Genomic DNA, 72089 nt, shown 5'->3' on the forward strand with positions numbered 1-72089 from the left:
TTTCATTTTAAACATGTAAAATTAATATAATAATTTGAATTAGAATTATCCAAATCAAAATTTGATAAAAAAATTATATGTATTACTTTACTATTACTACTATATAGAAGAGCTGGTTTAGGCAAGATCTTCGTCCGTGTTCGGTCCTACTTTTTTATTTAAGGGTAAAAAAATCTTTTGTGGTCCCACCCACTTTTTTATTTAAGGGCAACGTCCACCTCATATATTAAAAAATCAAACAATATTCATGTAATTCCCAAAGTATCCCCGTCAAGTCAATAATAGTGAATTCATTGCCACATGCATATTAACCCATTAGTGAGAGCAAATGAAATTATTGCACAGCAAAAAACGTGGACCCCATATTATTACTTTTCTTCAAAATATTTAATTGTTGTATTTGCTATTCCGCCATGTCATTTATTTGTTATGTTTACTAAAATAAATATACTTAAAATATATATATTTAAAAAATAAGATACAATTTAATATCAAATGAAGATCAAATAATGAATAAGGTAAATTAGTCAAATTATAATTCTAATTCACGTTTCCTTAAAAAACCATGCAAAAGACAACATGACAAGTAAAATGAGTTAAACCGAGAATATTTACCAAAAATTAAAACATAGCATTTCTTCGTTTAAATAGAAAATTAATTTCTACTTTGTTTCGTTTTAAACATGTAAAATTAATTTAATAATTTGAATTAGAATTATCAATGGATATTTGATAAAAAATAATAAGTATTTTACACTTTTAAATTAATTAAATTAAAATTGAAAGATCAACTGATGCTTAAATATTGCTATTATTTTATCTCAAAGTGAGGAAAATAGTTTTCTTTTAAATAAGTCTTCTCTTTTAAAAAGTATTAATAAATGTTCGTAGCAAACACGAATAAAATAAAGTTTTAGATACGGAGCACAGACTACAATGTTATATTAATCGTATTTTGAACATAGTATATATATATATATATATATATATATATATATATATATATATATATATTATAATTTGAAGTGTTGGGCCCGTGCGCAGCATGGGCATAGCCCGTCTAGTATATTTATAAGTTGTTACTTGGGTTAAAATAATAGCATGCGCCGACGAATCAAAAAGACGGTTTTGAGTATCATTGTGCATTAATAAACTGACTTTTTCAGTGAGTAACCTCTAAAAGAAGCTAAGGTCAATGATTAAAAAAATAATAATACCTTTTTATATTTAAATAATTAAAACTAATAGGAGTATTTTTTATTTCATTTTTGATGACATGACTTTTTAGGCATACAAATATATTGAAGATCGTAAATTCCAAAAGTCTTTATTTTTTAAATTTCATATCTAGACAAATAAGTTTAAGTAAAATAAAATGGAGGGATATCGTATACCTCTTCCATTCTATTATGTGATCTAGTTTGATTTTTGAGGTCTAAGTTGCCAAATTTAGAATGTCAACTGATTAATTTTTGTTTTAATTAAGTTCGCTTTTTCGAGTACAAGATCTAGCACGACTTTAGCTAGGGGTGTACTGTTAAAACTCACCATTTCAGTGAGAAATACTAGATCTATGAAGATATTGAAGCCAATATGAACAGTTGACTGCTAGTTTATAGAGAAAGAATTTTATTCATTTTGTTTACAATGTAATGAGTACAGAATATCCTAACTAACCGTGTATACATAAAGTTACAACTAACTCCACTAACTAACTCATTAATTGCAACTAAGTCCCTACACTAACTGCCACTAACTCCTTGTACTTCTCTGTATTTACAAAACTACCATCAACTACATTATCATTTCAACACCCCCCTTCAAGCTAGGTGGTGAGAAAATATTCAAAACTCCTAGCTTGGACAGTAGATGATAATGTTGAACTCCACCGAGTCCCTTTGTTAATAAATCTGCCTCTTGTTCTCCAGTTGGAACATACTCAAGATGAATCAAGCCTTGCTGCACCTTTTCCCTTATGAAATGGCAATCAATCTCTATGTGTTTCGTCCTTTCATGAAACACAGGATTGTTTGCTATTTGCATAGCTGCTTTACTATCAGTGAGCAACCGAATTGGGGTTGGAATATTGACTTCCAGAAATTTGAATAATCCTAGTAACCATATTATTTCTGATACTGTCAAAGCCATGCTCCTATATTCTGACTCTGCTGAGCTCCTTGCCACTGTATTTTGTTTCTTAGACTTCCATGAAATCAATGAGCCTCCAAACTTGACAAGATATCCTGTAACTGACTTCCTTGAATTTGGACAACTTGCCCAGTCAGCATCACAATATGCTACTAGAGATGCATCACCTCCAGTTTTCAGCAAAATTCCCAATCCAGGTTCATTTTTGACATACTTCACAACCCTGGAGGCAGCTTCCAGATGAGACTTTTTTGGGGTCTGCATGAATTGACTAAGAGTTTGAACACTGTAGGCTATATCAGGTCTGGTCAATGTCAAATACAACAATTTCCCAACCAATCTTTGATACTCTTTCACATTATCCAACAATGGATCTTCATGTTCCTGAGCTTCACAATGCTGATCATATTCAAAACTTGTGAGCTTATGATTCTGCTCTAGTGGTGTTAATACAAGCTTGGAACCTGCCAGTCCAAGCTCAAAGATAAGCTCCAACACATACTTTCTTTGACACAATAGGATTCCCTTTTGGGATCTGCAAACTTCAATCCCTAAGAAATACTTCAAGGTGCCAAGACCCTTGATTTTGAAGGCTTTGTGTAATATGTCTTTGTCCTTCTGAATCAGTTGCTCATCATCACCTGTGATTAAAAGGTCATCCACATAGACAAGAATAATCACCTGCTTGCCAGACTGTGTTAGTGTGAACAAAGAATGGTCCTGTTGACTCTGAATGAAACCAGAAGTTCTAAGAGCATTAGTAAGCTTCAAGTTCCATTGTCTTGAAGCTTGTTTAAGACCATAGAGGGATTTGAGGAGCCTGCAACCTTTATTCCCCCCTTGGCTACCAAATCCAGGTGGCAGTTGCATGTAAACCTCTTCTTCAAGGTTCCCTTGCAGAAATGCATTGTAGACATCCATTTGATAAAGACTCCAATTGTTTATGGCAGCTAAAGCAATAACAGCTCGAACAGTAACCATTTTAACAACAGGGGAAAAGGTCTCATGATAGTCTCGGCCCTCTTGTTGACTATACCCTTTGGCCACTAGCCTAGCTTTAAACCTCTCCACATCCCCATTGGACTTGTATTTGATTTTATAGACCCACCTACAACCAATAGGCACTTTGCCTTTAGGTATATCAACTACAACCCAAGTATTGTTCCGAACTAGAGCATTAATCTCATACTGCATAGCTGCAACCCATCTTGGGTCCTTTAAAGCAACTTCATAGGACTGAGGCTCAGCATCAAGAGAAACTGCAGTAACAAAGGCTTTATGTTGGTTGGATAGTGAACTGTAGCTCAAGTAATTAGACATAGGATAAGAGAGATTCGACTTGGATTTTCCTGAGCTTGGACACACATAATCACTCATCCAGATGGGAGGTTTAATACCTCTACTAGACTTCCTCAAATGGGAAGCAGGCTCAGCTGGTACAGTAGCAGCAATGCCATGATCAACATTGGCAACCAGTTCTACTTCCTCTACTGGAAACTCAGCACTTGGTAAGGGATTAGCCAGATGGTCAGTTAGCAAGTGATGTGGGGCAATATCTGGAAGTGGTGATAATGGGTCATGATCAGTATCTATATCTGGATCTGCAGGAAGATGTGTGGGGATATGTGTATGAGAATCAATAGAATGTGTATCAACTTCTAAGAACAATGGAGTTGTGTCTGCCTGTTGCATCAGCTTGAAAGGGAATACATGCTCTCTAAAGGTAACATCCCTACTAGCAAAAAACTTCTTGTTCCTGAGATCATACAATCTATATGCCTTTTGAGTCGTGCAATATCCCATATGTACAGCTGCAACTGCCCTTGGTGAGAATTTATCCACCCTCTCAGTCACAGTAGCAAAACATAAACACCCAATCACCCTTAAGTGAGTCATGCTAGGATTGCATTTATGGAAGACTGCATAGGGAGATTTGCCACCTAAAACTATAGAGGGTAGTCTATTGATTAGGTAAACTGCAGAGAGGACACAATCTCCCCAAAATTGTAGTGGTATGCTCCCTTGGAATCTTAAGGCTCTTGCAACCTCCAAGAGGGGCATCTGTTGACACCCAATTTTGTCCCTCCTTTATTTAATTTTATTCATTCAGGCTTCTAAATTTATTGACGAGATAAATACTTTATTTTCATTATTTTATTTCTTATTGCAACTATTATTAATATCGCTACTTTTATTTTCAACATTACGAGTATTACTTTATCACAAATTTTAAATGGTTCGTAATCGTTTCATTTTCGGGTTTGGAATCGTTAAATTAATTACAAGACAACACTTTGTAAAATCTTTATTGTCTTTACATAGTATATATTGTACTAGTTATTAAATTAGAAGCCCAACAATAATTAAATAAAGGAGGAAAGATCAACAATTTTCAGCCAAATTAATGACCCGAAATACAAATACAATATTATTTCCCTACCCAACTAAACAACCCACATTTTCAGCCCAAATTATAGCCCACAACGTCTAGCCCAATTCCATTTTTTTTACCCGGCCCGACCCGGTCCGGCCCAACCCCTTTCCCCTTCTCTCTAAAACCTAATCTCTACCCCTCCCTTTCATTTTTTCTTTCCTTTCCCTTCAACCAGCCGCAACTCACCCCTTTCCCCGCTCCCCTCCACTCACCGACGACCCCACCTCTCCACTCACCGCCGTCACCCCTCTACTCACCGCCGCTACCCCACTCCACGCTCCTCACCCGCTCCTCTCTCTCCTCAAATTTCCCCATAAAAGGGGACGTTTCTACCTTCTTGAAGGGGGGGGGGGATTTTTAGCAAAAAACCTAATCAACTTTAGACAAAAACAAGATCTGGGATCTATAAATTCCCTTACAAGACACTTTTTTTCAGTCGCATCAACTCCTCTTGAAATAGATACATTTTTTATCACTATATCTCAGAATATTTTGAAAATATTGAGTGGTTTCTCTTTCGATCCGGCTGGTTACTTTGCGATTGAGGGTAGATCCGAGACCCCGACGCTCAGTTCATTGCACCAACAAGAGGTAAAATTTAACCCTATTCTTATTTTTCTTTAGTTTAAAATTCTGCACCCATTTTGAGAAAAACCATCTCTTGAGGTCCTGTTATGTTCGTTTCTATTTTTTTGTGACCAAATCAGATGATTGGATATTGTTTTGAGTTCCTGTTTTGACAGTGTTTTTGAATGGAATAGTATATGTATTCCTACGAAATTTAAATATCAATGCCGTACTAGAAGTCATGTCTTAATGTAACCGAAAATCAGTCTCTAGATCTATTCGAAAGATTAGAATCTCCGTTAACTGAAACAGAATATTTATGTTAATGACTCTTTGTAGGTTGAATTGATATATGCCATAATGTGATTTCCTCTCAATCATGGTAGTTGTTTATTTCTTAAACTAGTAGGCATCAGTTGAGTTCTGAAGTTGCATCATATAATTGAAAGTTTAATTCAGTCCTGTCTGTTTGTATTTAAGTGCCCATTGAACTATTAGTTTGACATCGTGACTTGAGCATGAGGTTAAGATATCAATTTGTAGCTTGATTTGGCCTGCCAAGTAACACATTGGATCTGTGTTAGTATGCATTGTTAGCTTCCTATTCTTCATGGCATAGCACTCTTTAAAATTTGATTATGATAGTCCTCTTCTGTGTCAAATAAGTTTATCGAAGAAATCTTACACATATAACTGCTTTTTACGGTTTTTTTAGGTTCTGAATATCATGTATAGCATTCGTGTTCTGTCTCTTAAATTGCCTCTACGAACTCCCTAAATGTGTTACGACATGGTAGAACTTCCTTGTTTCGTGAAACATCAGCTTTGTGGATGATCCATTCCTCCAAATTCTGCCCGTGACCAAACTGAAAGTATGAGACTTGAGTACTATCATAAGTTGAATATATAAAGCATGTCCTGGCCAAAATCTGTTAGACAGTAATATATCTTATCTCAATTCTGTCCATGCCAAAGGGCCACGAGTGTTGCATTTTTGATTCTGTCTAGTTCTGAGGCTGCTTTGTTTATATGCCATAAATGTGCCTGTATCGGTTATATGTTGAACATGAATCCAGTAGGCATATTTGATTAATTGCTCGCTGAATGCTGTGTCCCTTTTGTGGAGTGCCTTTGTATATTCCAGAATAATCTCCCTAAGTATGTTGAACAAATTGAAATCAGCGTGTCTGGTAGGAATGTTTGGTGTCACTATTTTCCAGTTAAATTTTCGCATAATTAGGTAGTATTTGATCTTTTTCATGCCATCAGAGGAATAGCCATTAGTTGCTTGCTTAATTTGAGTTAATTGATTAAAACAGCACACCAAAGAAAATTTGCCTCTGCCTTTGTCCCTTAAATATCCGAGCATGCGTTTTGTTTTAGTTTATGCTGGGTTGACAGTTTAGTTTAAGATTTACAGTCTCAATCAACTTGTGCCTATATGAGTGATAATCTTTTTTTCCTTCGTTTACATGTACACTTCGGAGCGAAATGGAGTCTTCATAAAGACTCATTATCCGAACAGTCTCATTTTGAGACTATGCGGCATTCGGACTTTGCATGCATCTTCCTATTCAGCTTTCGTTCTCTCGACCTTCATCCGAACAAAGAGGGTGGTTAGCCAAACGGCGGACCACTGAAAGCGTTACTCTTCTATGGGAGCTAAATGTGGCTTTAGTCATCTTACTTTCATTCCCTAATGCTTGTTTATGTGTGACTAACATTTTATCTAGCTGTGTGATTGTGATAAATACTTAATTGCTTATTTTTAACCGAGCCTATTTTATATTAGGATGTCTTAATTAGCAAATGTAGGTCTTAAATTAAATGAAGTTTAATTGTTCTCGTAAGTTTGGCATTTTTAGTTAGAAGGAAAGATATGCTTCCAAAGCATCATAAATTTTACACACTAGCGTTAGCCTGTTTTGAGAAATAAGAAAACGAACTAGTTTTCATAGATAACTGCTCCGCTTTGACTCCTTTCTAACACTTGAAACATGTATTTGTTAAAACAACCCTTACATTGAACTAATAGTCTTTCTATAAAAACTTTAAACTTAATCGATATTAATCTTACAATAACGCTTTTAAATTTGTTAGTCGGCATAACCTACTTTCTCCAAATACACGTAAACGTTACACATCCCGCTTCTTTAGGTTTATTTATAACTAAGCTTTTTTTATGCACATCATTATTCTCTACAAATTTTATTTAAAATAACATGTTTATATTTCTATTATAACCTTAGCAATACTTATAAAAATATCTTCTTAAATATTATAAAATATTACATCTACATTCTTAGCCTAATTAAATTTGAGTCCGGTCGGTTAACCATTATTAATGGAATTTAGAGGATGACTAATACCTTCCCTCTAGGTTAGTTGAACCCATACCTAGAATCGTTTGGTTTCGTAGACTTTAAAATAGAGCTGACTTTAGATAAATAACTTTAATAAACTTTAGATGCCCTAATTCACCGTAAATAATTAGGTGGCGACTCCTCAACTTTAATGAACTCCTTAAAATAAACAAAAAATAGGAATCACCAATATGTCGTACTTCTAATTTAACCCGGTTAAAAAAGGGTATGACATGCCTATGTCTCCTCTCCACCACTCCATTCTGTTGGGGAGTGTGTGGACAACTACTTTGGTGCCCAATCCCATTACTAGCAAGAAATCAGTGCATTCTTTGCTGAAGAATTCAACACCATTATCTGATCTAAGCATTTGGACATACATACCAAACTTCACATTGACCATCTTAACAAAAATTTTAAGCAAAACAATAGAATCACTTTTCAATTTCATCAAGTAAATCCATATCATCCTTGAGTGATCATCTACAATTTTCAGAAAGTACCTATAGCCATTATAAGTGGGAACCTTGAATAGGCCCCAGATATCTATGTGTAACAATTGAAAAGGCTTAGATGATCTAGTAATGCTCATAGGAAATGGTTTCCTTACTTGTCTAGCCATGGGGCACACAGTGCAGTTATTGAAATTACAAACAGAAACTTTATTCTTCAAAAAATCTAGTTTCTTCATGACACTTGCTGGAATATGTCCAAGTCTCCTGTGCCAAACTTGAGCATCTGTTGTGCCACTATCTACAAAACAACTTGTTTGTCTTATGTTGTCACCATCTCCTCCTTTAGAGTTCTGTGAAAGCAAGAGATACAGACCACCTTCTTCTCTACCAATCCCCCTCACTTTCCCAGTGCTTAGGTCCAGGAATATACAGAAATGTGGAAAGAAAAGCACTGAGCAATGTAGCTCTTTAGTCAACTTTGACACAGATAAAAGATTGTACTGGAAGTCAGGCATATATAAGACATTCCCTATAGTATATCCACCTGTAATACTGCAATTCCCTTGATAAGCGATTGGAACAGTTTTACCATCTGGGATATGTACATTACCTTTCTTTGAGTTAGGCAAATTAGTTATGTTTGTCATCAATTTGGGATTATTAGTCATATGATCAGTTGCACCATTATCTACTATCCAGGACTCATCATTTGACTGTGAATTAACATTAGTTGCTATAGAAGCATTACCTGCCATGTTGGCTGAAGTTTCCACCTTTTTTTCCTTACCTTTAAGTAGCAACCTCATGATTTGATTATACTAATCATTAGTGAAGTAATTCTGAGTGCTTCCACTGTTGCTAGAGGCATGAATCACCCTGTGAGATTGTTCATTATGAGCAGCAACTGAATTTCCTCTAATTTCTGCACCTTCCTTGACTGACATATCATCATTTATCACCATATTTGCTTGTCTATATACTTGTTTCTTCTTTCCCTTAAAACCTGATGGATATCCTACTAATTTATAGCAAGTTTCCTTTGTGTGACCTTTAGCTCTACAAAACTCACAAACCAGATGACTAAAGCTATTAAACCTCTTACTAGTACTGGCTGTGTTGTCATATGAAGAGTTACTGGAGGAACTACCAAAGTTATTGAAACTGTTGGAGGAACCACCAAGGTTATTGAACTTCCTATATCTCTGCTGATTGTCACCAACACTCATCAACACTATGTTCTCATGTATCTCATTGACAACATTTCCTTGTGAACTAGAGCCACAAATCTTCCTTTGACTCTCCTCATGAGCAAGCATAGCATGAGCTTGGCTAACAGATGGTGATGGTGACATGAGCAAAATTTGACTTCTAACAGCACTATATGTTTCATTCAGTCCCATCATAAACTGAAAAAGCTTTTGTTGCTCAAGGTGCACCATAAAATCCTTCGACTTATCGCATCCACAAATTGCAGGGATTAAGGAATAATATTCATCCCAAAGTGAACGCAGTCGAGTATGATAAGCAGAAATGTCAGAAGTACCTTGAGAAATTGTGGCTATTTCTCTATGAATATTGTAAATCCTCGATCCATTGACCTTGTCAAAACGCTCCTTAAGGTCCTTCCATACCGTATGGACATCGTCTGCATACACAAGCCCACTCACCAATTCCTTTGAGACTGTGTTCATAATCCAGGTAAGAATTGTAGCATTCACACGCTCCCATTCTTCCTCCAGATCGTCTTTGAATTGGTCCTTGGTGCAGGTGCCATCGATGAACCCTAATTTGCGTTTAGCTCGCAATGCTAACCTCATTGCTCTGCTCCAGGTAGAATAATTCTCAGATCCTTTCAGCTGAATCGAGATTATCACATTTCCAGAATTATCCGACGGCTGTAGGTAAAGAGGATGACGATGATCATCAATGTCTATCTCCGCCATTGTTAATTCTCAAGAATGAAGGTTTTCGACCAAAGTTGAAACAGATTTTCACAAAAAAAATAAAAAAAAAAAGTTGAAGTTTTCGATCAAAATTTTGAAACAGATCTTCAAATTTGAACACAATTCTAGCAATAACTAGTTTCGATTTTCCTAATCCAGCTCTGATACCATGTTAAAACTTTCCATTTCAGTGAGAAATACTAGATCTATGAAGATATTGAAGCCAATATGAACAGTTGACTGCTAGTTTATAGAGAGAGAATTTTATTCATTTTATTTACAATGTAATGAGTACAGAATATCCTAACTAACCGTGTATACATAAAGTTACAACTAACTCCACTAACTAACTCATTAATTGCAACTAAGTCCCTACACTAACTGTCACTAACTCCTTGTACTTCTCTGTATTTACAAAACTACCATCAACTACACTATCATTTCAACATGAACAAAGTAAACCGATAAACCGCACCAAATCGATAAACTGAGTCAAACCGAAAAAAAAACCCGACTAGTGGTTTGGTTTGACTTGGTTTGGTGTTGGAAAAAAAAAACCCGATCATAATTGGTTTGGTTTGGTTTTAGCTAAAAAAAAGTCAAATCGAACCAAACCAACCCGACATTACATGTATTCAATTTTTAAAATATTTTATACATAAAAAAATTTATTTGTAATTTAATTTATAAATATTTCTTAATTTTTTTCATAGTTTTTCATCTATTATCATATTATTCAAGCTTGAACTTAGGATTTTGAATGTGAATAAGTTTTATATCCTATGGATGTTAGTAACTCATATAAAGTCCAAACCAAAACCAACTCAACACTAATACTAACAAAAGAATTTCAATTTACCCATAGAAATGACAATAATGTTGGATATCTATTCTTTAGTTTTGCATAATTGGTTTAGAGAGTGAAAATACAGAACTTAAGTTTTTTTTTCTTGTCATGTAATTAATACTTATTAGCCGTACTTATTTTAGCATGACTTAATATTTTTAGATTATGGTCATTTTCTTTATGGCTTATTAATTAGCAATATTTATTTTAACCGATTTTATTATCTTTTGTTGAATATTTTAATACAATGTCATTACTCTTCTCACATTTTGTTTATATTTTCTTATGAAACACCTTAATTACATAGTTGTATCTTACTAGGACTAAAGAAATATTTGACGTAAAAGTTATATGTTTTGTATCAAGATTATTCCGAAAAAAAAAACTCGAATAACCCGAGAAAACCCGAAGTTGAAAAACTCGAATTTTATTGGTGTACACCCCTAACTTTAGCCATAAGTTTCGTGTTCCAGTTTTGGAATAAAATTTCCTTTAGAAGGGAATACTTTACACTCAAAATGAAACTTTCCAATGCAAATTTGAATTGATAGGGTTCAAAACCAATATCACACACCGGCTGGGATAACGTTAAAATTAATTATTTATAGTTGGAAACGTGCCAGCAAGGCAGTCATATCTCTGAAGTGCAGTCCCCCATATACATCAAAATAAAAACAAAAATGAATGCCGGGTCAACTTCTCCCATATTTCAAACTTGACAACAAACACAAAAACAGCAAGTGCCACCTCATCAAATGCATGAATCAAGTTCCTTAAATCTCCTATAAATAGCCCCTCTTCTTACTCTCACTTCATCCTCAGCAGCTTTCATTCCTCATAATAAGCACTAAATTCCAAGTACAAAGCTGCCACAGCACATTCACTACAATGCCTTCTGCAGCTACAACTTCGGTCTCCAAATGCACTATTTTCCCCTCACAAAAATCATCTCTTCCTGATCTTAAACTCTCTGTTTCCGATCTACCAATGCTGTCTGTTCACTACATTCAGAAAGGTGCTCTCTTTACTGGTCCCCCTTTTCCTATCACCCAACTCATTTCCCTTCTCAAACTCAGTCTTTCTCAAACACTCACTCACTTCCCTCCCTTAGCCGGTCGATTCGTAACCGACCCAAATGGCTACGTCTACATTTCTTGCAATGATGCTGGCGTTGATTTTGTACATGGTACTGCCACTCACATTTACATTCGCGACGTCATAGGCTCCATTGACGTTCCTCATCTTGTCAAGGAGTTCTTCCCTTTTGACCGCACTGTTAGCTATCGAGGGCATTTTATCCCTCTTCTCGCAGTCCAAGTAACGGAATTAGCTGATGGCGTCTTTATTGGCTGCACCGTCAACCATTCGGTCACTGATGGGACATCTTTTTGGAACTTTTTCAATACATTCGCTGAGGTGAGTAGAGGTGTGAAGAGGATTATAAGGCGGCCGGATTTTACCCGTAATTCAATTTTGATTTCAAATGCTGTGCTAAAACTCCCAGCTGATGGTCCTAAAGTTACTTTCGCCGGTGACGCCCCCTTGAGGGAGAGGATATTTAGTTTCAAAAGGGAATCACTTCTAAGACTCAAAGCGAAGACCAACAATCAGATATTGAATTTCAACGGAGAAATTAATGTTATTGAATTGATGGCTAAACAGAGGAACGATCCCTTGAAATTCGATATGACAGCAGAAACGGAGACGATAAATCCAATGGCTGAGATTTCATCATTTCAATCGCTTTGCGCATTGGTGTGGCGTGCAGTGACACGTGCAAGGAAATTCCCATCTTCGAAAATGACGACATTCAGAATGGCTGTAAATTGCCGTCACCGTCTCCAACCGAAGCTAAATCCCTTATATTTCGGTAACGCAATTCAGAGCATTCCAATTTACGCATCAGCAGGGGACGTTTTATCTAACGATCTGCATTGGTGTGCGGAGCAATTGAACGAGAATGTGAAGGCGCACGATGATGTTATGGTGAGGAAGTTTGTAGAGGATTGGGAGAAGGACCCACGGTGTTTTCCGTTGGGGAATTTTGACGGAGCGATGCTAACAATGGGGAGCTCGCCGAGGTTTCCAATGTACGATAATGATTTTGGGTGGGGCAGACCAGTTGCAGTAAGGAGTGGGAGGGCGAATAAGTTTGATGGGAAGATATCAGCGTTTCCAGGGAGAGAAGGAGGAGGAAGCGTAGATTTGGAGGTGGTTTTGTCACCTGAAACAATGGAAGGTTTAGAGTCTGATCAGGAATTCATGCAGTATGTTACTGGGTATTAAATGTGGGGTGAAAAAACTCAAAAAGGATGAGTATGTACGCCTGTATTAGCTGTTGTGGTTCGTGTTTTTCTTCTCAGCTTGGACTGTTCTGATTCATTTTATTTCATGTAGTATGTTCCATAGAAGTATGAAATTGTCAAATTCTCTAGCTGATTGTACGAATTGAATTACAAATTATGTGCTTGTAAAAATAATTCAAATGGACAAAACAAGAACTGGAACGTTAAAACCTGTCATACGAGTAATATTCTTCAGTCTTCAGCTGGAAAAACATTAGTGTCCAAGTTCTTAATTAGTCTCATTAATTGATAAAAAAACTGAGAAATCACATGACCTGCAGAGTCAAACCATAAATAAATATTACTAATGACTTGGCTACAATAGCACTTAACAATATAGCAGAGTAGATATTTCAATGAATGTGTGCTGTATATCTTGAGTGTTTGGTTTATATCCAAATGTTTGCTTGGATTAAAATAATAGCATACGCCGGCAAATCGAAAAAGGCGGCTTAGAATCACCATATGGATTAATAAACCAGGCCATTTTAATTAGTGGATAATCTAGAGCACAAGCTACAAAGTCTTTTTAAAATAATTTATTTAATAGTGGTATTAATTAAAGTAGTCCTGCGACAGTTTGAATATGCTGGCATTAAGTATATATTTCGTTTAATGTTTATTTTATTGTAAGAAGGATAGATTCCAACCCAACTTTTTGTAGAATAACAGCCACCACACAGATTCTGTGGGATCAGGTATTTGTCTCATTTGTCTTCTACTATATATAGTCTCACATGCATTCACAGTTTAAGCTGTTAAGACGGTTTATTCCATGCAAATGCAGTGTTTTTATACCCCCAAGTATTTTCAGTAAGAAAAATGTTCAATTTATTCCTAATATACACTCCTTTCATTTCAATTTATATGAACTCATTTGACTGGGCACGACATTTAAGAAAAAGGGAATACTTTTGAAACTTGTGGTTCAAAATAAGCCTTGAAAATTTGTGTGGCTGTAAATCATTCATAAAGTGAATTTATTTCCAAATTAGAAAAGATGTCATTCATTTTGGCACAGACTAAAAAGGAAATAAGTTTAAATAAATTGAAACTGAGGGAATATTAATTAACTATGTCATCATCCGGTAGAAATTGTCAACAAAAGAACTCTTAGTCTTTTACCATTACTCAAACTTTTCATATTTGCCCTTATTTTCCAAAGCAGCTCAACTGACTTATTTTATCCTTATTGCTCAAGCTCATTAATCCGTTTATTATTGAAGAGGATTTTTTCATATTGATTGCAGTGGCTACCTCAAGTTAGTGGCGAAATCAGGATTTTGTTACAAAAATTTAAAGTTTAATGTCCATATGTATAAAAAGTGATTTTTTCATATACATTGCAATAGCTACATGACTGAAAAGGTTTAGATCGCGGTCATCAATGGCTATGAGTTGAAATTCGGATCCCAAAAAATGAAAGAATAGAATAATGCCTATTTGCCTAGGATCATTATTTACCATAACATATATAACTTCGATATATCGAAACCTAAATAATTTGTTTCTACCGAAATTCTTTTTATTTTTCGAGATGGATCAAAAGCTGCCTCATACATGATCAAGGAAATTCACAAAGACGAATTGCACAGTTCAGCTGATTCAGCGTACATAAAAGAGTATACATTTTTCACATCCTAATCCGTAATATGTATTTGGCTCCACATTAGCATTATAGTTCGATTAATTGAATAGTCCCAACGAAAGTGTGACTACTATATTAAAAAATTTCTTCCCAATTGCTCGTAAACTGTCGTTCACGTGGAAGCTGGAACTTTGCTACCTTAGTTTTTTTACTACTATTAATTATGAAATGACAGCATATATCAAGTGGAACTACGTGCAGAGTCAAACCATTAAATAATACGTAATTAGTATACTCTTTTTGGTTTATATCCAAATGTTCCTAGTTGGATTAAAGTAAAGCTTACACCGACCAATCGAAAAAGACGGTTTTGAGGATCATCCAGTGCATTAAAAATTAAAAAAAAACAATCTCTTAACTGGAATCATCTAGAACACAAGCTAAGGTCTATTATTAGAAGTATTTTAAATTAGTAGTGGAATTAATTAATTAGCAGAAGTATTTTGATTAATAGTGAGGAGAATGACAGGTCAGATACAGAGCGTTAAAAGACAGCACTCATGGATTATTATTCTTTATTAGGATCAAGATTTGTCTCCTTCTATATATCTCACAAGAATGCAGATAATTAAATATCTACTAAATAATCTTGATATTATGTAATTACGGTATTTTAATCCTCACACAATGAATTCATTATAACTTGTTCATAAACCAAATGGCCCCTGAGGGTTTACTCAATGTAAATCCAGGGTTGTTTTTATTTAGAGTTGACGTTCAATCTACGAACATGAAAAAATATTTTCATAATCAAGTCATATATAAAGTTATGACATATGAATATATACGATAACATTAATTATTAACTTGGTAAAACTGATAACTAACTTGTTATCTGGGGTTAAAATTAATCAGTACTCTCAAGAAAATCTTTACACTATCATTATAACTTAAATTCTTTTATTTATGTATATAATACGGACTCCTTTCCGTTTTTGTATTATATATAGTTTGACTTTTGAATTCCATGTTGCCAATTTTTGAACTCAAATTGATGTCAATTGATTCAACTCATTAAACTTTTATCGCACGAGTAAATCGTGGATTTCTTTTCTATTTTAATTGAGTCCACCTAGCGCGAATGAATTTTTGTACCAAAAAAAAAAAAAAAAAAAGACGTAGCGCCACTTTTCTTTATGTGAAATTTGTCCCTTGCTGATCAACAGCTACATTTTTCCCATGTGGAATAACTTCTCTTTGTATGAATTTTTTTTCTCAAGCAAATATTTCATCTGCCCATATATATAATTCAGACACTAATATCAACAATTAACAGTGGGACGATAAGTACCATTACATTCTTAACTAAAATTTCGGATGAAACTATCAAGAATAAAAGTCTGATTAAATAGAAAATGCTTTAATTCAAGTGCAAAGGTGCAAATATACACATCAACTTTGTGATTTAGAGCAGATATATCGTCGTTAAAAAGTGGTGCACATGTACCTCTGCCGTTACACAAATAATGCAAATATATGTTTGCCGTTACACAAATGGTGCAAATATACTCCTTTTGTTACACAAAATGGAGCAAATATACCCCTGTTGTTACACAAATGGTGCAAATATACCCTTGCTGTTACGCAAATGGTGCAAATATACCCTTTTCGCTGATGATTTTTTTTTTTTTTTAAATTAACTTATTTTTTAAATAAAAAATGTCACGTGGCTTTAAGAAAATAAGTCCACACTTTTTTTAGTGGACTTATTTATTTTTAAAAAACATAATAATTTTCTTTTTCTAGTGGGTCGGGTCTTGTTCATTTTAAAAAATAAGTCTACCTATTTTTTTAAATGAATCAGACCCAACCCACCAAGAAAAAAAAATTATTGTGTGGCTTTAAAAAAATAAGTTTACGAAAAAAATGGATAGACTTTTTTTTTCTTAAAGAATGTGATATTTTCTTAATCTATATCTATCTATCTATCTATCTATCTATATTATTTTAAAAGTATGAATATAAATATTGGTTGACCAAAATATTCTTCAAATATTTAACGATATTTATACCCTTCAAGATGAATTATTTTTTCAAAATATATGTACTGGATAAAATTACAGTTTAAATTTCCCCTAATATTAACTTCTATGGAATTCTAATTAGGGCTGTTCAAAACCGAATTGCCACCGATAACCCAACCGTAAAATTGGCTTATTGGCTTATTGGTAGTGGACTATCGGATTAGCGGTTGGGGAATGGATTAAAATCTTGTAGTTAACAGCTTATCTGTGCGGGGGCGGATTACACAATTTTCTTATTGGGCAAACCGTTAACCCGTTAAGAATTTATCATATAATATTTTTACCCCTAAACATATAAAATATGTATTGTAAACCTAAAACACTAAAATCTAAAGCTAAAGCACTAAATTGAAAAGTCTGAAGCATCAGTAATTATCTTCGGTAAACTCTTCCATTAACCATAAATTATTATTATTATTATTATTATTATGTGTTGGAAGTTACTATTGCAATAATTGTGGTTCCAGAGAAAGGTGGTGAAGTGATCACCATCGAAAGGGTTGAGATTAAACTTGTGAATTCTTAACTGTTAAGTCCTGCCCTGTGGCTATGGGGCTTAATTGACTCCCTAGTTGTTAAATTATGAATAAAACGTTTGTCTTTCAAGGCAAAATAAAATAAAATAGTAGTTACGTAATTTAACCGATACACCGCCCGATAACCGTCCGATAATTGCTAACCCGATACCGAACCAACCGATATCTTATCGGTTGGCTAGCGGATTAGTACTTTTAAAAGCCGATAACCGTTAAGCATAGTTATCCGCCCAATCCGCCTGATAAGCAGCCCTAATTCTAATCACAATCACGTTTCAACTTCTTACGTACCTATTATTTAGTATTTCGGACTCCAAAGTAAAATTCTGAAAGGATATGAATTGGAGGACAAAAAGGTAATGCCATGAAAGTCATATCAAATGCGAGCAACTTTTTAGTTATCTTTGTTTGGTCCATTATTAATGAATTCTTGAGAATATGACTTTCATATGCCAAAATCACAGAGGCTTAACTACAGTGAATCATTTCATCACGGAAAAAATGTTAAATATTGTTGCATTAGTCAAGTGATTTTACATCTTTAATGGCATCACTTTGTGATTTCGGAATGTTATGTTCAATTTAATTTATCCTTTGATTGTGTCAAACTTTTTCAGTAAAGTTGGTTTTGGTTATATGTTATATTATTTTATTATTTATATTATAAAAGTACGAATAGCAATGTTTGACGATAAAAATATCCCTAAAATATTGATCGACTTACATACCTTTTTAGTCTAATTCTATCATATTTCTATCGACCATTTTGGTAAATATAAAAGAATATCACAGTTAAAAATAGAATTTAAAATAAATACTATTAACTTCCTGAATTTCGGCTTCCAATCTGATTAATCAAAGAGTCTGAATCTCAATATTAAAAGGATTTAGTTGTGTTAATTTCTTAACTAAGTTGTATAATTTTAGGTTTAGTACTATTGGACCTCATGCAATTCATCTTTATCACATGTGTTTTCAATGTAAATTGAGTATGGAAAGACTTCTTTCCCCAAAAATAAAAATTTGAAAGCCTTAGATTTTTAAAGCCACTTGATATTTTTTTAATTAAAAATAAGTTAAATGATTTTTTTTTAAAATTCTGTCAGCAAAAAGAGTATATTTGCACCATTTGTGTAACGACAGGGGTGTATATACATAATTTTTTTTAACGAGGGGTATATCTGCTCTAAATCGCAAAGTTGAGTGACATATTTACACATTTGCCTTTTTTTATTTTACTATAATACATTTAACTTATTCGGCAAACAAATGTTTGGTATTCTGATTTTGCATAATATAATAAGTTTCAATATAATGAAAATAAATAAAATATATGGTCACTAGCTCAATTCCTAATTTTGGGTTATTTTAGTCATAATTTTTTTTCCACGGAGGTAAAAACATAAAGGATAATGAGAAGTATTAAGTGGATAAGATCAAAACATATTTTTGTACCTTATTAAATAATTAATATTTAATTCCAAATAACACCATCTAACATTTGAGAGATTGACAGGGAATAACGTGCGAGGCACGTTCGTAGAGAATAGTATTATTTTAAAAGCATGAATATAAATGTTAGTTGACCAAAATAGCCTTAAAATATTGAACGACTTTTATACCCTCCTATTACTACTAACAATACTGATTACTACTAAAATCCTATTTCTATTGAACTACCTATGAGCCGACTTTTGTACCCTTACTTTACTATTACTACCAATGTTACTAATTATTGGCCGTATAATACGGTCCAACATACTGGCCGTATATTCTGCCCAGAATGGCAGCCCTCACTAGACCTAATCTACGGCCACACATACGGTCCATATAAATTATACGGACCGTATGTTGGTCCGTAGATCTGGGTCGGGACAGGTTTTAAAATTAATATAAGGGACCCCAACCTCATTCAATTCATTTCATTTCTCACTCTACACCTCAAGAACTCTCGAGAAAGCTCTCCACACTTCTTCCATAAGAACTCAAGAGAAATTCATGATCAACTTCATCAAACCAAGAGAATCAAGTGTAAGAAACTCATTAGGGTTCATCCAAGGCAAGAAATCCCATTGGAAGTGAACTAGAGTTTTTGCTCAAGTGAAATATTTCCATTCAAACTCATTCCCACACTATCTAAGGTAAGTTTTATGATCATTCCATATTGTTTAGGGTATTGAGGGGTCGAAAGACTTGGATTATGAAAGGAGATAGAAAATGGGTTACAAAGATGAGAATAATGAGATTTTGACTAGTAGCTTGGAATGAGTCATGATTCTTGATGTGTTGTGATTATAAATATGTTATAAATGATATTAAGAACATGGGATAAACATTATATGTGAGTAAATGTAATAGTGTACTATGACCGTGATTATGGATGAATTGAAGTGAAATTGGGAAATGTGGATAATGTAGGTGATTGAAGATTGTTGGTTATAATATTGTGAATGTTATTATAGACGTTTGGGAGTTGATGCATGATATGGGGAAAGTTGTATAGACAAAGGAAATGCTGCCCAATTTTCTCTAGCTTTAGTTGAGCATGTTCATGTGATCGATTAGCTAATGTCAATACGAACTCTCTTGAAGGTAGAAACGTGAGCATTGGAGGAGAGCGATCAAGCGATAGAATAGCTAACGAAAAGGTATGTAAGGCTAGTCCCTTCTTTATAAGGCATGACTCCTATGGCATGAATCCTCCTATTTTTCCATGACTTTCCTATATATCGAAAATTATGAGTCTATGATTATAAAGAGCTTCTCATAAGATAAAGGAAAGAGATATGATACGAATATGATATGATGTTCTATGAAGTTAACGATCCTAAGTATGGTTCCATTGATGTTGTTCCTTGTGTACACTCACCTTAAAATGTTAGTCCCTTCAAGGTGAGAGATGATGATTATGATCACTCCATAATGTAATCGGGGGTTCACGACCTCACGTCACCCCGACATAGCTATAGTTTACCTTCAAGCTCTAATGTATGTTTTATGACAAATGTATGATGATGATAAGTTTATGATGAGTATATGATGATATGGTTCCACTGTGCCTAGATGGCCGGACATGTCACCGCTAAGGCGGGCTGCTTATGGTTCTACCGTGCCTAAATGGCCGAACATGTCACCGCTGAGGCGGGTTGCTTATGATTCCACCGCGCCTGGAAGGCTGGACATGACCACCACTAGTGGGCAGCGTATGATGGTTACCCGGACGCGGGTGAACGACGAGGGTATATGTGATATGATAAATGTGATATGATGATATATGTGATATGATTAAAATGCACACTCTCTGAAGAGTTAAGCAGGTTATATCTTTATCTCATGTCTTATGATTTCTTTATTATGTTCATATTATTCATGCCTTACATACTCAGTACAACGCTCGTACTGACGCCCTTTTTCTTTGGACGCTGTGTTCATGCCCACAGGTAGACAGGGAGGTGATCCAGATTCGTAGGAGCTATTAGCAGGCTTCGAGAGCACTCCATTGTTCCGGAGGTGCCATTGATTATTGTTTTGTGTATATATATGTTTTGGGCACGACGGGGTCCTGTCTCATCCATATGTCTAGTACTCTAGTAAAGGCTCGTAGATACGTATGTGTGGGTAGTATGGTCTCATGATTTCCCCATTGTATATGTACTATTTTGATAGCCGAAGGGCTTATGTATATAAAGGTAAATACGTTTCAAAGTGAAAATGGTTTTCCTATGGTTACAAGCATGAGAATAACGAATGAACGCAAGATGAGTACGATGAGTAATAGAATGAATGGTGCTCGGCGGTTAGCTCCGGGTACCCGTCATGGCCCGTAGTCGGGTCGTGACATATACATATAATCTTGGCTAATATTTAGAGTCGGAACCAACTAAGGTTTGCCATATAATTTTTGCTAAATATACTTTGTCATTTCCTTATTGGATTTTCTTGAAACATATATAATCGTCTCCCAAAGCTATTCAAATTTCAAAGTTGGAAACCATATTGCTTTCGAACCAATTGATAAGCGTTTCAGTTCTTTACGGAATTAAGTCCTTTTACTAAAAGAATTCCCAATCTCTAAAGTCTTAAATTCTTTACAAATCGTATTTGCCAGCTTAAAACCAATAATTTTAACAACTTACCCAAGAGTTTCTCGGGTTTAGAAATTAAGCTTTTGATGGACAATAGGATGAAGAGTTAAATTATTAATATGGAAGGGACGTAACTAACTTTACGATTAAGAGTTTTAGTTAAAAAAAAAAAAGACTTGGGAAGATAAAGTAACGAGAGGACACGACAGATGATAGGAGTACTTGCAAGAACTTCAAAGATATAATAGATCTAGATGTACCGTTTGGTGAAAATTAATCAACAAATCGATAAGAGCAAGGACTATAAATCCTAGCTTGGTAAAATCATATTTATGGCTTCAAATGAAAATATATCAGCTATTAAGAAATATGAGAGTAAGAACAGATTCTTCATTCAATGATTTCTTGCTTCGTGTCGAAATTGGAGAAGAGCATACAACAAAAGATGATTTGGTCCTTCTCTTAATTAGAACGATTGATTATCAAGACCAATGGTGACATTAGTGGTGAAGATCGCTAAGTAACGAAAATAGTTCATCATTTAAAGAAAACGAAAGTGGTGCAAAGTTACATGACATAAAGAGCAGTCTTAGCTAGCAAAAATAAATATGTTGATAAACTGAATGAGATATTGATTTTCAAGTTTCATGGTGAACGCTAAATATTTCTTAGTCTCGACTTAGCAGAAGATGATACTAATAACTACTACCAGGAAGAATACTTAGATACTTTAATAACGTCTGGCCATATAGCACATATGTTTGTTGTCAAGTTCATTAATTACTTCTTATGTATATTAGTGTCATGTATGTAACAGACAAAGTATAAAGTGGATATGATCAAATTTTTTGTACCTCATAAAACAAGTAGTATGTAATTTAAATAATGTTACCTCCCATTTGTTATGATTGACGGGGGATAACCTGTGAGACACGTTTATAGAGACTAATACTATATTAAAAGCACGAAGAGCCTTAGAAATATTGTTTGAATTTTTTGCCCTTCACTAAAAAATTTCACGGTAGAAAAAAACATCATTTACTATCTTCTTAAATATTAAATAAGTGTACTTTTTTGTGTAATTAATAATAGGAGTCTGTACTTTAATTAGATAGGTAGTAGAACTCAAATATGGTAGTTTAAAGAATATCAAATTTTCAAATCCAAGACTTCTTTTTGCCATATTTAACTCTAGTACCTAATATTTAATATTTAATAATTTAAGCTCAAATCCCTAACATTTAATACTTTAAAGTCGATAAAAATTACTTATTTTGGTGAAATAATAATTCACTAGCCCTGTATAAAATATTCTAAACGTATGACTCCTTTTTGCTTTGAGTCCTTACTCTTTTTTAGATCATCACTGCCTCTGGTATGTTGATTTTTCCCCAAACATGAAGCTTTTGATCAGTTTGTGTTCATGACAATAAGATATCATATTATTTTTTGCCTTTGCTTTATCTTTTTGGTTAGCAGAATTTGTCTTTTCATGGCAAAGATTACCGAGATAAAAGTTAGTAACATCTCTAATGACCAGTTCTGCTTCATGCATTCAACGATTTTTTTTTCATTAACTTATGTTTTTATCTATCCCTTTTGTGTATGAATGCAGCTGTTATGGTACATAAATGATCAAATCTACCCTTTATGTATGTTTTCGTTGAATTGATAGGTCAAAAACTATTGCGAATTGCAGGAAGAGCTATAGTACAGTAGGTCTTTTTAACCGATCTAATTTCTTTTATCATTTATGCATGTTTTCGTGGAATTCATAAGTTAGAAACTATTATGAATAGTAGAAAGAACTATAGTGCAGTAAGTCTCTTTAACCGATCTAGTATGTGTCGTCATGCTACACTATGTTATTTCATCTACTAATTGGTGATTATATTGTCATAAGTTTTAGTTGGCACAAGACTCTATTTTGGCCAAGTTACTAGAAAAATTTCACCTTGAAAATAATAACTAATGGTTAAGAAGTCAATTTGTAGTTTCTTTCTAATTGAATTAATTTTTTATTATCAATATTTATTATCTTCAATTATCTACGCTTTCATTTCATGATTCAAACTCAATTTTCAACGTAATTATATTTCTTTAAAAAATTTAATATTTTTAAAAGAGACTCTTTTTACTTATACGGTGTAATTTCCCACAAAAGGGTTCGATTGACCCGCTTAACACTACTTCGGTCCGCTGATGGTATAGAAGTAACACTTCCGCCGCTTGTTGACATGGGCATAAAAGTGCTTAAAACGACCTACAAGGAGGGTTTTGGCCATGACAGAGCAGCTGAATCGATAAAAAGAAACATACACAAGACACGTCATCAACAAAGAGATGTTAGATTGATGAGATACAACATACTACACCATTATCTCATACAACAAAATATCTGTAATTACAAAATATAATATATATAACTAACTTAGCTAATTTATTAGTTTTGCATGTTGAGAAGATACCTCATTATTTTGAATTCAACTATATAGTTACTGTAAATAACATTTATTTATCTATTTAAATGAATATTACATTTATTTCGACGTCAATTGCTATTACACGTATATAATTCGTTCTTATTCTATATCATTGCTTTACAACAAAAACAACATATTTAAATGTAATTAATTTTTGATAGACGCAAAATACACGTATAACGCACTTATGCTAAACTAGTTATAAAATAAGTTGCACCACTTTTTTAACAAAAAATATATCTACTTTAAATCACAAAGTTAAGTAGTATATTTGCACCTTTTCCCTTAACTCAAAGTGAAACTTTTGGTTTGAATTCAGATTAATCCGGCTAAAAGAAAATAGTGAACATCAGGGTGAAAGGTCGGTAACGATATTTGACTCAATTGTTTGTAGTTGGGCACGTGGCAGCCAGCCAGTCCCCCAAATCAACATTAAAACAAAAAAATTGAACACTCGGTCAACTCCCTCCATGTTGCAAACTTGCCGACAAAGAGAAAAGACAGCAAAGGGCCACCTCATCAAATGCACGAATCAAAATTCCTTAAATCTCCTATAACTGCAAATTAAGTTAATTTAATGACTAGCAATGCCTTCTTCAGCTGTAACTATGGTCTCCAAATGCACCATATTTCCCTCCCAAAAATCATCTCTACCTGATCTTAAACTCTCTGTTTCCGATCTTCCAATGCTCTCTGTTCACTATATTCAGAAAGGTGCTCTCTTTACTCGTCCCCCTTTCCCCATCACCCAACTCATTTCCCTTCTCAAACTCACTCTTTCTCAAACCCTCACTCACTTCCCTCCCTTAGCCGGTCGATTCGTGACCGACCCAAATGGCTACGTCTACATTTCTTGCAATGATGCTGGCGTTGATTTTGTACATGCTACTGCCACTCACATTTACATTCGCGACGTCATAGGATCCATTGATGTTCCTCATCATGTCAAAGAGTTCTTCCTTTTTGATCGCACTGTTAGCTATCGAGGGCATTTTAGCCCTCTTCTCGCCGTCCAAGTCACGGAATTAGCTGACGGCGTATTCATTGGTTGCGCCGTCAATCATTCCGTTACAGACGGGACATCTTTTTGGAACTTTCGCTGAGGTGAGTAGAGGTGTGAAAAGGATTATAAGGCGGCCTGATTTTACCCGTAATTCAATATTGATCTCAAACGCTGTGCTAAAACTCCCTGCTGATGGCCCAAAAGTCAACTTTTCTGGCGATGCCCCATTGAGGGAGAGGATATTTAGTTTCAAAAGGGAATCAATTCTAAGACTCAAAGCAAAGACCAACAATCAGAATTTAATTTCGACAGAGAAATTAACATTGTTGAATTGATGGCCAAACAGAGCAACAATCCCCTGAAACTCAAAACAGAGACGATAAGTCCAACGGCTGAGATTTCGTCGTTTCAATGCCTTTGCGCATTGCTCTGGCGTGCGGTGACACGTGCAAGGAAATTCCCATCTTCCAAAATGACGACATTCAGAATGGCTGTAAATTGCCGTCACCGTCTCCAACCGAAGCTACATCCGTTATACTTCGGCAACGCAATTCAGAGCATTCCAACTTACGCATCAGCTGGGGATGTTTTATCTAACGATCTGCATTGGTGTGCGGAGCGATTGAACAAGAATGCGGAGGCGCCTGATGATGTTATGGTGAGGAAGTTTGTAGAGGATTGGGAGAAGGATCCACGGTGTTTTCCATTAGGGAATTTTGACGGAGCAATGCTAACAATGGGGAGCTCGCCGAGGTTTCCAATGTATGACAATGATTTCGGGTGGGGGAGACCAGTTGCAGTAAGGAGTGGTCGGGCGAATAAGCTTGATGGGAAGATATCAGCGTTTCCGGGGAGAGAAGGAGGAGGAAGCGTTGATTTGGAGGTGGTGTTATCGCCTGAAACAATGAAGGAACTGGAGTCCGACCATGAGTTTATGCATTATGTTACTTGCTGTTGAGTGGTGAGCTTTGCGTTTTGGAGGAGGGACTATAATTTGTGGGATGAGGATGTAAAATATTACATCTGCTGTTCAATTGTAATTTTACTCAACTGTATTGGTTGTAATTAGTTTAATTATCATCAATAAGTTTTTGTACCTTTATTTAATTCATCAATGATTATCTTTGAAGTTATCTATATATAATATAAAGTTAGGGATAGAAAAGATGATGCGACACATCTCTATGATTAGCATTCATATTTATCTTTTTTCTCATTTTTTTTTTGGTTTTTCTATATATATATATATATTTTTTTTTTTTTCCTGCTAAATTTTATGTATTTTTGTTACAACATTAATGGCTAAATAATTAATACTCCATTATTCCTTCTCTTAAACTCTCACTGATGACATTTACCAGCCCACTACCCTATCGATTAAGGTCGGTTAAGGCAATTAATATACAATTTTATTGTCTAATTAAACTGAAGAATTGATGCATATTAATGACTATGCTGTTTTATCTTCTTTTATATTCTTTATCTGAGCTCCCCTCATCTTTCCTAATTCACTTGCTATGTGATGCTTCACTTTTGCAATTCTCCTCTCATACTCGAAAGTTAGAGAGGATTGGATCTTCTAATTTGATGATTTTTTCATTTGCTCTCTGTACGTTATATTTTTTTTTAAGGTATGCATAATTATTTAAATAGACTATTAAGTTGTTATCAGTACTTATTTTATGTTACATTAGTATAGGATTATGACTTATGTAAAGGAAGTGATATGTTTTGGAGCCCCGCTGTCGGCTTATTCTCAGCAGGGAAGCCGAAGAAATAATGCTGCCATGCTGGGGAGCAAGATTGGAGTTAAATTGTAATTAGAATGCTTTTAGTCATTATAAATCTACGAAACGGTATGCTATATTAATTCTTATGTGAGATGCCAAAGGATAGGGGTGTATACATAGCAATAATTATTGATACTTCTCGCTTTTCATTGGTACTTCATTTTTCACATACTCTTTTGGTACTTGCTAAAGAAAAATGCACCTGAATTCATTGAACTTCTAATGGAGCTTGCAAGAAGGGAAAGGGATACAATGATTTATGTTTATGATGGTATGAATATTTAGTTGACTTTTCAATATGATGATGGTAACATCTTAATCCATTCGTTTATGAAGTTTTCTCTTTGTGATGTTACGTTGGTTGATATTTTATTATTCTTGTACTAAATTTGCAATAGGCTTTTTATCTAAGTGACCATCATAGGCATCTTCATAATGCCTTATAATTTAATCGCTCATTTGATCTCTATTATTTTTAATTTGAATATATTTGTGTTAGCAATTATGTAATTACTAACGTGATAGTGATACTTTTTTTCTTAAAACCAATTTTAGGGGTAGTCCGGAGTGATTTAAAGGTAATTATAATAAGTAAAGGTCTGTTGGAAAGAGTTGTTAGGAAGTGATGATAAAGATGCTAATATGATAGTGAGAGGGTTTTATAGATAGTGCGTGCACACTTATATGTGTTGTGTTTTTTATAAAAACTAATGCATTTGTCCGCGCTTATGCAGATTAAATTTACGGAACAATCCTTTTTAATATCTGATTATAATAAATATTTTAAAAATTCCTTTTAGACATCAAAACAGATTAATTTTTAAATTTGAACCTCTTATACTATGTAAGTTGAGAATTCATATAATCAATTGTAAGTTATTACAGATTGAAACAATTATTATTGGTGTTAAACATAAAAGATTAAAAATAAGGTCAAGAAAAACTCAAAATAATACGGAGATCTTGATCGAGTTATCTTGCTCTATTTAAATTGGCATTGAAAGTTGGTTGTTAAGTTGTTGTAGGAAGTTTTGTGATTTTATTGTAAATTTATATAATTATGGAAATGAAATTGTAGGGTGCAAATTATGATTGTTGTTAATGAAATTGGGAGATAAAAATTAGTTGTGAATATTTATGTCGAAGGTTGGAGGTTTCGGGTGAATTATGGTTTTGGTGGAATTTTTGTATATTTTGTAGAATGATATGAAATGCTTCCGAATTGTATTTGAATGATCTTGAATTAGTAGATGAATATGAAAACGTTGATATTGGTTTGAAAGTGTGAAGTTGGAGTAGAAGTTGTTGTATTATGTAGAGAAGAATATTACATATGTTAATTGATTGTTGATGTTGTTGGTATTGTTGTTGGTGTGGTTGTTGTTGTTTTGGCCGAGTTAAATTCTCGGGGACGTTGAATTTACAGGGGAGATGCTGCCGAAATTTCTGTAGACAAGTGTCACTTTAAGATTCAACTCCTAAGGGCTTACAGTTAATGTTTGGTATTTATGACCAATTGTAGATTTTGTGAAGCGCGGAACTTGAGTATGGATTGGCGTAAGGAGCAAGTAAGGTATGTAAAGCTTTACCTTTCCTTCTTTTGGCATGTCCTAGACATAATAGGTTATGATACGAGCCTCGGGGGAAACTCTATTCTTAGAAATCCGAGCCTAATTTTGACCTTTATTCATTCAATGTAATTGAATTAGGTACTTTATGCTTTGATAGAAAAATAGTTTAAGCATTCGTAACTTTCTCAAATAGAACCGGATTGCCCTAAGATTTTTTTGTAGATGACTCCATAAAGTCTAATGTTCATAATTTATGCATACCACCTCGACTTGACCCGAGGTGGGCCCACAATTTCCGAGACCCTTTTGTATTGCTCTATTTGACTTATTTCCATACGGTATTAAAGGAAACTTTTGGCTATTGTCCCGGCTACTAAACGATAGTTGTTTTAACTATTCCATTGAGTCCCATGATGAGTTTTGATATGTACAAACGATCTCAGAAGTTTTGTTTTAACATAATCCATCGTAACATCCGAAAGGTACGTACTACAACTATCGTCTGATTCTTTTCTAAATGACCTATCGTTCGGACTATTCTATCGAGTCTTTGTAAATGTTTTGTGATGCATATAGTTTCTCACTACTCTACTCGTGGATGCCTCAATGCTTCCTTCACTGAGCCCGGGCCAGGATATGTTATCACGCGTATTCCACTGCATTGTTCGCCGTGCCTCGATGTGAGGGGGTAGGTATGACACGTACATGGGTTCTGGAGTTATGCTGTGCCATGTACATATATTCTGATATTTGATGATATGATATGATATGATATGATATGGCCATCTGATATGTTATGATATGTTACGGAGCTATTCCCTACTCTGGAGTTATGTTGTGTTGTGGCGCCAGTGACGGGGTGGCGGCCACGTTCTGTTCACCGAGTCCCATAATGGGGCCGGATATGGCATATGTTTGATTCATTATCTATGTTGTATGAGTAAGCATTTTTGATATTCTGGTTATTGCATTCATTTTCTGTACTTCCTGTTCCGGTTATGATTCTGTTTATTGTACTTCATGCTTTACATACTCAGTACATATTCCGTACTGGCCCCCTTTCTTCGGGGGCTGCGTTTCATGCCGCGCAGGTACAGATACCAGCTTTGGAGATCCGTCCGCTTAGGACATCTACCCTGCGGTTTTGGAGTGCTCCTTTGTCCGGAGCCCACGTTTTGGTATAGAGTTTTCTGTTGCGTATGTATATGTCTCTATTCAGGGGTACGACGGGGCCCTGTCCCGTCTTATGATTCTGTTCTTGTTCGTAGAGGTCTGTAGACATACATGTGGGTTGTGTATATGTTTTGGGTTGATATGTTCTGTGATAGCCTTATCGGCTTTCACGCGTTATATCTGTTTATCTATGATAGTTAGTAACGCCATTCGACTTCTATATCTGTATATTCTGCTTATATACCGGTTTGGGTTATTGGGTACGTACGGGTGTCCAGCACGGACACTAGTCGCGGCCTACGGGGTTGGGTCGTGACAAAAGTGGTATCAGAGCGGTTCGTCCTCGGAGTGTCTACAGACCGTGTCTAGTAGAGTCCTATTTATCGGTGTGTTGTGCACCACATCTATAAACAGGAGGCTACAGGACATTTAGGATGTTACCTTCCTTCGATCTTAGATCGTGCGTAGAGTTGTAATATTAGGATGGTTTCCTTCCAACGAGTTGTTGTGTCTACAGCAAGGCTCCAAAAGAGCGATAACGTCAGTATTTTGGGAAATTATTTCTGATCTTCTTCCTGAAGGTGGTTGTAGATTGACAAAAGATGAGGAGGAACGCATTCCACATGGCAGCTCCACAGATCAGACCCGAGACCAATCGGCTACAGGTATATGAGTTTCTTGGCATTTTCTACGTATGTGCAACTTCTGTAGGATACTATTTAATGACGGCAAACAAAAATTTAAAAAGGGCCAAAGACCCAGTAGTTATGAGTAATGGCGACTGGGATGTCTCCGCCACCAGTGTGAATTTAGAAAACCCCGGATGAAAGATAATCATGTGTAGAGATTAAAGTGAATGTTGAGGATTCAGAAGGGCAATATAGTAATTCTATGGCCAGGAGAGTAAAAAGATCCTCTCTAGGTCGGGGTGGGACCCGCTACGAGAAACGTTTTTGAAGTTGTCAGAACCCCGACTTGCCTTAAATTACGTGATAAATGTCGTGCGAGGCAGTCGACGAAATTATACCGGCATTAACGCATCTGAATGTATTGAAGTTCTAAGGTTAAGCGTGCTAGGGTCAGAACAATTCTGGATGGGTGACCCCCTTGGGAAATATACTAAAATTTTCATAAGTATAGGTATAAGAGACAAATGGGAATTTGGGGTAACCTAAAGGAAATTGGAGTGTGCGGAGTGGCTAGGAGCACTTATAGAGGTCGCGTAGGTTGAGGCGGATTAGATTGGTGAAAAGGAAGGAAGCGCAACACAGCTCGAGAATCAGAGTAAATTTGAATAGCGGTTGGAAATGTTTGTAAGCGAATGGTGGTAAATGTATGTGTGTGTGCGTATGACCTTCCACCGGTGACTGTATTGATCGAGAGGTGAGTTCCAGCAACTAATGTTGCGACATACGAAAAACGCTAACTGAACGGAATTCAAAGGACAAAGCGAAAGGTAGGGTACAGATGTTATGAAACAAACGAACGCTGATTTCGCTACAAGCTAAGGTCGGAAAAATTCCAACACAACGATATTTGGAAAGGGAAGTGAGTGAGTAAACGGAAGGCAAGGAAATCAGAATGTCAGAAAGGTGACAAGTAAGAGACATAATTAAGCAAAGCCTTAAAAGAGCCGACAGGCGAAGCATGAAACCATTTGCGTAAAAACTTGAAGAACAAGTTTGTAAGCGAGCTATAGAATGAAAAAAAAAGACTTATTAAGGTTGGTAGAGAAAGTGGGGAACGAAGGTTATATGTTGATGGGAAATAACGATAAGAACAGGAAAGGAAAGAGTAATAGGCTATGTTAGACCAAAGCTTTAAGAGACACTTCCCACATTATCCATAAGAGGCAACATTTTTTTTATTTGGGGAAATCTTGCTTGAAGAAGCGTATATGAGCAGCGAATTAGCAAGTCATTTAAACGGGCTAAAGTACGTTCCAGCCACATTGTGCTGTAGAGAGAGGATTATATTAATGGGCAGTAACGTCTGGTGATCGAGTGTTACCATATTGAAGGAGTGCAAGTATACAACCAGTAGTTGCAACCTAAATAGTTCGTTCATGACTCAAGAATGAATCTGAAGGTAAACCATGCGAATCAAGCACTAGGATGTCCTGTGGTGCTTGTCAGATTCTAGTTCCTTCTGATGGTGGTTGAAGAATGTTCCCTAATAACAACTTATTAAATTGCGATCAACTAGTTGGAAATGGAATTCGTGGAAGGAAGAAAATAGACATAGACGAGAGAAATGGAAGGAATATCAAAGGTAGCACTCAATATAGGTGGAGCTAATTGACTATGAATATAGGCTAAGAGGGAAATATATATAGTTATGGACCGAAGGTGTACCACGACAAAAGGCCATAAGACAAGACCTCTACTAAGACAAGGTTAGTATGAATTCGAGTGAGATTGGAAGTTAGCAATGAGTATAAGAGAAGAGTGAAAGAGCATGAGACACAAAGGAACCCTACATACTACGTATATATGGCCTCACCTCGGGAGTAATGAAATCCTTAAGAGACAAGGATTGGGAATTTACGAAACAACTAATTGTAAGTATCAGAAAGAACAGACGGTATCCATTGGGAGGAAGATGGTGTTATAAGAAAGCTTGGAACACTTATCGTCAAAATATAAATGCTACCGAATGGAGAATTTGAAACGATGGTAAGCGCTAGTTAACTATTGACTGGAATTAATGGAATATAGCTTTAGATAAGTTGTTACAACAATGATGTTTTTCGAGCACTAACCATCAGACTAGATTTTGTACGAGATATCGAGAGTTCTTGTCGCCTCGTGATTGTGTTAGGACTTCATACAGGGATAATCTAAGTTATAGGCGATATACACTACTAGAAATTAGATCTATGGCAACAGTTTTTTTTGCAATGGTTATATAGCCGTCGGGATAGCTATCTATTGCAACGGTTTTGGGAGTTGCAAAAAGATTTGGGTTCTATTGAGACACTATGCAATTAAAGCTTTGCATTTGCAAAATAACCGTTGCCATAGAGGTATGTACTGCAACAGTTGTTTTAACCATTGCAATAGATAAATCAATGGCGACGGTTTTCTTAAAATTTTTACCTACTGCAACGTTTCTTTATTCCCTCCATGTTTTCCCTCTCCTAATTTCACCAAAAAATAAATAAGAACTCCATAGAAGTGTACTCACTTATAAGTGTTTTAACTCTCTCGAACACATCGAATATCTCAAGATGAACCCTAATTTTTCTCTCTAGATTAGAACAATACGTCTATTTTTGAATTTAAACGATTTATCTCGGCATAATCGAGAAACGATGCTCTGAAATCTGATATTCTGGAAGAACTGTGAATGAACTCTTTCCGTTCTATATTTCTCATTAGTTATTTGAATCAAAGGAGGAGAACCCTTTATCAGATCTCAATTTCCTGATTTTCAACTTTCTCTAGGTATTTCTTAAATTTCTTATTCTGCAAAGGATTATTCGATGTTGAAAATTTATGTATGGGTGTGTTTGTAGTTAGGGTTTCGAATTTATGTGTATGTTGAGAATTTCTTGTTTCGTAGACTAAATCGAGTATGTACCTTCTTAAAAGAGTTCTCTGTCTCTCATAGTTAGGGTTCGAATTGCATATTTCTATTGATGTGTGTCTATGTCTTTGTGTTGGTTTGCAGAGCCATGCTCAAATTCTCAACAATAAAGGGAAAAGTGAGCATACGATCAATCCTTTCAGTAGTCTTTTCGCCTCAAATTATTCTTAGCTTCACATTGTTTTTGCTACCATATTTATGTAACTATGAATGCATATTTACCAATATCATATGTTAATACTTAAATTGAAAGAGGAAAAAAAGTTATCATTTAAAGCTAAACTAATGCTATGGACACAATTGTCTTTCACACGTTGTCTCCTATAGAAAACTGCTTGTATTATGAATTCTTAGTGTTATATACAAGAGACAGGTTGGCAAAATGGGGAGTGACAAGAAACAAGGCTTGTGTAATGTGCAACCCAGCTGATGAGACTCTAGAGCACCTGTTCTTTCAATGCTCTTTCTCTGCTTCGATATGGACAATGTTGTTGAGTTGGCAAGGTATCGCAAGGCAGGTGTTGAAACGGTCAGAAGAAATGGAGTGGGCTATTCAGCAGGCGAGAGGGAATGGTGCCGAAACTCAGGTTGATCAAATGGTCTCAGCATGCTGCATCATTTATGGCTAGAAAGGAACAATCGAATCTTTCAAGAAGTGGCCAAATCTGGAGATATGAATCGTAAACTTATTGTTCAGGATGTTCATTCTTGTAATGCAAATTATCCTAGGTTGGTTGGTGTGCTTAGTGCTTTAAATTATTGAATTATTATCCATAGTTGAGAGTTGTCATGGTGAACATCTGTAAAGGGTAGTTGTTGTACTTGTGCAGGAGGTTGTTTCTCAAGTTGGGAGTATGTCCAACTTCTGGGTTTTTTTGATTCGCTTATAAATATTTTCCCTATAAAAGTTAATTACCCCCAAAAAAAAAAAGTCTGGCACTTGACATAGCTGCAGAGGTCATGTTAAAACAAAAGCCAAGTAGCTACACTGTTTTTGGACAAAAATGCAGTGAGTGCCTTAATCTGTTTGCAATTTTCTCTTGCTAATGAACATTATTAAATGCTGAAGCTTAACTATTTTGTCACTTGCTATTTCTATTCTCTTTGTGAAGTATGTCCACTCAGTGATCGCTAATTATCCTATGGTAATTGTAGCTTCCCTTATCTTTTTGCATCAGGACACGGGGACTTCTTTGATTGTTGATAGATAGGAGCTCTTGTACTAGTTCTAGCTGTTAGTCCTTGAATATTTATTTGACTTTTGATATTAAATTTTTTAATGGAGTTTAAGCTGATAGTGTGTATATTTGTCTTGTTTGTTGTTACTAACTCTATAGTATTTATCCTACATTACTTTGTCATTAGTTATTGGATATTGCTAAAAGAGATGCAATTTAAATTGGAGTAATTAACTTGTACTAATTGATTGATTAGTGTTGCACCTCTTTATGATGGCTATGTTCTTCAAAAGATCTTTCTGATAACACAATGAGAAACTTCTTCCGTGCTTATTTCTAAATTTAATAAACCTACTTTTTTGTAGGACATACTAGTTTCTAATTTTCAACGTCTATAGCTTTCTTATACGTTCACTTTGTCCTAAGATATTTGTGCAACATTCTAGCTTTAACAAAGCATCTATTTAATTCAATCAAGAGATTTTTCCCGGTCACTTATTTCTCCTTCATTATTTTGGAAATTGCTTGATAGCTGCTCTTTCTCTGTGTGTGACTTTACTATACTTAATTGTGACAAAGAGATAATGTCTCTGCCAGAGCATACTGATTCTTTTGAGTGATAGCTGAACTTGTGGAATATTGCAACATTTTAGAGCCCGTTTGGATTGGCTTATAAGTTGGTCAAACCAGCTTATAAGCCATTTTAAACTTATTTGGGTGTTTGGAAAAAATAGAAAACAGCTTAAATTAAGTAAAAAAGTGTTTAAAATAAGCCAAAATCAAGAAGTTGCCCAACCCCAACTTATTGTTTTTGGCTTAAAAGTCATTTTGGTTTGACCAACAACTTTACCCTTTTATCCCTTATATTTTTTGTTAATTCTAATACTATCCTTACTTCTAAAAACGCTTTAAGCACTTTTATCCAAACACGTAACTGCTTATTTATAAAATAACTTTCAGCACTTAAAAAGTAATTTAAGCACTTATGCTTAAAATCCACTTTTTTCAGCTAATCCAAACGGGGTCTTAGTATAGTTTGAGTTGTCATCTTGATGTGCTTGTGGGTTCTTAGTTGCTGCAAAGAATTCCCTGATTTTAGCTGTTCTTTTTTTACTTTTGATCTGCAGTTTTGAAGCTGTTATTTGTTGATTTTACAAAAGGTATCATTATGTAATGTTTTATGGTCTTATACAGATAAGAGCAAATACAGATGTGAAAGAAAATATATGTGATGGGAGGAGAGGTGGCCGGTAAAGGAAGAAGGAACTGTTGTGTGCATGAGGTGAAAAAGAGGAGTCAAGACGGAATAGAACGATGTTTTTGGCAGAGCGAAGGTGGAAGCCTCTGGAAGAGAAAAACTCTGGTAATGTATGCATTGTTCTCCTCAAAATAGTATTTCATAAAAGTTTAGGCTGAATAAATGTATCAAAGCATGTCTAGTTTCCAATAGACCAAGAGTAAAAGAAAAGGAATCTAGGAAAATGATTATACCTTTATGTTTAGTCATTATCTAAGTTTTTTAAGAGAGTAAAATTACTGGTTGAATTACCTGTCAAAATAATTACTCATGAAAGAAGAAATATTATTGGTCTGAATAATAAAGTTTAGAATAGATAACTTTGAATAAAACTATATTGAGCAGTTGTAATCTGTCGTCATTCTGATTGACTGTGTCACACATTGTGTTTCTTATTTGTCGATCCGGCAGGTATAACATAACCTATCTTATTTGTTCTCCTTAAACAGCCTATTTTTCAATATGTATCTGAGCATATAAAAGTATAAATATGTCAGGTTGAGCTATTTTAAATTCAACTTGCACAAGCTACTACCAAATAGGAAAGCCAAATTATGCCATGACCAAACCTTATAAATGTTGAGTTTTACGCCAATGAAATTTAGTTTTGGATGATGGTAGTTTAGATTTGTATATAAGAGGGAGTCAGATGTGATTGGCCCTTGTGAGGTAAAGAAGCTAGTTTTGGATGAAGGTGGGTTGCTGATTTCATCAATAACTTTTTTCTCCTGAGTTAGTCTTATGGGTGAAAAAGTTTCATCTTTGTCCTCTCCAAGTGATGGCCTCAAAATTTATTTCTGCTATGATATTGTGTACCATGGAATACTCTAGTAACTTCACTCATTCATTAATAGATAGTAGGATTTAAGTGGCTTCATAGTGTAAATATACAAGTCAGGTTTCTAAAAGATATTCACAGTGATTGAAGTTTTCATGGTTGAGAATTGATGCAATGTGTCTGTATTCTTTCTTTAATTTAAATATAGAATAAAATAACGTCAGTATCATCAATTTGCGGTAGTGACAACAAATGTGTCGTCTAACCTCTTAAAGCTCAGAGAAAGTTAACTTAAGCATTGATGAACTGAATTCCTTAAAGTATTTGATCATAGAATGATCATTATAGTGGAGTGGTTCTTTGAATTACAGATTCATCTAGTGCTCCATCACTTTGTTCTACTTTGGCATTACACATCACACTGAATATAAAGTCAGGAGGTTACTAGCTAAGTTGTGTGTATTACGCCATCTTCTCAGCAGCCTTGCAGTGACCATCCACTTTTGAGTTGTAAGGTAGTAGTAAAGACCTTGAACTTTATGTACCAATGTGTAGTTTGTATTTTCAATTATGATCTGAAAGTCCTTACCCAGATTAGTCCATTTGAAGCTATTTTTCATTTTAAGTTACACGTTTGAAGTGATATGCTCTAATGATGTTTCTAATAAAGGTAAGTCTTTCATAACTTGAAGGCATTTCCAGCTCAGGAGAAGTAGATGAGAGTGACTATTTTGTTCTTGAAAAACTAATAAAGCACATGTTATAATCAATTTCATTACCTTTGTAGTGCTATGCATAATGTTTCAAAGTGCGCGGGGAATGGACTGATGAATATGTAGCCGCATTGCGCACCAAGACTATATATGTTGAGAATAAATCCTTTTTGTGAAAATTTTGCTGAAGTATTTATTTGTCATATTTTGTAGGTGGAGCAAATAAATACAGGAGAGACGAAACGAAAAATCTTCTCTAAGAGTATTGATTGATTGTTGTGCCAAAACTCCGAGTGTTCTAGTAGTTTTGAACATTTTGCAGACTTATGTATAGCAATTCTTGAGTTCTCAAACAATATTGTATATTTGATTTTAATGGATATTACTAGTTGGATATTTGGATTATGATTTTGTTTGTGAATAGTTTCCTTCTGTGATTTATATTAATTTTAGTGAGTTATATATTATTATGCAACTAAATAATTATTTAAAACCATTGCAATTGCTCACAGTAGTCGTTGCAATAACTTCCAGGATCGTTGCAATAGGTATTACAAACTGTTGCAATAGCCTGAAAAGGCCGTTGCACAAATAGATATTGCAACGGTTTTTAACTGTTCCATATTAGTAAAATAACTGTTACAGTAGATCAGGCTATTGCAATAGTTTGGAAACCGTAGCCATAGCATATCTATCACAACGGTCTTCCAACCATTACACAAAACCGTTGCAATAGATCTATTGGCACGGGAGCAGATGTCATGGACCCAAAACTGTTGCAATAGGTCTATTGCAACAGTTCTACTATATACTGCAACGGTTTTGGAAGGGTTGCCATAGGACTAATTTATGGTAGTGATAAAGGAGGACGTAGGTATGGTACAGTGTACGAGATAGGTTGGAAAAGAATTATATCAGTTGAAAATTTAAACGGGGGCATAGAATGGAATATAAATAGGTAATGCTATGGGAACACCCCAAAAGGGGGGGAAGTGGATAAGAGAAACGCAAGGGTAAGATGGAATCAACTGACATTACAACACGTTTGGTGTGAACACTTAAACGTCCAACGAAATCCCATGCGGAAGTCAGTTAGTGAAGTCTGAAGATCGTCAATAAACGGATAAAAGCTAAGACGATATTTAAGGAAGTGCTGAGGATTATTGGTAAAGACCTTGAGTAATAGGATATCAAGAAGTGGGTGCTTGAAAAGAGAAAGGGGGATTTAAGAATGGAGCCGATCCGCGTATATAAAGAATACTTTACGAACCTTAGGGCTAATGCTATAAGCAATAAGAGAAGAAAGCTACCCCTAAGAGAAGATCAAGGGTACTAATGGCTCGATCGAAGGAAAATGAAAGTATTTGGAGAGAAAGTAAATAGAAATGATTACGCACCAAAAGAGGTAATGACATCGTCAGACATAAAGAACAGAGATATATCGGAAGGGGAAGGAAAGTAAAGGTTGGAAATGGATTCCCTCATAAATATTTCGATTAGATACGAGGACGTAATTAGTAAAGAGATAGACAAGACAGACTCCGCTATAAAAGAACTCCAGTTGTAAGAGGATCGCGGAAAGCGACAGTTACTTTAAGGGCATAGACGGATATGGACCCTCCTAAAAAAGGGGGGGGGGGGGGGAGAATATACTAGGATCAAATGAATTATGATGATTTAAGCTCCAGAAAAGGAGACTTATCAGCTCGGGGCCAGAGTTCGGGGGATGTTGGCGTACCGTGAAGGGTACAGAGGACATAGAAATGACTCAACAACAAGCGTACCATGAGGTAGACATGGAAAAAAATATGGAAGACACTTGGAAAAGATACTTCATGCTGACACGAACCTCGATATTCCTTGACCAGGGCCTTAATTCCCCGTACTGAGCAGAGCTTGCGTAATACCTAGATATGTAAAGATGTGCCCAAAAGGGTAATAAAGAGAGCAAGGAAACTATATAAGTTAAATCCACAAGATCAATGGAAAGGATGATAAACCCAAGAGCGCCTCGGATGACAACTGTCACAATGAAGTAACCACGGTTGGCAGTTAATAACTTCTCGAAGAAAGGAAGCGCACCTCTTATATGAATGAAAGATAGAAGAAGCCATCGGGTGGTAGAAAATAGTTCATGGATCATAAATCGTACCGAATGTGAGGGTATACGCTATGGAATTGTAAACAACTAACATGAAGCTACGCCCAATCATGAGTATAAGAAGTCCACGTCGGAGAGCCAACAAGGAATAACGATCGATGAAGTGATTACTAATCCAAGGAAGTTACAGACAAATATACTGACATTAAGGAATGTGAGGGAAGAAAACAAGGGGAAAGTTACGAGTTAAGAGATTAACTGGGCTCGAATCACAAGTCATCATGAGTATAGTCGGACTGCGAGGGACAAGAAATGGCAAAGCAATATCACGTATACGTTTTGGATGTTGATATAACTAGCCTTGGAAAGGAATATGACCATTATGTTCGTTAGCGACAAAGTCATAATGAGACGAACACTTAGAATGTAAGATTAGAAGGGAGAGCTCAATTTGAGCTATAGTAGGCTTTATCCGATTGTCCGTAACATTGGCAAGTCACCACATAAGGAATGATCTGTGTCTACAACGGATGGTCAGGCGAGGAAGTTATATACCAACGACAGGGTTTCGGTTAAAATATTGCGGCCAAACAATATGCCTATAAAATGGATGTGTTAAATGATCATGTGCGACAGCTATAAAGGAAACCTCCCCGAAGCATTGTAATATCCCATGAGGCCAATCCAACATTCGAGGACGAATGTTTTAAAGGGGGGGGGGGGGGGAGGATGTTATATCCCGTATTTTTGCATATTCGGAAAATTCGAAATAATTTTGACTTGTAAGAAATAAGGTCATATGTTGATTTTAATTAATATATAAGTGTTGATGTGGAAAAATGGAGGAAGACTAGGGGCAAAATTGGGAATTCCGAAAATTAGTTTCGGGAATTACAAAATAGGACCCATAACAAAATGGGCTTGAAAAAAAAAGAGAAAAGGAGGCCCAAAAATGAAGGGTGGCCGGCCATAGTATTATGGCCCAATCCCATGTCACTTAAAAATCCATGTGATAAATTAAATAAAAAGGGGTCCTTATCATTAGAGCATTCAAGAAAAATTGAGAAGGAGAAAAACAAAAAGAAGAAGAGCAAAAAAATAAAGGCCATTCGGCCATGCCCTAGAAAAATTTGCCCCTTGAAATCTTGTTCCAAAAATTATTTTCTTGTGGTATTCCTACTAATTCAAGGACCCTCTACAACGTGGTGTAGTTGTTTCGGAAGATAGGTCGCTCGTTTCATCGATTTCACACCTTAATCAAGTGAAGAACTTAGGAAGAAAAGGTAAGATTTAAACCCTTTTTGTATGTTATGAAGGATTTGTCTATGTTGTAGTGTGTGGAAAAGAATAAAAATCATGATAATAGGGGTATATGTGTGTGGCCGAATGCATATGTGTGTGTAGAAGGATGAACCAATTTTATTTATGATGTTAATTGTGTTGTTGTGGCCTTGTGGTGTAAATGGAAGAATACTAGCCAAAATTGGCATTGAAAGTTGGTTGTTAAGTTGTTGTAGGAAATTTTGTGATTTTATTGTAAATTTATATAATTATGGAAATGAAATTGTAGGGTGCAAATTATGATTGTTGTTAATGAAATTGGGAGATAAAAATTAGTTGTGAATATTTATGTCGAAGGTTGGAGGTTTCGGGTGAATTATGGTTTTGGTGGAATTTTTGTATATTTTGTAGAATGATATGAAATGCTTCCGAATTGTATTTGAATGATCTTGAATTAGTAGATGAATATGAAAACGTTGATATTGGTTTGAAAGTGTGAAGTTGGAGTAGAAGTTGTTGTATTATGTAGAGAAGAAGATTACATATGTTAATTGATTGTTGATGTTGTTGGTATTGTTGTTGGTGTGGTTGTTGTTGTTTTGGCCGAGTTAAATTCTCGGGGACGTTGAATTTACAGGGGAGATGCTGCCGAAATTTCTGTAGACAAGTGTCACTTTAAGATTCAACTCCTAAGGGCTTATAGTTAATGTTTGGTATTTATCACCAATTGTAGATTTTGTGAAGCGCGGAACTTGAGTATGGATTGGCGTAAGGAGCAAGTAAGGTATGTAAAGCTTTACCTTTCCTTCTTTTGGCATGTCCTAGACATAATAGGTTATGATATGAGCCTCGGGGGAAACTCTATTCTTAAAAATCCGAGCCTAATTTTGACCTTTATTCATTCAATGTAATTGAATTAGGTACTTTATGCTTTGATAGAAAAATAGTTTAAGCATTCGTAACTTTTTTAAATAGAACCGGATTGCCCTAAGATTTTTTTTGTAGATGACTCCATAAAGTCTAATGTTCATAATTTATGCATACCACCTCGACTTGACCCGAGGTGGGCCCACAATTTCCGAGACCCTTTTGTATTGCTCTATTTGACTTATTTCCATACGGTATTAAAGGAAACTTTGGGCTATTGTCCCGGCTACTAAACGATAGTTGTTTTAACTATTCCATTGAGTCTCATGATGAGTTTTGATATGTACAAATGATCTCAAAAGTTTTGTTTTAACATAATCCATCGTAACATCCGAAAGGTACGTACTACAACCATCGTCTGATTCTTTTCTAAATGACCTATCGTTCAGACTATTCTATCGAGTCTTTGTAAATGTTTTGTGATGCATATAGTTTCTCACTACTCTACTCGTGGATGCCTCAATGCTTTCTTAACTGAGCCCGGGCCAGGATATGTTATCACGCGTATTCCACTGCATTGTTCGCCGTGCCTCGATGTGAGGGGGCAGGTATGACACGTACATGGGTTCTGGAGTTATGCTGTGCCATGTACATATATTCTGATATTTGATGATATGATATGATATAATGTGATATGGCCATCTGATATGTTATGATATGTTACGGAGCTATTCCCTACTCTGGAGTTATGCTGTGTTGTGGCGCCAGTGACGGGGTGGCGACCACGTTCTGTTCACCGAGTCCCATAATGGGGCCGGATATGGCATATGTTTGATATTCATTATCTATGTTGTATGAGTAAGCATTTTTGATATTCTGGTTATTGCATTCATTTTCTGTACTTCCTGTTCCGGTTATGATTCTGTTTATTGTACTTCATGCTTTACATACTCAGTACATATTCCGTACTGACCCCCTTTCTTCGGGGGCTGCGTTTCATGCCGCGCAGGTACATATACCAGCTTTGGAGATCCGCCCGCTTAGGACATCTACCCTGCGGTTTTGGAGTGCTCCTTTGTCCGGAGCCCGCGTTTTGGTAAAGAGTTTTCTGTTGCGTATGTATATGTCTATTCAAGGGTACGACGGGGCCCTGTCCCGTCTTATGATTCTGTTCTTGTTCGTAGAGGTCTGTAGACATACATGTGGGTTGTGTATATGTTTTGGGTTGATATGTTCTGTGATAGCCTTATCGGCTTCCACGCGTTATATCTGTTTATCTATGATAGTTAGTAACGCCATTCGATTGCTATATCTGTATATTCTGCTTATATACTGGTTTGGGTTATTGGGTACGTACGGGTGTCCAGCACGGACACTAGTCGCGGCCTACGGGGTTGGGTCGTGACAAAAGTGGTATCAGAGCGGTTCGTCCTCGGAGTGTCTACAGACCGTGTCTAGTAAAGTCCTATTTATCGGTGTGTTGTGCACCACATCTATAAACAGGAGGCTACAGGACATTTAGGATGTTACCTTCCTTCGATCTTAGATCGTGCGTAGAGCTGTAATATTAGGATGGTTTCCTTCTAACGAGTTGTTGTGTCTACAGCAAGGCTCCAAAAGAGCAATAGCGTAAGTATTTTGGGAAATTATTTCTGATCTTCTTCCTGAAGGTGGTTGTAGATTGACAAAAGATGAGGAGGAACGCATTCCACATGGCAGCTCCCCAGATCAGACCCGAGACCAATCGGCTACAGGTATATGAGTTTCTTGGCATTTTCTACGTATGTGCAACTTCTGTAGGGTACTATTTAATGACGACAAACGGAAATTTAAAAAGGGCCAAAGACCTAGTAGTTATGAGTAATGGCGACTGGGATGTCTCCGCCACCAGTGTGAATTTAGAAAACCCCGGATGAAAGATAATCATGTGTAGAGATAAAAGTGAATGTTGAGGATTCAGAAGGGCAATATAGTAATTCTATGGCCAGGAGAGTAAAAAGATCCTCTCTATGACCAAACAAACATAAGAAAATAAGTAAGAAATTTACTTATTTTCCACGACTCAAACGAACATGAGAAAATAAGTTGAAATTCACTTATTTTCCAAGAAGACATTTTCCAGGAAAACATCTTCCTTCATACCGAACTCGCTCTTCATCTTCTTACCAACTTCATTCTTCTCTCCCTTCAGATTTCAAAACCAAGAGCTCCAAGTATCTAACAATGGTGGATCAATAGTTTTTGCCGAGTTATTTATGGACCAGAAGCAGTCAGATACAACTAAATGCTTAGTAATAAACTTTCCGCTATATCAGAAGTCATTATCTATTATGTAGAGCTGCCAAAGGTAAAAGAAGATAACTATTGTTGCCAAAGCTAATTTGAAATAAGCAACTAAAATAACTATTATTGCCGAACCTAATACGAACTAAGCAACTTTCAATTGTCTTCATATTTTGGAACCACCATCACATAATGGTAGTTGGCAAAGAAGCCGAGGTCCTAGTCGTCAATTATAGTGATGCGAAACGAAAATTTGGTCGTCAAGAGAAGGTAAATCGGTAAAATTTAGGAGGCAAGGGGGAAAAGCACTTGCTTATTTCTTAGTCAAATGCCAATTTCAGATTGGAAATCTTACGAAAATATTTATCACGAACATTTGTAGGGAAGTCTTCATAGCTTGAGGCGTGTCAAAAGGCACTGTCCTTGAGGATATTTCACCCGATATGAATGTATCCTCCAGGATTCAACAGGCTCTTCTAGTACAAAATTAGGAGGCAGAAACTAACAAAGATTAAAGAATAAAACTCAGCACGCTATCATCTTAGAAGAAGAGTTTTTCAAGATCTGTTTATTTTTATATATATCAACAATGGAAAGATATATGGATATATATATATATATATATATATATATATATATATAGCCAAGGAGTTTGGACAAGGCTGGCTATTCAATACTAATCAATTGGTCTGTCACAATTGATTATAATGGACAATTGATGATAATGACTAATTATAGAGAGTAATAGACAATTAACGTATAAAACACATAAAGCCTCTGTAGTAATTGTCTTTTTACAATTACTATTGTCTTTAACGGATGAATGACTAGAGACCCATTTGGACAACAGTAAAGGAATGAATTTGGACATTTTTTTGAGATATTAAATTATTTTCTCAACATCTCATCACATCCAGGTTAGGCTAATCTAGTGCCATTATGTATATTATTATTGAGATTATGAGATATTGAGATTATGAGTCATCACGTGATAGAGATACTTGTACACTCATTAGAACTTTTTAGAAATTGAAGTCGTACTTTTTTGGCATAAGTTCTTATCTTGGAAAATTCATCAACTTAGAGCTTAAATTATGCCCCGAGACGTAACTTATATGCATCTTTACTGAAAGTCTTTAGAAATTAAATGGAGGCAAAACTTCTCGTTATATACACTGAAGTTTCCCAACAAGGCAAATTTAACTTGATGATTATTCAATTTATTTATTTTATATAATAATTCAACTAGTTTTGCCTTAAAGCAAAACTTCCTTGCCCCTATAAGGCAAACTTAGCTCGATGATTATTCAACTTATTTTTTACATAATAATTCAGTTTGCCTCTAGGCAAAACTTCCCACGATATACACTTACTAGTTTTGCCACATAAGAAAAACTTAACTCGATGATTATTCGATTTATTTTTTACATAATAATTCGATTAGTTTTGCCTCCAGGCAAAACTTCCCATTATATACACTTACTAGTTTTGCCCCAGAAGGCAAACTTAGCTCGATAATTATTCAATTTATTTTTTTTATATAAAAATTCAATTAGTTTTGCCTTAAGGCAAAACTTCCATTATGAAAACTTACAAGTTTTGTCCGATAAGGCAAACTTAGCTCAATGATTATTCAATTTATTTTTTTTATATAATAATTCAATTAGTTTTGCCTTAAGGCAAAACTTTCATTATGAACACTTACAAGTTTTGCCCAATAACTTAACTCGATGATTATTCAATTTATTTTTTAATATAAAAAATCAACTAATTTTTCCTTAAGGCAAAACTTCCCATTATGAACGCTTACAAGTTTTGCCAGATAAGGCAAACTTAGCTTGATGATTATTCAATTTATTTTTTTATAAAAAAATTCAACTAGTTTTGCCTTAAGGCAAAATTTCCCAACATGAACACTTACAAGTTATGCCCGATAAGGCAAAATTAGCTTGATGATTATTCAATTTATTTTTTTATATAATAATCCAACTAGTTGAGCAATTACACTGACTTGAGCACACATAATTTCATATACCATTTACTAGTACTGGAAGAGCAAATCACTAGTACATTTGTCCCATGAAAATGACTGACTTAATACCATTGAAGACAAGATAGTGGTAAACGGCAAGAAACATTGTTTAAGCACAACTCAAAATGAAAACAAGTTTCGTCCAGAAGAGTAAGTCAACACAAAATGAAAACAAGCCCGTATCTTAATTTATTCTGTATCCTTCACTATCAAACAGTTGCAAGTGCACCTCCTTTATATATTTAATTTGTCACTAGCTTGAAAAAATATTCTTTCTCAGAATGCAACGAACCAACCCCTTGCCAAAACATTGTTTTTTCTAGAAGGCACGCCTACTGCACCTTACTTGCGAGAATACCAATCACAGATTCATGTGTAATGTGTTCTCCACCATGTCTCTATCAGATTTCAGGTAGCGAATGGGTCTCAAAACACGAAATACAGCAAGATAAGTCAAGTTAGATTTAGAGCCACCTATTAGATTGAAAATGAGCCAAGGCTCACATATGACAAGAACAAGGTGAAAGAAATTATCAACCATTGAACTCCGACTTGGAAATTTTTGACAGGTGGATCACTGCAATCAAATCTTACCATGGCTAGTAACGTACTCAAATAATTCGAGGGCTTATGTGGTACTTCGATAAATGTTTGGTGATAAGATGTGCACCAAGGGATTATTCACCCACTGATCAAGAGGCGGATTCAGGATTTGAACTCTATGAGTTCAAACTTAAAATTTTTAGAATTGAATCCATTATATTTTTAAAGTTAGGGATTCATATATATTATTTATTACAATTTTAACAGATTTTTCCACATAAATTTATGACAATTTCAATTGAACCCCTGCTTCATACGCCTCTGCACTGACCCACCAACATTTGCTAGACACATCATTACTAGGTAAGACAATAGTATCGCCGCTATTCTCTGATACAAATAAGGAAGAATCTAGAATATTTATGCGGAATTAAATATGCATTATTCTAGGATTGGTTGTTTGTTACTGCCACCGGTTGTCTTAGAGGTTTCTTACAAGATGAATGGTGGAGTGTTGTAAATACTCTACTGCAAACACGCTCTAATATAAAAATATAAAGGAGTTTCAACTCAAATGTGTTATTCTAGGATTGGTTGTTTGTTACTGCCACCAGTTGTCTTAGAGGTTTCTTACAAGATGACTCGTGGAGTGTTGTAAATACTCTACTGCAAACACGCTCTAATATAAAAATATAAAGGAGTTTCAACTCAAATGTGTTATCTAGATAACCTCAAGTGGGATTTGAGTAATCTAGATAACCTCAAGTGCTCCCACTTTATTAAAGATGAGTCGACTTTATGAAGAGTTGCATAACTCTTCATTTCTTAATTATGGAGTTGCATTGGAATTACATCTTGCTTCATTCATAAACTTGGTAACTTATGAATCATCCATCACGAGCTTATTACACTAGTAACATTAAGTATCATTGTTACTGCAAATATAACTTTGCTACATTAAAACCCAATTCTTTTTATTTCTGTTGAAACATTTCTATTTCCGGAAGGACGAAAAGATGGCACTTACATGTTGAGAGAAATTTACAAGATACATGAATGTATAGATCAGTCCAGCCGTTGATTCAATGCACATTAACCTCTGTTCCTCTAACATTTTAATGAAATGCGTGCATTAGTGTATGCATGCTGCTCATAATCAGCAGTATAGCTCGATTAATCGAGGAGTCTAAACAGAAAGAGTGACGTAATTATAATAAAATCTTCATGGTTGCTAGTGAACTGTCATTCACGTGGAAGCTGGAAAGAGTCCAGGTATACTTTGTCAACTTAATTAGCTGCTAATTAATGAAGAGACTAATTAAACACAAAGTCAACATTTAACTCATATTAATTGAACAACAAAATAACATAGTAGTATTAATAGTAGTTTTAATACTTAAATGAAAATTTGCTGCCAATTGCCCTTAATTTTTGTTTTATATATATATATATATGCAAATCTTACTTGGACTATCTATGGTACGCCGACGAATCCAAAAAGACTGCTTTGAGGATCATTTTGGGCATTATTGAGCCCACATTTTCAGTGAGAAATCTAAAACACAAGTCTTTATAAGTATTTTAATTAGTACTAGTGGAATTAATTAATTCAGAAGAGTGTCCGGGATAGTTTGGATATTCAGAAAACAAATTTTATAGGCCGAAGGAGAATGCCAGCTAACATATGAACGTTAAAAGTCGCCACTCATTGATCATTATTACTACGATTGCACCTCTCGTGGGATCAGGGACTTGTCTCATTGTCCCTTCCAATAGTATGTCACTTGCAAATACACTAATTTTTTTTGTTTTGTGCCAAGCCTTTAATTGTAGGCCGGTTTTTATATTTGTTTAATACATAAGCGGTTTTAAAGAAATTTTACTGATCAAACATTTGGTAGGATAGGAGGTTTTAAAGAAATTTTACTGATCAAACATTTGGTAGGATAGGAGGTTTTTAGTTAGAATAATATTTTGTGGCTTATAAAATCAAGAGTCATGTCATTAAAAAGTCTCTACATATAACACTTTTCGATTTGATTGATCTTAGAGAAAAATAGTTAGAAATATGTAACTTCTCTAAGACAAAATTGTTTTTGACTATGTTCATTAACCTATTTTCGATAATTCAAAATCATTTAAACAATGAACTCATCGTGTTTGGCAATATTTATTTTTTCCGTATCGTGTTTGACAATTCAATCACTAATATATGCAGCAATATTATTGTTTATAGTTGGGCACGTGCCTGCAAGTCATATGATTAAACCAGCTCAAGTCCCCATTCAAATAATTAATAGTAACTCTAGGTCGACTTCTCCAAGTATCAAATGAAGACAGCCAACAAAAATCAAATCAAGAATCTCCATCTTATTAAATGCATGAACTCAGTCTCATAACATTTCGGTGGCAGCCCTATATAAAGGCCCTAATACTACTCTCACTTCATCCTCAGCCCTCTAATTTCCTCAAAGTGAGACTGTGCAGCTGAGTACAGAGCCCCCATTAGAACTTATAGCAAAAGCTCTGAAAAATCTACTGCAAACTAAAAATGCCTGCCGCAGCCGTTACTTTGGTCACCAAATGCACCATTTTCCCCTCCCAAAAATCATCTCTTCCTGACCTCAAACTCTCTGTTTCCGATCTTCCAATGCTGTCTGTTCACTACATTCAGAAAGGTGCTCTCTTTACTCGTCCCCCTTTTCCCATCACCCAACTCATTTCCCTTCTCAAACTCAGTCTTTCTCAAACACTCACTCACTTCCCTCCCTTAGCCGGTCGATTCGTGGCCGACCCAAATGGCTACGTCTACATTTCTTGCAATGATGCTGGCGTTGATTTTGTACATGCCACAGCCACTCACATTTACATTCGCGACGTCATAGGCTCCATTGATGTTCCTCATCATGTCAAAGAGTTCTTTCCGTTTGATAAAAAAGTGAGCTATCAAGGCCATTTTAGCCCTCTTCTTGCTGTCCAAGTGACGGAATTAGCTGACGGCGTATTCATTGGATGCGCCGTCAATCATTCCGTCACTGATGGGGCATCATTTTGGAACTTCTTCAATACATTTGCTGAAGTGAGTAGAGGTGTGAAAAGGATTATAAGGCAGCCTGATTTTACCCGTAATTCAATTTTGATATCAAACGCTGTGCTAAAACTCCCATCTAATGGCCCCAAAGTTACTTTTGCCGGGGACGCCCCTTTGAGGGAGAGGATATTTAGTTTCAAAAGGGAATCAATTCTAAGACTCAAAGCGAAGACCAACAATCAGAAATTGAATTTCGACGGAGAAATTAACATAGTTGAATTGATGGAAAAACAGAGAAATGATCCCCTGAAAATCGATATGAAAGCAGAAACAGAGACGATAAATCCAACGGCTGAGATTTCATCATTTCAGTCACTTTGCGCTTTACTGTGGCGTGCAGTGACACGTGCAAGGAAGTTCCCGTCTTCCAAAATGACGACATTCAGAATGGCTGTAAATTGCCGTCACCGTCTCCAACCGAAGCTAAATCCGTTATACTTTGGCAACGCAATTCAGAGCATTCCAATTTTCGCGTCTGCAGGGGACGTTTTATCTAACGATATGCATTGGTGTGCGGAGCAATTGAACAAGAATGTGAAGGCGCATGATGATGTTATGGTGAGGACGTTCGTAGAGGATTGGGAGAGGGATCCACGTTGTTTTCCGTTGGGGAATTTTGACGGAGCTATGCTGACAATGGGGAGCTCGCCGAGGTTTCCAATGTATGACAATGATTTCGGGTGGAGCAGACCTGCCGCAGTTAGGAGTGGGAGAGCGAATAAGTTTGACGGGAAGATATCAGCGTTTCCTGGCAGAGAAGGAGGAGGAAGCGTTGATTTGGAGGTGGTCTTATCGCCTGAAACAATGGAAGGCCTTCAGTTGGACACTGAGTTCATGCAATATGTTACTGGCTATTGAATACAGTAATTCTAATTAGTAGTACTATTTGAATTGGGATGTGCATGCTCTAATCATCTAGAGTAAAAAAAAAATTGTTTTATATAAGGGTAATTTGGTAAACTTTACACTTTATCATTGGTTTTTTAATATGCGTGTTTTTAACTAAGGTGACGCTTATTATGAGACGGAGGGAGTACGTGATAAGGTTGGTAGAAGTTAATGAGGTTGGTAAATGGTAGGTGAAGTAATTGTTAAAGATATCTACCAATTTATGATTTTTTTTTTTTTTTACAAAATATAGACTTATGGGTCAAATTTTTTATTTAAAATTTTTGAAACTGTGGTTTGAAATCCCAAATCATGTCTTTTTGGATGATTTGGGGTTTGAAACCATGACTTGAAATCATGAGATGAAATGCATGTCTAAACACGGATTTCATTTCATGGTTTCAAATCATGATTTCAAACGCCTACTTAGTTTGCAGTTCTAATGATATGAATTAGCACTAACATACATGTTTTGAGGTAAAATGAGAATTGTAACATTAATAAAATATTCCACAATTGCTCTTGAACTGGCCAAGTTTAGAAGTTCTTGTCACATTAATCTTTCATTAACTGATAAAAGGATTAAGTATCAACTTGACCTACAGTGTCAAACCATTAATTAATATTATTGACTAAGCCACAATAATACATGTATTATAGTAGAGTTGATACTTCAATGGAAGTGTGCTTTCTGTACTCTGTTTTATATTTTGCCTGGATTAGTTAAGTTATACGCCGATAAATCGTAAAAGACGGCTGTGAATCACCATAGCTATTAATAAATCCGGCCATTTTCAGTGGATAACCTAGAACGCAAGCTATGTTCAAAGTCTTCTCAAGTATTTGAATTAAGGGAAAAGGGTCAAAAATACCCTTCTACTTTGGAAAAAGGGCTAGAAATATTCTCTGTTACAAAAATTTTGTCAAAAATACCCCTTTCGTCATTAAAGTTTTCAAATATACCCTTGTCTTAACTAAAATTCCCAAACTAATCCAATTTCATTTTTAAACCCGCTCTATTTAAACCCGACCAACCTAAATAAAAAACCTATATGGGTAACCCGCTCATGTGCCTAGTGGCTCCAGATATAGTACTCGAGAACAAGTTGATCGCATATGAATTTTTTATGTAGTTGAGTCGGGTTTAAATGGAGCGGTTTAAAAATGAAATAAGGCTATTTTGGAGATTTCCGTTAAGACAGAGGTACATATGAAAACTTTAATGACGAGAGGGGTATTGTTGACCCAAATTTGTAACGGAGAATATTTTTAGCCCTTTTCTCAAATAGAAGGACATTTTTTACCCTTTTCCCTCTAACTCAACAGAGGTACTTTCAAGGGCACTAAATGGTTTATTTGATGATGACAAGTATATTGGGTATGGGATGCCAAAGTGGACTAGTCCTCTGAATCACCTAGCCTATGCTAATGATACAATTATTTTTTGCTTCTGCTGATCTTTACTATCTAGGGAGAATCATGCAGATATTAAAGAAATATGAACAGACTTTTGGGCAGTTAATCAATAATTCTAAGAGTTCATTTTATATGTACTCTAAGGTGGGCAGTAATCTGTTTCAGTCAGTGGAGGACATCACTAGTTTTGCTGAGGGGCAATTTCCATTCATTTATCTAGGGTGTCCTATTTGCCATTCCAGGAAAAAGAAAATTTATTATGCTGATCTTTTCAAGAAAGTGAAAGGAAAACTACACTCTTGGAAAGGAAAGTTACTATCTTTTGGAGGAAAAGCTGTACTAATCAGTCGTGTACTTCAAAGCATGCCAATTCATCTCCTTTCAATGATTGCACCTCCTAAATGTGTAATTAAGGAGCTACATAGGATCTTTGCTAGATTCTTTTGGAGTAACAAGGAAGAAGGAAGGAATAGGCACTGGATTGCTTGGAAGGATGTATGTGTTCCTACATTAGAAGGTGGATTAGGATTTAAATCTCTTTTTGATGTATCTAATGCCTTATTAGCTAAATTATGGTGGAGATTTAGAACCACATCTTCTTAATGGGCAAACTACATGTGGAATAAGTATTGCAAAAGAGAAATTCCTACGTTGGTTCAATGGAAAGGGGGGACTCGAGTTTGGAAGAAAATGCTCCAAGTTAGGGAAGAAATGGAGCATGAGATCTGGTGGCCGATTAAGGGAGGTACTACTAATGTTTGGTATGAGAATTGGACCAAATTGGGTGCTCTACTTTATGTTTTTTGTATTGATATTGTTGACACCCAATTTTGTCCCTCCTTTATTTTAATTTACTCGGGCTTCTAAATTTACTGACGAGCTAAATACTTTATTTTCACTATTTTTTTTATTATTATTATTGCTACTACTAGTAATATCGCTACTGTTATTTTCAACACTACGACAATTACGTTACCACAAATTTTAAATGATTCATCATCATTTCATTTTTTTCGGGTTTGGACTCATTAAATTAATTATAGAACAACACTTTGTAAAATCCTTATTTCTTTACATATTAATTATTAATTGTCTTCATATAGTATACATTGTACTAGTTGTTAAATTAGAAGCCCAACAATAATTAAATAGCGGAGGAAGGATCAACAATTTTCAACCAAATTAATGACCCGAAATACAAATGCAATGTTATTCCCCTACCCAAATTATCAACCCACACTCTAATTAATTAAACCAACCCACATTATTCCCTACCCAAAACAATTCAGCCCACATTATTTCCCTACCCAGCCCAAAATTATCAGACCCGGCCCAATATTTTTACCCTAAAACCTATTCTCTTTCTCTTTCTCTTACTCTTTTCTCCGCCTCCTCTCTCTCTCTATACTCTCCCTCTCTCCCTTTCACCGCCGCTCCCCTCTCCCACCATTTCCGCTCCTCTCACGCTCCTCGTCCCCACCTCGTCGACGACCCCATCACCGTTCCTCACACCACTACCCCACTCCGCTCCTCTCTACCCTACCCCCACTCCTTTCTTTCCCTTTCATCATCATCATCATCGCCTCCACTCACCCGCTCCTCTCCCACACTCCTTTATAAAAAAACCCCCCTAGAGATCGAACAAGAGGGGAATCGAAAGATTCCCCCTACAAAAAATATAAGCTTACACTGTGAAGGGATTATTCATCATTTTTTTTAGAAAATATCCCACTGTTTTTTTTCACACTTGCTTTTCCTTTTCCGGCCAACTTTAGCCGCAACAAAAGGTTTTCAACAAAATTCAATTTGACTTCTCTGATTTTAAAACCTTCTTCTGCGTTGCGTGTTCGGATTTATTGAGTTTCGTACTCAGAAATAATTCGAGTGTCGTTCGTGTTCGAGTTTAGATTTCGAGGCCTTCGACGCCCCATTTCACTGCACCAACAAAAGGTCAGTACGTTTCTCTTTTATTTCGAACTTAAAGTTCTGATGTGTGCATGTTCTATTATATGTTTTGGGCTGTTGGATTTCCTTCGAATCCTTATGTGTTAAGTATCATGAAATTCTGAATGTCCGTTTCTGATTATCGATGGTGTCTGAATATAAGTTATAAACTTGTACGTAATAGCTTGATTTATGCAGTTGATGTTGTTTAGATTATGATGCCAATCTAGTGTCTTTGACTAAAATATGATTAGGCTTTTGAAGTTTTCGTATAGGTCTAGGTTATAAATTAGTTGGTTAATTTGGCCTTGCTGTGGACTAGCATACACCTTAGTTTTGGTCCCAGTTTATCCATCTGTGTTTGCATGCAAGGGTTGGGTTTAAGTTGGCAAAAAAGAATCAGATTTAGACTAACGACGATGGTTTTGCGATAGGTTAGTATGTGTCAGTTGGTTGTGTATGTGAGTATAAAATCTAAATGCCATCATGTGGTTTATTTGCGACTAGTTTAATTCATAATGGTCATTCGTTTAATCCGAATCAGTAATCTTGGTTGCCTGAATTTAGTTATATAGAGAAGTGGCAATGTTTGTACGGGTGTGTTTCCCCTTTATTCCCTGATGCCTAGCTCAAATTTGTGTCCCTTTTATCTTTGGTTTCAGTTCTGTTCCATGAGAATGGGGTAAAGAGGTCAGTTTTGGGTTTAGTTCCAGTGTCACATATTATAGTTTGGGTTGAGAGCAATCTTTACTTTCTACTTCCTAGCGTTTTCATTCAATTCACCAAAAGTGAATACAAAACTTTAGTTCACAAAAATCCGCAATACTTTCGTTCGAACTCGTTTGGCTCAAGGTTCGGGTCTATTCATAACGAGAGAGTAGATTCGAGGCCATCGACAACTCAGTTCACTGCACCCACAAAAGGTCGGGGAATCTTGAAGCTTTAATTTTTCCTCTGTTTTCTTTTTATTGGTAGTGCGTAATGAATCTGTTCGTTTGGAATAAAAGCATGAATTAGAGTTCTCTAGTGTAAAATCATTCCTTCGGAATATGTTAATGTCGTATATCTGATGCTTGTGTTGATTTTTGACATCTGTTATGTATGGTGAGAATAGAAGTCGAGCATTCCTCTAGTTTGATACCTGTGTCGTCTGGATTAAATCATGTGGTTATCTACCGTTTTTTAAAAAACTCTAAATCAGATGGTGTTCGGATGTAAATAGCAGTCGTGCCCTCAACTGAAGATTAAGTGTAGACACTGTGCTAGAAACCATGCTTAGGGGTTATATTCTGGTTTGTATGGAATGAGCTATTTCGCCTTGACGATATGCCGTCGCCTTTTATTTATTCTAAGACTCATAGTCATTTGGAGATGTCTGGTCTGTGTTGAGTAAATCTGATTTTGCTTTGTTTGTTTATAACCCCCCCCCCCCAATGCCTACTGTTTTTGCTGGTTTGGAAATGCCATGTCCATGATTTTATCTTCGTGTGTTCCTAATGCAAATTTTTAAAACATGAAGATGATTCTGCTGTACTTGTTTAACTATGACTGCTGCATATCTATGTTGTCCTGTGCTACTGTTTCCTTCTTATTTTTGGCATAACACTCCAGCTCCTTTTTGACTTGCCTTCTTGTGTTTGTATAAAATTAGTTAAGTGCTCTCTCTCTTCCTTGGTATGTTATAAAGGTCTAAAAGGAACTGAAAACTAGGAGACAAATTGGAGGATTAGAATATCTAAATCAGTGGGGAATAAGTGTTGGTTCCTTGATAAATGATTCAGTTTAAACAAGATGTTTAATTTAAATTTGAATTTGGTTCCTATAGAAGAATAGAGCGCACGGAGTCATAGTCAAAATATTAGGCATAATTAGCATTGTTCATTCTTGTTGTTAGAAGATGGTAAAAACAGTCCAGCAGGGAGTTAAGGCTGACATTACATATTGAGCATCGAAATTGTTAGCTTCCCTTATATGATTTTATGGTTTGGCATTTCGATAAGTTCTCGTCTCTTATGCAAAGAGTTAAAGTCTAGATTCAGAATCAAAAGCCCGTTCTAAGTTCAAAAATGGAAACTGTAAACTAAAACATGGTGTGTATATGTGAACTGTATCAAATAAAGTATGATGAATCAGTCCCCTATGTTTGAAACAAATATCATTTTGCTTTGTGTTATATGCAAATTCCTTTGATAAAGTGAATTTTTTCTCATTTGGTATTGCTTTATATAACACCTGTCGAGTTCGAAAGGGAATTAACAAAACCAGCATTTTCCTTTAAAACATGCTAGCTGTTTTCTGCCTAAAAACTGATTCACATCTATTCCTCATGAAACATCTGTTTGCACTTATGTTGATGTGCTTCATTTGTTTAGTAAAGGAATAACTAAGTATGTTGTTTGTATAGCCTATGTCTGGATAGGTCAAGTTGCTTAAATCTGTTGAAATGAAGTGATCATTTTTCTCCCAAATATAGATTAGCTTGGATGTGGAGTTCCATACCTTAGTTGACATGCTAAAAAACTATTACATGATAATTCATTTGATTCATACTCTCTTATTGTGGTGATGTTTCTTCCTCTCCATTGAATTACAAGTCTATAGGACACTTCAAGGTCTCAGTAGGTATAAAAGATGAAAATTATATGAGTTTTATATGCTAAAAGGTGAATTCTAGTCTTGTGCATGAGTCAACAGATGTTTCTGTGCATTTTGGCTTCTTTTCATTACGTTTGGTCTTTGTACACTTTCCTATTACTACGTTGTGCTATGACTACAAAGGATTATGAGTATACTTCACCTATGGTAGCAGCCCTTTCTTCTTCTGAAATCTGTTCCATAAAAATGAATGCTGGGTGTTGCTTTGTGCATGGCCTCTTCACTGAGTAACATTTCTGTTCTGCGACCTCCCTTTAAAATGAGAGTGAGTCTTTTGTTGAAACATTTGATTGACGAGCAAGAAAGATTTGTAGGAAACACATGAGATTGAGGACAAATCCTTTTACCCTTTTTGCAAACTGCGTCAGGTGTTTAATAACATGGTCATTCCTGGGCTAAAAATAAAAGCAAATATGTTGGCTACAAGGTTTAAGTGGAGTCATGTTATTAAAATCTTAGAATGGTTTTGTCATTTGTGTTGTGGCAGTACAATTTTTGCAGACACTAGTGATGCTTAAATCAACTCACCTTGCGACTTGTATGCCTTAGTTGGTTGATAGGATTTGATCTTTTTTTTAGATCCTGCCTGCTGCCTGCCTTTGATCATTCACCTTATACTTGGAGTTGACTCTTTCATTACCTTCCATGCTCCTCTTGAACTTACAACCATGGCTATGTCATTATTGGCATCAACTCCTTGATAAGTCTGCTGCTGTGCTTTCTATGTTTGATTCCTTTTCTCCAAATAAGATGGATACATTGTTGGTCATATAATTGAGACTCACCTTGTTTCTCTTAAAACTAAAATAAGCTACTGTTATACTTTTGCGAGTTGTTATTTTCATCTAAACAAAAACAGATACTACACTTGAGCTGTTGTTCGTGGCCATTACCATAAATTATTTCCCTCTAACTGTTTGTTGGTGTTGGGTCTTACTGCCCATTCTTGTTTATTTCTATAAGTCACCAGTTGGCAGTGAGCTTGTTTTGGGATGCTATTATTTACATAATGTTTTCCTTGTTCTTTCTTTCCATCTAAGTGTTGGCTGTTGTTTTCTTTGTTACCCCATATGATTTTCCTCCCGTCCTGAATTGATGAAAATAATGTAGAAATGAGTCGGGCTCTTCTTTTGCATCTAGTGGTGAAGGTTAGGCTCCGCTTTTGTGTATTGGATCTCCCTGTGCTACCCTTATATAATTTGAACATATATTAACATTCCTGTGTCTGTATACAATGTGATCCTTATTGTCATTCTTGAACTATGAGTTCTCACCAACTTGAATAAGACTGTTTTTCTCATTATTGCCACCGTCTGTTTTTCATATTCTACATTCTTATGCAACTTATATTGTGCTTTTGTTAGCTGCCTACATCTTTATAAAGCATGTTATATATCTGCATCTATTCATCTTTATATGGTAAGTATACTTGTATCGATTATGTATATATACGTACATGACTAGTATACTTTAGCTTATACATCCTTATGAACGTGTATACATGAGATGTACTTGAACATACATATGATATACATAATCTACTGATTTGTTTTGAACTTATATTTTACATGTCTAATCTTATTCGTTGAGTAGATATTAATCCTTTTCCTTTCATTTTTATGCATGAACATCGCATACGAGTCAAAGGGGACTCGTCTCCTTCCGCATTTTGGCGTTGGGCTAAAAACCCAACGTAACTCCTCCTGTGTCAGCCCCTGGCCGCAGCCGAACAAAAAAATAACATCCGGGCCAAAGCCCAACAGACAGAGACAGCCATCAGCAATATATGAATAAAATTGACTGGGCCGAAGCCCAACAATAGCGGACAACAGTATTCCTTAATGGGCTGAGCCCATTTACATCATACCTATTCCTCTATTTTTATTTTTGTGTGCATTTGATGTGTATTGTATGACTAACATTTTTTCTTGTTTGTTAATTTAGATAAATCCTAGTGACGTTAAGGGTTTTAGTTTAGTGATGGGTAGTTTCACAAATTACATTCACTTCTATTTTCTAAACTATTTATAATATCTATAACATTTATTCGAGCAATTGATTTTCAAATAATATGACTACATATTTTTGGGTTAAAGGAATCATTTTTCACTCTTACTATCTTATAAATTTCAAAACGTCGTTAAATAGGAATCCAATTATATTTTATAACATTTTCAAGATTTATCCAATTATACATATTTTTTTAGCCGAAATTGGTTAAATAAAGAGTGATAAAAAAAATAGAAAGAAACTTATGGATTTTTCATCATATTTAAGAATGTAAGTCTAGGCATCTCTACACCACCGTATTCATATAACATCATTTTTATCTAAAGATCACATTTGACGAATCATCTTTTAAAAGGCTATCAATTATAAGCAAATTACCCTATTTTTTACGAATCCTATTTTTGAATAATATTACTATATTTTCAATTTAGGCTTTAGCAATATCTTTCATGTCTCATTTAACATTTAGAATCTTCTGTTACACAAATTATTATGTTTTTTACAAGTATTATTTTAAACAACACTATTATACTTTCGTTTCAAATCTTAACAATATTTATAAGTTGTATTTTAAAATAGCTTTCGAAGTATTCTTTTATACAAATTATTACCTTCTACAAATCCTATTTTTCAAACAACATTTCTATATATCTATCTGTAACTTTAGCTATATTTACAAAGCTATTTTCTTTTTTTTATAATACTATATTTACACTTAGCCTAATTAATTATAAGTCCGGTCGGTTAACCATTGTTAATGGGTCTTAAAGGATGCCTAATACCTTCCCTTTAGACTAATTGAACCCTTACCTAGAATCATTTGGTTTCGAGGACTTTAAAATCAACTTTAGATAAATAATAAACTTTAGGTGTCCTAATTCACCGCAAATAATTAGGTGGCGACTCCTTAAATAACAAAAACAGGAATCTCCAATACGTCATACTTCTAACTTTAACTCTCCGGGGTTAAAATGGGGTGTGACAGATATCCCCTTAAATGAAGATTTACAAGATGTGGAAGAACTTATAGAGGAAGGTGGTTGGAAAGACCATTTGCTTAGTCAATACTTTCCAACAGACATAGTGGAGCACATCAGGGCAGAAATTCATATAGAGGAGTTAGAAGGAAATTGGGATAGATCTTGGTGGATGCCTAATAGCATAGGAAAATATACTGTAAATAGTGCATGGAACATATTGAGGCAGAGGAAGCAGGAAGTAGCAGACTTTAAACATTTGTGGATTATGGGTGTGCCATTCAAAATTTCATTCTTTCTGTTAAGGCTATGAAAATCTATTCTACCTACAGATGATACATTAAGGAGGATAAGGATTCCTGTGGTTTCAAGGTGTTATTGCTGTGCTATTCCACAACAGGAGGATATCCAACATTTTTTCTTAACTAGTCAATTTGCTTCAGAGGTGTGGAATGTGTTTACGCAAGCAGTGGGTATTCAAATGAATTTTGTTCAAATTCATCAGGTTACCAGAACTTGGTGGAAGATTGAGTGTGCAGAAAAGTCCAAGCCTATTTTACATGCGCGCCTGCTATGATTACATGGGAGTTGTGGAAGAGAAGGGACACTATTAAACATGGAGGAAAGGTGAGCCTTAATAAAGTAGTACATGAGGTGAATAGGAACTTGTTCTATCTAACAAAAATCAGATATCCATGGCTGAAAAATGTTCCTTTTCTTTGGCCTGAACTGGTGGCATTTTTAGAAGGATATAAGCCTATTCTGATAACTAAGACTATTTATTGGAGATTGCCTGATGAGAGGTGGTACAAGTGCAATACTGATGGGGCATCTAAGGGTAATCCTGGGCCTAGTTCTTATGGTTTTTGTGTGAGAGATTGGCAGGGGAATTTGATTTATGCAGAATGTAAGGAACTGTGGATTAACTCTAATGTTTTTGCTGAGGCAAGAGCTATGATGAAGGGGTTGTTGCACTGTGTGACTCAGGAACTACACCCATTGATCTTGGAAACAGACTCTTTACTAATGAAGAATGTGATTGATGGTGTATGGGAGATACCATGGTGTGTCATCATAGAGGTGGAGAGAATTAGAAAAATGAAGGCTGAGTTTAATGTGATCATACGATATGTATACAGAGAGGGGAACACACTGGCAGACTTTTTAACTAACCTAGCTTTTGATTTTGCAGGTACACAAAGCTTTAACTCATTTGCGGAATTACCTAGTGCAGGAAGGAAGATTTTAAATCTGGACAAACATCAAGTCCCTAATCTCAGGATCAGGAAGTTAAAAATGCATAACATATTGGTGTACCTTGACTTTGTGACACAAATATTGACAAAGCTTTTAATAGTGGAATTAGCTTTAGCTCATTCCATTGAAGCTGAGTTAATAAGTGTGAAACAGAGTCAAAGTTACAGTCATTTCAGGAGCAATTTATTGGTCAAAGAATCAATAATGAGGTAATTAACTTTGTATTTTTTTGGGTATGTTATACACTATGAATGCTATTGCTTAGAATCTGAAATTCACCCTTTCAGGGTTAAAAGATGATACTTAGTCATAGCAAGTGTATAATGTTATCTAGTTAAATTATCGAGTTGATTGTCTATATTTTCTCTAATTTGAGGACTGTGGATCAACTAACACTAGCTTGGGACTATTGAGAAGATGAAAGAGTAAAACAACAAGAATCAACACGGTACACACATCGACATACTCAGGCAGCATATTAGTGGTTTTTTCAATAAATCAGATTTACCACTAGCTAAAAGCGGACATAGCAATCGTTCTTTACTCATATGAAGGAAAAGCAAAGATTGGGGAGCACATTTTACCAGAAGGACGAAGATCTAGTTTATCCGATCTTTAACTCCTCGGATATGGGTTTGCTGCACCGATGAGAGCTTGGAGGTGCGAAGATAACGTAGATTCATAACGGAAAGCTAGATCTTTCAACTACGGTGGATGTGTAGTGGACTCACTTCAGTACCCTCTCTAAAAATTTCCTAATTGAGTAGAAAGGGAAAGTGATAGTCGGCTGATACTTTTTGTTGTTGTTTTTGGGCTGGACCTTACCCGGTCCGGTTGCTTTAGCTGTTGTTTCTTTATTTTTCTTGTTGAACTTCTTTACTATTTATTAATAATATCCCTCCACTAAGTAATTACTTAGTGGTTTCCCAAAAAAAAAAAAAAGATGAATTAATTAATTAATTAAAAAGTGGTATGGCGAGAGTTTGAATATGCAGACATTTTTTATCTACTAACTTCATTTCTTGTTTGTTGAAAAAGAGCACTTGGAATTCAATTGTATCTTATGATATTCTCATCATTTTTACGTTAACACTACTAGAAAATCCAGTAATCTCATGTTAGAAACAAATTAGAGTATCATAAGAACTAGTAGCATGTATACCTGATACTACTTACCCCTTTATTCCCCATTTATTGACATAATTTCAATGAAATGAGCTCAAAGATTAATACCACCATTGAAACTCTATTAAGGATTGGTTTTTAAAGTTAAAGTAACCATATCCCTTCCTGATGTGTTTTTTGCATTTCTAATTCTAATGTTGGGAATTTGTTGCTTGTCTATATTAAGAATCCTCTCCTTGTACTAGATAGATCAACAAACGAGTTAAATCTTGAAGTACCTGCAAACTCAAAAGCTAGGTTAGTTAAAAAGTCAGCCAATGAGTTTCCTTTTCTGTAAACATGGGGTATTATCACATTGAAACCAGCTTTCCACTTCTTTATTCTATCCACTTCTGTAATAATACTCCATGGACATTCCCATATCCCCTCCACCACATTCTTCATCATTGAAGAGTCTGTCTCCATGATAAGGGGATGCATATCTTTCTCAACACAGTACATTAGCCCCTCCATTAAAGCTCTTGTGTAACACCACGTACTCTCATACTAAACCATATCGGTAACATCCTGTAAATTCGAGTTAGATGTGAATGTATGAAACTAGTAAAAAGATCATATTTTAGCTATATAAATCCATTCGGGTGATAAACAATCGTTTTGAAGTCAAACCAAAAAGCGAAGTTCTTAAGGCCTTCTAAATTCGTCTAAGTCTGAGACAATCTGTACTTATGGCCAGGTTTCGGGTAGCGACATTAGGAATTTGTGAAAACTAAAAACATGAAAATTGTAGGCCTTTGAAATACCTTTCCAACCATATATTATGGATCTCAAACAGAGGTCTGTGCTAGAAGTTATCCCCATTTTACTGGACGTTGCGAAGTCTGCGCGAAGTACCCTTCAGGTGCGCGATCGCGCACCAGAGGCAGTGTTACTGCCTTCGCTGCGAGATCACCTGCGTGAAGTGGGCCTTCAGCTGCGCGACCGCGCACCAACCACGACGTTTTAAGAGCCAAACTTCGTTATATTCATTCCCACTTCGTTTTAAATCAATTTTTCTGAGGTAAAAACCCTAAAGAAGTCCCTCAAGCCCTAAGGACGAAGCTCTTCTCTCCCAACCTTCAAGATACTTCAAGGTAAGCCTATTCCATGCATTCCAAGTCAATTTCAACATACGTTCATGATCATTAAGCAAGAATTCATCATTCTTAACATAGGATTTTCAAGAAAACTCACATAAAGATCAAGATTCTAGCTTTTGGAGTTCTTCTTCAAAGTTCAAGTCTTTAATTCAAGTTTTGTTGCGATTAAGGTACGTAGAGTTGCTATCTACGTGTGGGAACATAATTATTCTTCCCCACGCCTCTTAATCCATAAAGTATGAATCTTTACGAAAACTAGTGTTTTTACACCATGCTCATAACAACCCTAGGTCCATGTCCATGATTATATTATGTATGAATTGCTATTATTCTATCATTGTGTTCTTAATAACTCCATATGATTATTGAGAATCAGTCCGTAATCCATAAAAACCCATATCTTGTATTACATGGGTTCTTGCATGCATGTTTTAGCTAAAAATGATTATTTCATGAATATCCTACATGTCTACAAGTTTTCATGCAACTATATTATATAATTACTTTCATGCCATGATACAAGATATATACATGCTAAATACAAGCTATTTCATGAAACCATGTTTACAAGTTATTTCGTGAAATCATGATTACAAGTCAAGTACAAGTTAATTCACAAAATCATGGGCTTCTTAGCCAATTATATCATGTTCATGTTTTGGGGAGTTGCACGAATTACCGAGAAGGCTCAAATAGCCCGAAACTACGTAGCCACCGTAGGACAAGGATCGCTCAGCCCAGTTAGGATGATTCCTTAATTTTACATTGAATGGATCCATCAGCCACGTTACCACCTTATACCCTGGCAAGGTATAGGGGCTGCGTGGTTCCAGACTCCACGTTCCCACGTGGTGATATTATATTGTCAGTTTATGAAATGCTTTCCCTACTTACCATGTTTTACTCATGTTATATATATATGTACCCATGCCCATGTTCATGTCCAGGTTTTCAGTTTCCGTTCTTATCATGTTATTCAATGTCCCATGTTATTTCTTTCAGTTGCTTTACATAGCAGTACATTCAATGTGCTGACGTCCCCTTTTATTGCCTGGGGGCTTGCATTTCACGATGCAGGTACGAATTTACAGGATGACTCCTCTGCTCATTAGGATATGCACGTACCAGCTTATTAGTGAGCCCCATCTCATTAGAGGTTTAGGCATTGTCTTTCTTTATTTAGTTTTGCATATAAAGGTATGCTGGGGGTCTTGTCCCAGCAAGTATGTTACGTGTTTCAGACTCATGTTAGAGGTTTCATAGATAAGACAAGTGTCATGGTAGACTTCCAGAGTTAGTTAGCCGGTTTGACTCATTTATGATATTGTCCGCATTCATTACTTAACCAAGTACTTATGTTTAATATTATGACTTACTATGTTTTACAAAAGCTCATCATGCACTTCACGTTATATTTCCGTTCATGTATGCCTCATGATGATTCAGCAAGCTATGTGGTTCGCTCGGTCACATGCAGTCAGGCACCGAGTGCCGTGTTATGCCCAGGCTATGGTTCGGGGCGTAACAAAGCCCGGTATCAGAGCCTAGGTTCAAGTGTCTTTAGGGAGTCTATGAAACTGTATCTAGTGGGGTCACTTTTACATGTATGAGGGCCCCATACATATAAACAGTTGACCACAAAGACATTTAGGATTGTCTCACTTCCTTCATACTCTAGATCGTGTAGTTAGAGCAGTACTTTTAGGATGCCTTTCTAATTCGAGCGTGTACGTATTTTTTTTCAGAAAATGCCAAAGAAAATACACCGGAAAGGCCACAGCTACCAGCCAGGGGGCTATTGCAGAAGCAACTCGCGAAGAGACCATTCCGACTCAGATAGCACCCTAACCGCTCCTACAGTTACACCTCCTAGTGATTCAGATGGGAATGTTAGGAGTGATGTTAACATGCTCACACAATTGGTAGCAGCTCAGGCCCAACGTCAGGAATCTGGGTCAAGTTCGGGGAATAAAGGAGAGTCTTCTACGACTAAGGATTTTCTCATAATGAATCCCCTAGTCTTCACCGGGACAAAGAAAGACGAGGACCCTCAGGACTATATTGATGCTCTTCAGAAGATCTTTGGGATTATGACAGTTACAGAAACTGAAGCAGTTACCTTTGGAGCTCATCAGCTGCAAAGCGTTGCTAACACTTGGTATGAATCTTGAGAATTATCCCGAGGTGAAGATGCACCTGACGCTACATGGGATGAATTTACAAGCGCATTCCTGGACCACTTCACGCCAATAGAAGTCAGAGTGGCTAAGACTGAGCAATTTCTGAAGCTTAAGCAGAAGGCAGGTCAGTTCAGGACTACTATTTGGAATTTGTCAGTCTAGCTAAGCATGCTCCACATATGGTACCAGACATGAGGGCAAGAGTGAGGAGGTTTGTTGGAGGTCTTGATTCCCATTTCTATGATGGGGTCAATATTGCTGCACAGAACGGGGGAATGACTATCTCCAAGATGGTTGCTTTCGTACAGGGGAATGAGACAAGGCTAAAGAAGGAGGAAGCCTTGCAGAAAGAGAAAGACAAAGAGTTCAACAAGAGGGTCAAGTCTACCGGACAGTTCAGCGGGAACGAAAACAGGAAATTCTTTAAGAAAAGGTCAGCAAGACCTACTCCATCCACAACAAGTGCCCCAGTCCCCATGTTCCGTAATGATAAGAAGCAGAATTTCAGGCCATCAAGTTCTTACTCTCAGGCTAGTGTGGGTCAGTCGACTTATACCCATCCGATATGCGGCAAGTGTAATAAGAGACACTCAGGTGAGTGCCATGTGGGTACTGATGTATGCTTTGGATGTGGTCAGAAGGGCCATTTTCAGGAGGAATGTCCATCAGCTAGACAGGGTACCGGAGGTAATGTGACGCACTCCACAAATTCAGCAGCTCCTCGTCACAATCAGGTAGGGGTGGGCATAAATACCGAAAGCTGAAAAATTAAACTGAACCGAATGAATTCGGTTTTTTGGTGTTTCAGTTCGGTTCCGATTTTTTAAATAGATAATTCGGTGTTCGGTTCGGTGTTTGGTTTCGGATTTTTGATTTTTTGATTTTTTGGTTTAACCGAAAATTTAATATAATATTTTTTTATACCAATATATAATATATATCAATATCATTACTTCCATGAATCACAACAGCTATCGTCTCAGTCCACTCCTATCACAATAGTTACGGGCTGCTACTGGTGGCTGCTGTTGCGGCTGCTGGTTCCCGAAGGTTTCCACAACTTAGTCCCAATGAATTGGGTATATGCAGGCTTTCAACCTAATCAAAAGCTTTTCTAGAAAAAAGGCTTAGTAAGCTAAGTGCATGAAGCTATATTACCTTAATCATAAAAAGAAGAAAACTTAAGGACGTTGCACTCTATGTCAAACCTTATGAGATCTTGAAAGCATTCAAATTTTAAAGAATCATCTTTAGTATTTATTATTGTCCTGTCAAAGAATAGTGCATGGAGCCTCCTAATACAATGGTTGAGGGAATGAGTTATTGTTACCTTATATTAATTGGTCATTGACAATTCTCATCTCATTAGCTAGTTTTTGCGGTTGAGTTAGGTCCAATTTTCTTTACATTTAGCTAATAATGTAAAACAGTCAAATTTTTGTAAGCAGTCTTCACCGTTTATGCTTTTCCTCTTGTTAGAACACATCCAGAATAGCAGTTCGCAGTGGAATATAGAAACAGTTGCCACTCTTCCAGACTGAGTGATAGTTTTCTTTCTGCATCTTGGTTTTCTTTACACACAACAAAGGTCTTTGAATTATCTCTTGTTAAGTTTGCAACGCGCTTTCATTTAAGTTAGCACTAGCCTTTAACACAAGGGCATACGATACAAGCACATTAGGACTTAAGAACATCTGGTTGCTGCTGCGGCTTTTGGTTTCTGGCTAGTACTGGTGCCGCTGCTGGCTGCTGCTGTTGATCATGAATCATTTAGTAACGGGTGACTATTGCTTAACCAATGCCAAAAAATCGAATTAGAAAACTGAAATCGAACCGAAAAGAACTTCAAAACGTCGTACCGAACCGAACTAATTCGGTGCGGTGTTCGGTTTCCACTTTAAAAAAATTGAAACCGAAATACCGAACCGAACTTTGAAAAAACCTGAACCGAACGCCCACCCCTACAATCAGGCCCAGCAAGGGCGTGTAACAACAAGGTCCGACAATACAGGTGGTGGTCAAAACCGTTGGTATGCATTGACAGGTCGTCAGGATACAGAGGCTAGAGCAAATGTTGTCATAGGTACACTTACAGTTTTCACTTTTGAAGTATATGCCCTTATTGACCCAGGATCCATCTTATCTTATGTAACCCCATTTATTGCTAAGAAATTTAGGTTTGAACTAGAAAAATTGCATGAACCCTTTGAGGTGTCCACCCCAGTGGGTGAGTCAGTCATAGCTAGGCGTATTTATAGGGGTTGTCCAGTTCTAGTTTATCACCGTAGAACTATAGCTGACTTAGCAGAATTAGAGATGGTACACTTTGATGTAATCATGGGTATGGATTGGTTAGCTTCATGTTATTCCACGGTATATTGTAGAACCAAAGTCGTAAAATTCGAGTTCCCTAATGAGCCAGTCATAGAATGGGAGGGTAATTCAGTAGTACCCAGGGGTAAATTTATTTCTTACTTAAAAGCTAGAAAAATGATTTCTAAGGGTTATATCTACCACTTAGTTCGAGTTAAGGATCCAGATGCCCAGACTCCAACCCTCCAGGCCGTCCCAGTTGTAAATGAATTTTCAAAGGTCTTTCCCCAAGGTCTTCCAGGAGTCCCTCCTGACAGGGAGATTGAATTTGAAATTGATCTACTTCTCAATACTCAGCAGATATCTATTCCGCCATACAAAATATCTTAAGCAGAGTTAAAAGAGTTAAAAGCCCAGTTAAAAGATCTTCTTAACAAGTGGTTTATTAGGCCCAGTGTTTCGCCTTGGGGTGCGCCAGTCTTATTTGTCTGAAAGAAGGATAGTTCCTTACGTATGTGTATAGACTACCGTCAGTTGAATAAGGTCACCATTAAGAACAGGTACCCTCTTCCTAGAATAGATGACTTATTCGATCAACTTCAGGGCGCCCAATGTTATTCCAAGATTGACCTCAGATCAGGCTATCATCAGTTAAAGGTTACGGAAGTTGATATTCCGAAGACCGCTTTCAGAACCCGTTATGGCCATTTTCAATTTCTTGGTATGTCATTTGGGTTGACAAATGCGCCACCTGCTTTTATGGATCTTATGAACAGGGTCTTCAAGCCTTATCTCGATTTATTCGTCATTGTCTTCATTGATGACATTTTGGTGTATTCCCGTCGTGAGGCTAATCATGCAGAACATCTCATAATAGTGTTGCAGACTCTTAAAGATCGCGAACTTTTTGTAAAATTCTCAAAGTGTGAGTTTTGGCTTAAGTCAGTGGCGTTCTTAGGCCATGTGATCTCAGGTTAAAGTGTTAAAGTTGATTCTCAGAAGATTAATGCTGTAAGGAGTTGGCCAAGACCCATCTCAGTTTCTGATATAAGAAGTTTCTTGGGTCTAGCAGGCTACTATAGACGTTTCGTGGAAGGATTTTCCTCTATTTCTGCTCCATTTACTAAGCTAACTCAGAAAAAAGTTAAGTTTCAATGGTCAGATGCTTGTAAGTGAAGCTTTGAAGAGTTGAAGAAGAGACTAACTTCTGCGCCAGTTTTGACGCTACCAGAAGGAACCGAAGGGTTCGTGGTTTATTATGATGCTTCGGGAGTTAGTCTCGGATGTGTCTTAATGCAGCATGGTAAGGTTGTATCTTATGTATCTCGTCAACTCAAGGTTCACGAAAAGAATTATCCGACTCATGACCTAGAGTTGGCAGCTGTAGTTTTTGCCCTTAATATATGGCGTCATTATTTGTATGGAGTACATGTTGATATTTTCAAAGATCATAAGAGCCTGCAGTATATCTTCAAGCAAAGGGAGCTGAATCTTAGGCAAAGAAAATGGCTCGAATTGCTTAAGGATTATGATGTGGATATTCTCTATTATCCGGGGAAAGCGAATGTTGTAGCCGATGCTCTTAGTCGGCGTTCCATGGGAAGTTTAGCCCACGTTGACGCAGACAAGAGGGTTATGACAAAGGAAGTTCACCATTTGGCCAGTCTTGGAGTTCGACTTTTGGACTCCGAGGATGGTGGTGTGATTGTTCAGAATAGAGCTCTTTCCTCTTTAGTCGTTGAAGTCAAGGAGAAACAGTTTAATGATCCCTGTTTGTTGCAGCTAAAAAAGGAGATTCATAAGCATAAGACGACGGCTTTCAAACAGGGGGGAGATGATGGTACATTGAGATACCGAGGCAGATTGTGTGTTCCAGATGTAGATGGGCTTAGAGAGCGAATCATGTCAGAAGCTCACAACTCTAGGTATTCCATTCACTCGGGTTCCACTAAGATGTATCATGATCTTAAGGAGATTTATTGGTGGAACGATATGAAGAAGAATGTGGCAGATTTTGTAGCTAAGAGTCTGAATTGTCAGCAAGTGAAGGCCGAACACCAGAGGCCTGGTGGCTTGGCTCAGAATATTGATATTACTGTCTGGAAATGGGAAATGATCAATATGGATTTTGTATCAGGTCTACCTCGTTCAGCTAGGAGACATGACTCTATTTGGGTGATCGTTGACCGACTTACAAAGTCGGTGCACTTTTTGCCAGTCAAGACCACAGATTCAGCAGAGGATTACGCCAAGTTATATGTTAATGAAATTGTCAGATTGCATGGGACACCGGTGTCTATTATTTCAGATCGTGGTGCACAATTCACAGCGAACTTCTGAAAATCCTTTCAGAAAGGATTGGGTACCAAGGTGAACCTCAGTACAGCTTTTTATCCGCAGACAGATGGCCAGGCAGAGCACACTATTCAGACCCTTGAGGACATGTTGAGAGTATGTGTCCTAGATTTCAAGGGTAATTGGGATGATCACTTACCTCTCATTGAGTTTTCTTATAACAACAGTTATCATGCTAGCATTGGGATGACACCGTTTGAAGCTCTGTACAGGCGAAGGAGTAGATCACCAATTGGTTGGTTCGAAGTTGGTGAAGCAGAGCTGTTAGGACAAGATTTGGTTTATCACGCTATGGAGAAAGTCAAGTTAATACAGGAGCGTTTGAAAATGACTCAGAGTCGCCAGAAGTCTTACACAGATGTGAGGCGAAGGGACTTAGAATTTTTCAGTTAAAGATTGGGTGTTCCTTAAAGTCTCACCCATGAAGGGTGTTATGATATTTGGCAAGAAAGGGAAGCTCAGTCCCAGATATATTGGACCTTACAGAATTTTGCGGAAGGTCGGTCTATTAGCTTATGAACTTGAGTTGCCACAAGATTTGGCTGTTGTACATCCTGTGCTCCATGTGTCTATCTTGAGGAAGTGTGTAGGAGACCCGTCGTTGGTTGTTCCTACTGATACTATAATAATTAAGGATGGTTTGACCTATGAGGAGATCCCTATAGCTATTCTTGATCGTCAAGTTCGCAAGTTGAGAACCAAGGAAGTAGTCTCAATAAAAGTGTTATGGAGAAGCCAGAAAGTTAAGTAAGCTACATGGGAAGCCGAGGAGGACATGAAATCCAAGTACCCATTTTTGTTTGAAGAGCAAGCAGAGAACTCTCAAGGTAACTTTCCATAGCCCATGTCATGTCATGTCATGTCATGTCTTGTCATGTCTCATGTTTCACGCTCATGTCATGTATTCATTGCTCATGTCTCATGCTTAAGTATTCATATTTCCATGTAATCACGTCATTTCATATCCTACGTTTCATGTTATGTTCCATCGTGTTTGTGTATTCAAGCCATGTCCAGTCTCAATCTTAACCACGACCCATCATTCGAGGACGAATGATCCCAAGGGGGAGATATTGTAACACATCGTACTCTCATACTAAACCATATCGGTAACATCCCGTAAATCCTAGTTAGATGTGAATGTATGAAACTAGTATAAAGATCATATTTTGGCTATATGAATCCATTCGGGGTGATAAACAGTCGTTTTGAAGTCAAACCAAAAAGTGAAGTTCTTAAGGCCTTCTAAATTCGTCTAAGTCTGAGACAGTCTGTACTTATGGCCAGTTTTCGGGTAGTGAAGTTAGGAATTTGAGAAAACTCAAAACATTAAAATTGTAGGCCTTTGAAATACCTTTCCAACCATATATTATGGAGCTCAAACGCAGCTCTGTGCTAAAAGTTATCCCCGTTTTACTGGACGTTGCGCAGTCTGCGCGAAGTACCCTTCTAGTGCGCGATCGCGCACCAGAGGCAGTGTTACTGCCTTCGCTGCGGGATCACCTACATGAAGTGGGCCTTCAGCTGCGCGACTGCGCACCGACCACGATGTTTTGAGACCCAAACTTCGTTATATTCATTCCCACTTCGTTTTAAACCAATTTTTCTGAGGTAAAAAACCCTAAAGAAGTCCCTCAAGCCCTAAGGACGAAGGTCTTCTCTCCCAACCTTCAAGATACTTCAAGGTAAGCCTATCCATGCATTTCAAGTCAATTTCAACATACGTTCATATCATTAAGCAAGAATTCATCATTCTTAACCTAAGGTTTTCAAGAAAACCCACATAAAGATCAAGATTCTAGCTTTTGGAGTTCTTCTTCAAACTTCAAGTCTTTAATTCAAGTTTTGGAGCGATTAAGGTATTTAGAGTTGCTATCTACGTGTGGGAACATCATTATTCTTCCCCACGCCTCTTAATCCATAAAGTATGAATCTTTACGAAAATTAGGGTTTTTACACCATGCTCATAACAACCCTAGGTTCATGTCCATGATTATAGTATGTATGAATTACTATTATTCTATCATTGTGTTCTTAATAACTCTATATGATTATTGAGAATCAGTCCGTAATCCATGAAAACCCATATCTTGTATTCCATGGTTTTTTGCATGCATGTTTTAGCTAAAAATGATTATTTCATGAATATTCTACATGTCTCCAAGTTTTCATGCAACTATATTATATAATTACTTTCATGCCATGATACAAGATACATACATGCTAAATACAAGCTATTTCATGAAACCATGTTTACAAGTTATTTTGTGAAATCATGATTACAAGTCAAGTATAAGTTAATTCACGAAAATCATGGGCTTCTTAGCCAATTATATCATGTTCATGTTTTTGGGAGTTGCACGAATTACCGAGAAGGCTCAGATAGCCTGAAACTATGTAGCCACCGTAGGACAAGGATCGCTCCGCCCAGTTAGGAAGATTCCTTAATTTTACACTGAGTGGATCCATCAGGCACGTTACCACCTTATACCCTTACAAGGTATAGGGGCTCTGCTGGTCCAGCGAGGTACCAGACTCTACATACCCACGTGGTGATATTATATTGTCAGTTTATGAAATGTTCTCCCTACTTACCATGTTTTACTCATGTTATATATATATATATGTACCCATGCCCATGTTCATGTCCAGGTTTTCAGTTT

The 72089-nt window shown here is 36.2% G+C and overlaps 2 protein-coding genes and 1 pseudogene across 2 annotated transcripts; all 3 read left to right on the forward strand.

Annotated features, from left to right (window-relative positions):
- The first annotated feature begins 11557 nt into the window (after positions 1-11557).
- LOC132640380 (uncharacterized acetyltransferase At3g50280-like) lies at positions 11558-13274 on the forward strand. Its single transcript, XM_060356960.1, has one exon. It carries the CDS (start codon positions 11646-11648, stop codon positions 13041-13043), a length of 1398 nt encoding a protein of 465 aa, XP_060212943.1. The 5' UTR covers positions 11558-11645; the 3' UTR covers positions 13044-13274.
- Positions 13275-24459: 11185 nt separating this feature from the next.
- On the forward strand, positions 24460-26551 carry LOC132642268 (protein ENHANCED PSEUDOMONAS SUSCEPTIBILITY 1-like; annotated as a pseudogene).
- A 21954-nt stretch (positions 26552-48505) lies between these two features.
- Positions 48506-50139, forward strand: LOC132640381 (uncharacterized acetyltransferase At3g50280-like). The gene has a single exon (XM_060356961.1). It carries the CDS (start codon positions 48628-48630, stop codon positions 50023-50025), a length of 1398 nt encoding a protein of 465 aa, XP_060212944.1. The 5' UTR covers positions 48506-48627; the 3' UTR covers positions 50026-50139.
- The last annotated feature ends 21950 nt before the right edge of the window (positions 50140-72089 follow it).

Source organism: Lycium barbarum, chromosome 5, assembly GCF_019175385.1.
Source record: "Lycium barbarum isolate Lr01 chromosome 5, ASM1917538v2, whole genome shotgun sequence".
NCBI lineage: Eukaryota > Viridiplantae > Streptophyta > Magnoliopsida > Solanales > Solanaceae > Lycium > Lycium barbarum.

Excerpts from the sequence above, each read along its gene's own strand:
- LOC132640380 (XM_060356960.1), top strand. The coding sequence starts at position 11,646 with ATGCCTTCTGCAGCTACAACTTCGGTCTCCAAATGCACTATTTTCCCC.
- LOC132640381 (XM_060356961.1), top strand. The coding sequence starts at position 48,628 with ATGCCTGCCGCAGCCGTTACTTTGGTCACCAAATGCACCATTTTCCCC.